This window comes from Amphiura filiformis, chromosome 6 (genome assembly GCF_039555335.1).
Source record: "Amphiura filiformis chromosome 6, Afil_fr2py, whole genome shotgun sequence".
Classification (NCBI taxonomy): Eukaryota; Metazoa; Echinodermata; class Ophiuroidea; order Amphilepidida; family Amphiuridae; genus Amphiura; species Amphiura filiformis.
This window is the reverse complement of record NC_092633.1, coordinates 11,982,875-12,054,963: the sequence shown is the minus strand read 5'-3', so window position 1 is coordinate 12,054,963 and position 72,089 is coordinate 11,982,875. Positions and strand designations below refer to the sequence as shown.

The following is a 72,089-nucleotide window of genomic DNA, read 5'->3' as shown; positions in this document are numbered from 1 at the left end:
TTGCTAAATATAATGTTGAAATTAGCAGACTTGTACCCGAGTCCAGCTTGTCCGAGTCCGAGCCGAGTCCATTTGTATCAGAGTCCGAGCCAAGTCCGAGTCCTTTTGTCCAAGTCCAGGGGTGCCGAGTCCGAGCCAAGTCCGAGTCCAACAAAAATAAGACCCGAGTCCGGACTCGGGGTGAGAGTCCATGCCCGGTGGTGGTGGGGGGGGGGGGGGTTCATTCAACTTTAATCTGACAGGTATACCTATTGGCATTGCTTAGTTTGGGTATAACAAAATGAAAAAGGGGTAATTGGGTATAAAATTTTGAAAGAAGGGGTCATTTGGTACAACATTTTGAAAAAATGGGTCATTATTTGCAAAAATGGAGCAAAATTTTATATTTTATTTCTTATTTAAAAATTTACAACACAAATTTGCTGAAAAAGGTCAATTTTAAAGTTTCCGCAGAATTTTATGGCATTTTTTTGATGATAAAATTGTAGAAATTTGATGAGAAGGTCACTCACTGCATCACACCACACACCACTCTACCAAACCCCACCCAACACTGTTGACTCAACCAACCAACCGTATACACTTTCTTCAAAAGCCATGTCCATCAGGTTACTCCTGAAGGTAAAAACTACATGGTCAGACCACCTATAGTACCTGTATCAGACAGCAGGCATGTGGGGGTATTTTGTGTGTGTGTGTAGCACACTACATGTAAACTCACAGTCAAGTCTAGGGACAAGGCTGTAGGTATGCCAGGTGAATTCAAATTTGCCATCAAACTGCATCATTTTATATATCAAATTAAAGCCCTTGAGTAAAGAAAGTCAAAACTGAAAACCGTTTTGTCATAGCCCTTTCTGTAGCAAAGTTACATCTTGTCAAAGATTGACTTTCATCTAAAAGATTCAGCAAACAAAACAGCATTTCGGTCATAGACATACCACCTAGACCTATGACTGCCCATCCCTTACCACAGCGGGAGGTGAAGCCCCGTATCCAAGGTGATATTGACGGATTGACAGGGTTACTAGGCGCGGAGATAATCGCGTACATTCTGACGCTCTCGGTTGCGTGGTTACTGCGCGCCGTTATCTCCAGCGCGCCAGGCCAAATGCAACATGTTCTGTATTATCATTATCTGCTTGCTTGCGTCCGGTATGCGCCCTTGTTCAAGTCGTTGCTAAGCAGTGTCGGCTTCACTCACGCGAAGTCAAAGTCACTGGTCTAGGTACTAGTTTGTCTGGGATTTCGGTGGTGTTTCTAGATCTTAGTCTCATGATGATAGCAGCTTTTCTATGTGGAACTGCTATCAAAATGTGGGTCAAAATCCCCCTAAAATTCCATGTGCGAGTGTCTCATCGCCATAAAAAATCATATATTTGGGTCAAGTGAAGTATAGACAACATACTAGTATTTATGTAGGTTTCCTTGACCTACCTGTTCTTTTAAATTTCTATGTAAATATGTCTTGTGTTCTAGGCAAATTTGGCTGACTAACAGATAGGTTTGCCTGGCATACCTATACGCTGTGGAGTATTACATGTAAACTATATCCTACTGAGTGGGAGCTGAGATGTATGGTCCAGTGTGCATGTTTCTCTTTCAAGAGCTAAAATGGATTGGAAAGTTCCATGAAAGAAGTCTACATTGTAGAAATTTTTATCAATTATTTCATTTTAAATGATAACAAAAATATGATTCTGCTAAGTGACAGATAAAGCTAAATAATTTGGTGGATATGTAGGAATAATAACAGGTCACAGATTTGACAGCCCCAATTCATTTGGAAAATGGCCAAATAAGTAAAGTCAACAAATTTGAGATCTATTTTTACATTTAGATAATCATTTCACATTTTACATAGATTTGGACATTGGACTGGACTCGGACATAGTTTCTTCACTTGCAATATGCCACCTTTAGGCTAGATTCACTATGACCACCAATATTTGATCTCTTTTTGATTAATTTTATTTGTTTATACCCATACCCATAATAGGACCCATACAAGTACTTGAAGTCCCAATTTCCATACCACTACTGGACCAGTACCGTGTACTCGAGTCCCAATTTCCGTATCCATACTGTATTCGCACTCCATGGCTCGCACTGCATTACTTGCACCCTATTTTGGAATGGACCCGTACTGAATACTCAAGGCTAGGGATCCGCCCTGCACTCCATGACCTGAAATCCGACGGGACACGCACCCGCACCCATACTCATGGCGGGTCCTAATGGCAATACTACAAGTCTGACTGATTACTGATTTCCACAATGCACTGGATGGAGCACATAGATTCATAAATTAATATTATGTACTCTCACTGGGATTTTAATTTCAAAAAGTACAAATTCATGCAAATTGGGCTATCAAGTTGATAGCTGGTATCATGAGCATATAAAACGTGAAGTGACTCGAAATGACTCGACAAAATATATCCGACTCGACTCGACTCGACTCGACAGAATGGCCTGACTCGACTCGACTCGACTCGACTGACAACTTCAAATGACTCGACTCGACTCGGACTCGAAGGCTTCATGACTCGACTCGACTCGAGACTCGAGGGCTCGATGACTCGACTCGACTCGGACTCGACTTTCAGTGACTCGACTACAAGTCTGCAGTAATTGGTTATTAAAAAGATTGTCAGTTAGAACTAACTAAAGGATTAGGATTTACCTATGTTTCATTTGGCAAAACAGGATAATATTTTTTTAATCCAAAAAAATTAGTTCTGTATTTTTCTGGAATGAGGAGTACATTGTAGCTTATTCATTGCAACAGTTATACTAGGAATTTCAATTGAATGAACACAGCTTTCAGCAGCTGTACACGATCCAACCGCGATCATATATGGCGTATTTCAAACTACAACATGAATGCACAACCTGGGATACAGTACTAACCAATCACAAGTACATTAGCATGGTTGGATTCGCTTCTATGTTACGCACGCAGTCACACATGCTGGCATGCAGTGTATGCAAACAATTGTCACACTTTGTCAGACTATGTTCATTCATTTAAAATTTCTACTGTAGTTACTACATTAGTAAATGTGACGTGTCATGTCAAAAGCAGATACTTTTGGGCAGGTTATCAATTTTGAGGTTTTTACATATCTTAAATATAGAGATATTTTGCTCCACAATGCCGTTTTTCCCAATGTAATCAGACATTCCTAAGCGAAGATATTGAGTTCGTAAGTTATGGTATTATAAAATTGGAAATTGAAATATTGGCCTTTAAAAATATTATTGACGATGTTGAGAGTAGGCATTACCTTGGAAAATGTCTCAAAAAATACAAGATGCCAGTTATATTTGGGTCTGAAACTATCAGATAATATTTTTAACATTAATAACATCACAAATTCTCAACAAACCCAAATTGTGAAAAAATCACCCCTGGGCAGATTTTTGGCTATTTCTCCATTTACGATCCTGCCCAAAAGTGTCTGCTTTTGACATGACACGTCACAACTATTCTTAAAATGCTTAAAAAATGGCATGTGTGGGGAATAGTGTAGTTAGGGATTGATGGATCTCTGATCAAATAACCCTTAACAATACATATTATTTGCAATTCTTTATGAAATAGGCATGAGCTATTTGAATTACCGTATTCATTCCATCCCAGGGCACTTAACAAAGTCATTTTGGGTGGGCGCTTATTTTTTACATTGTTTACATAATTGCACAGGTAAAAAATGGCCCAAAATATGGATTCTATGTGTAGATGGTTCCATGTTTGATAGTTGGATCCTGTACATGATGGAGGATCATGTGTAGTAAAATTGCTGGGTGGGCGCTTATAGGGGTATGAATACGGTAAGTTGACAAATTTTCACTCATTTGGTTGAGAAGGTAAAAAAAAAATTCTGATAATCTTTGATTGGCTCATTTAGTGTAAATGGGCAAAGATTTGAAAGTACACAGTTTTGCAAAGATCTTCCACACTGCCCGATATGGTGCAGTTTATGGCGTGAAGTCGGATTCTGATTGGCTATTCAAATCACATCATTACATCAGCACCTCAGTTGCTGATCACAGGTGTGATGTAGTTCTTTTTTACGCGATCAGTAGGCCAGCCACTGCAAAAGGTCTTAGCAAAATAGTGAAGTAAGCAACCAGTTGACAATGCATGATTTTTTTTATATATCAAATTCTATTCTTCCATGTCGAATTTTAAATGCAATAACAGATGAATAAACTTGGCAGGGTGACTAAGTATGATGACCTTTGGTGCTGAACAGTTGTGTCATGTTTTTTTTACAAACTGAGTAATAATATTTCTACTTACAGTCCAAAGTTTTCAAGTTGTCTTCCTTGTTTTGTTTGACTTATTTCTCATCTTCTTAGTTTGGATTTCCCCCTCCACCTTTACCATCTTCATCTTGTGCTGCATCTTTATCATCACTATGGCCGTCATCAGGTTTACTTTGCTCAATGTCACCTTTACCGTTTGAATCCCATTCCTCCGAGTCGCATTCTGTATCATGTAGAACTATAAAGTCTTTGTAACGTTTTGGAAATCTTCTTTTTCGACTACTTCTCCTTGGTTTTGCATTTATACCTTGTTGGCTTGGAATGTCATCTTGGATTTCTGCACTTACATGATGCAACAAACTTTCTGCTACTTCTTCACAGTTTACCTCTGTTTCCTCATCTCTCTCAACATTGTCTTGCGATGTTTTTGCATCAGAATCCAGCACAGAATCTGTTCCAGCCATAATCACATCAATAGAACATCTTTGGTCACTTTGCGATATTTTTATTCCCAATGGGTAAACCTTTATCCTGGTTTGTCACTGGTTATGACTATTCCATGCTCTGTTATTTCCACTGATATCAATTTGTATCTTGGCAAGTCTAAAAAAGAAAACCCAGCTGGGTGGTTGCTGCCTTTGCAAGATTGAGAGGGTGAGATGGCAGAGTGGTTTGAACCTTGGTTAAGAATTCTCATCTCCCAAAATGTTCCTATAAGTTTGGAAATCTTGCAATTATATATGATCAGTTACTTGAGAGAATATAATGTAGAATATCCTCTCATGCCCATCTATACACTGCTTAGCATGTGTGCAGGTATTGTATTTGCAGCATCCCATGGTTCGGAAGTCACATAAACCTGTTGCTCCTCTGTGCAGAAGAATCATCGCTGTGCACCTTAAGTGTCAGAGCTTTTAAAAAACGAAGGGGACCATCCCTGGTTGATACTTGCACTCAATCCTAGGTTGCAGGATGGTGCATAATACAGCATGAATAAAGGAAGAAGGTTCCAGCTGTTGCTGTATTCTGCTTTTGATAGAGATTACTGTAACATACCTCCAATGGCCACCTAAACTGCATCCTGGGCTTGTACGACTGTTTCATTGCTTTGTGAAGAATTGTACATGAAATTTTTCTTTTTTTTCTGTGTCACCATGGTAACAAGTCTGGAACTTAAAAAACTATGGGGTTTTTTTATGACAAAAACAATTTGAGACCATTTTCATATTTTTATATTTTGTATTGAAAAAGAAAGTCATTATTATTTTTTTAATGTACATCAATATGTGTGGGTGGGTAACAATATGTGTGGGCGAATCCCAAATGCCCTGTATCTCATCTAACCTAGATGGATGCTTTTAAGTCCTCCTAAGAGACATGGGCCACTGCAGTTGAAATCCATACATACCCTATGGAAGACAAGACCTTTTAAGGTCAAGACTTTTAACAGAGGGGATGTAAATTTCAAATGGATTCACCCATTCAGGTAACCTCATTTGAAATTCACACTTCCTGTGTGAAATCGTGTTTTCCACATAGGGGCATATGGATTTCAACTGGAATAGCCCTTTACTGGATGTCTGATGTCGCTATACAAAAAGAATCATGGCAATAGACAACCAAAGTTAGAAGTATGCAGTTTTGATTAATATTCTAAACAGTTCAACTTATTGAATGATTACACAGGACGTTTGAAGTAATTATCTTTTCTCGTTTTTCTGTTAGAGATAATTATACCTTGACATCAGTGGTTCCGTAGAATTGTCAAATTAGCCTTGTGTGGTGACGGTGAGTGGCCTTCTCAAATGGGATAGTTTTCCAGGCTCTCCTTGTCATGTTTGAACTCAGCAGCCCATTTCTTTCTCATGCTTTACAAGTGTGGCCAGCATGTCTTTATGGACCTCCTTCAGACCGGGGTAGCAGTTGACACTGCACGATGGTTGATTTTTTTTCCCTTCACTTTTCAAAGTTTTTTTTTTAATTCACAGAAATTTTTGTCAAGGTTTATTTATCTCAAACAGAAAAACAAGAAAAGAAAATGACTTCCTGTGTAATTAGTCAAAAAGTTGAACTGCATGATACAATTTCAGTCAAACTGTATAGCTCAACTCCTTCTACCTTGGGTCATGTTAATCACACCTCATAGCATCTGCAATGTTTATTGCTATAGCTTAATATAGCTAAGCATATTAAGGCTAAAACAAATGCTATGTCTCAAAACGCTTGGCAGTGTCAAAAGTGAATGTGTTTGTTTTTTTTATTTAAAAAGATTTTTTTTAAACCTAATTTAAAAAAATATATATTTATAAAGTTTTCTCATTTTAAATTAAAATGTCATTTGCGAGTGTTCAAAATTCAAACGTACACCGCATAAGATCGTGGTTCATTTACACAATTGAAGTACAAATATCAACTGTTCTATACATATATATAATCCTTCAAATAAATAATGAATTTGCCGTTCCAGCTGAAATGGATGTGCTAAGAAAAATAAATGGGTGCAAGCGCTTTGAGACATGGTTTTTTAGCCTAATCACATCACATCCCTTCTTGTGATGTCAAAATAGTCAACTAATAAAAATTATGAAATAAAGAAAAGCAATTAATATATTGTTGGTCACTTATGTTTTTTATTTCATTGTCAAGTATACATGTAGGCACTTTTAATCATACAGGCACCACAATGTTAAGTTCCCCTCAATGATTTACCACAAAATAAGTGTAAAGTCGCAAGTAGATAGTTTCGAGATGCCTTGGCTGCTGCATTGGTGTTCTATGTTTCACATGCACCTGTTCACTCCAATGGTATGTCCGTATGTCCTTAGTGAATGGGAGCACAATGGGCCATTCCCAAAGAAGATGCTGGCTTATAGGTGCACACCAAACAAACACAATGCAGCAGCCAGGATGTCTTGAACTACCAACTTGCGACTTTATTCTCATTTCGTGGTAGCAGTTCACATTTGTGTGGCTGATAACTTGAACCATTAACTGTTAGATGCCATGACACCTTATGTATAATTGCCCTGGTTAGGATTTTGAATGGGAGGGGGGGGGGGGAATTTCCTGTACAAATGAATGCTGACCCAATTATCAGGAAGGACATTTGCAGAAAAAGGCCTGATCAACCAACCCTACTTAAACAGACCCGTAAAGGGGGCGATACCTATAACCTGTGCCGTAGGGTGTTTTGTATACAAACCCCTATAAATGCTGCATGCCACTCAACAGGCCTGATTGTGGTCCTAAAAAAAATCTGTTTTTGTTTAAGTTGGCGAACGGAGGGAGCCGAGGGGGCAAAGCCCCCCGAAGCTCCTGGGTTTTAACCATATCAGAGGGTAAAAATTGGGTTTCTGAGGCATATAATTGTATGGGTTTTTTCTAAAATTGTTTTTCATTTTTAATGCATGCAACCCCTAAAAAGTTAGCACTTTCTTAATTTCCCCACTAACAAAAATTTTCTTGCTCTTTTTATGATGAAATATCATCATCCACTTCCGGAAATGTAAAAAAAAAAATTAAAATTTATTTTTTTTAGTAGAAAAAAATTGGAAAACCGATTTAAATCGGGGAATAATCAGGCCTGCACTCAAGTACTGAGTCCATTGGCTATGTGGTGTGATGTGAACTTTTAATATCAAAATTCACTTCATGAATGTAACCCAAACAGGACCAATGCATGCTACATGTAGGCTATATATTATTATTAAATGACATGAGGGGTGATTTGTAAATATCGTTTGGAACAGGACAGTGCCGAGTACCATAAACTGTCGCTATCTAACAGTCATGTGATTTGCCAAGCGCAAGTAGGGATCAAACTTTTGTATTGTTTTATTTTCAGTTTCTACTTGGATTCTATATAAGCCTTGATCAAAACGATATGTATGATTAAAATTTGGATTTGCTATATGTCATGATTTCACTGGATATTGAGTGATTGAAAGCAAATTGGAAAGACCTGACTAAATTGGTGTATGTAATCAACTTGCGCACTAACTTTTAAAGCCATGTTGTAACATTTCCATTAAAAAAAATGGATTTTTGTTTCTTTTTCACAAAATGTTAGTTTTCACCATCAGATATATTTGTCCAAAATCGTAGATTTGTATCTTAGTTCATCAAAATACATTACATTACATTACATTACATTAGTGTAAACATCTAGATTTTTAGACAAATTGAGGATGGGCTCATGAGAAAATGTTATAACAATATGGCTTTAATCAAGTTTGGCTGCAAAGCACCTAAAAGGCCCAACATGCAGTATAAAAAGAGATCTACATATCATTCCCAACAAAATAACACACAGTACTTTGGATTTGGAACAAAAGTTGCAGAGACATATTTTGTAATCATAATCCATTATTTATCACTATTTCCAAAGTCTTATTGTTAAATGCGTATCAGAACATTTGATTCCCGTATAAACAGACAATATACATAGCAGGATTATGGTAACTTTTATACAGTTTACATGTAAAGCCTGCACAAAAAGTAACTTAGCTGTTATAAATACGCCTATAGATTCAGAACTAATAATTGTTTCCACAATATTTCAACATAGCGAGAAGGATGATTTATTTACACGCATTTTGAGACCCCAATCGTCAAATGTCGTTCAATATTAACAACACAGTAGTGCTTTTACAGAAAAATACCCGAATTTAAAAGTTGCAGTTTACAGCGATCAATGGTTATGGTCGTGTGTCTTGAGCTCGCCACCAAAAAAAGGTGGCGACGTTACATTTTGCCAAAGTCGACTCAAAACAAATGATGATATCTCTGTCAAGCAAGAAGGTATTGTCATGCCTGTGGTCTCATTTTATTGCTAAATAAAATGCACTTTCAACCCTGTAAAAAGAAATACTTGAACTTGTTTAATACTAACACTGTGCTTCATAGAATTCGGAATGGGCAGGGTGGCGGTGGTGGGGATGTGGTGGTGGGGATGTGGTACACACAAACTCTATGGGATTGGTATTTTTAGTGCGTAATCTGCTTCTGTAAAGGTTGTAAATTGGATTTGGACTCTATTTAGCATCTAAAACACTCATGGCCTTACAGCTAAACAATTCTACAAATTGTTTTTAATAATTTATGATTGCTTTAGTCTAGAAAATACAAACTTTTCCATACAAAACTACCCGTTGTCATATTAAGGTGGTTATGGAGGCATTATAAAAGTGCTCTAAACATGTTTTAAACAGATTAATTGAGTAGAGCGAAGTACACTGATCAATATACCTTTTGTTGGGAGTCAATCGGACATACGGTTTTCAAAATATATCAATTTATATTTTCTTTGTATCTTATTGTTTTTATCAATAATCAATCAAGTTAATGAGCTAAATTGACTGGAGAAGCTCATTTACATATAATTTTTGCCAATATTGTGCTAAAAATCCATGCATAAATGTTCAGGGTACTTTTATTTTGCATAATTTTGCCTAAAACTTAGTCAAAGTGTTTCTAATATGTTCTAATGTATATATATGCAAATTAGAGGGCTAATTTGCATATTTGCATAATAATTAGAACATTTATGCAAAACACTTTGACCAAGTTTAGGGCAAAAGTATGCAAAATAAAAGTACTTGAACATTTATGCATTGATTTTAGCAAAATAGCAAAAATATTAAGTGGCAAAATTACATATTAATGAGCCTTTCCAGTCCTTTTAGCTCATTAACTATATTGATTATTGACAAAACAATAGGATACAAAAGAAAATATAAATTGATGTATTTTGAAACCGTATGTCCGATTTGCTCAAACAAAAAGCATATTGATCAGTGTACTTTACCCTACTCAATTAATCTGTTTAAAACAAGCTCAAAGCATTTTCTAATTTCTAGAAAATGCATCCAATACCACCTTAAACACTGTAGTAAGTAATGCAGATGTCTTCAAAATCTAAAAGTTACTGTAAAATTTTAATTATTTATCCTATCATAGTCAAAGTATAGATTTTCTGAAGGGAAATTTGACGAGGAATCTAAATATGGACATATTTTTTCTGTATGGGTTAGGGGGAAAATGTTTAGGTTCAAAATATGTTGAATTGTAGAAAAATCGAACATACTTTGGGACACCCTATATTCCGAGATTACCAAACAGCTGTGATTTTGGTTTCTTCCAAAGTCAGTTGGCTCTCCATATCCTCTAACCAAATGAATGTTGTTTACTTCCAGTTTATTACTGTAAGTTGGTAATAAGCAATGCATTGAGTGACCCATTTTTTATCAAAATCTTTTTCATTCCACCCTGTATAACTTGCAGGTCACCCTGTATAATGAGTTGAAATGTATATATTTGAATTGCTTATGCCTTCAGCTTTCCAAAAATGTATACTTTTGCTAGTTTAGGGTTGGTGATTGTCAAGATAATCTAATTAGAAACCCGGTTGGTGTAAAAATTCATAATATTTGTCATGTAACGCTAAGGGTGGCGAGTTCAGGACACACGACCTTATATAATGCCAGCACTGTAAACATGTAAAGCCCGCCATTATCTTCGCGCTTACTTCAAATCAATACAAATAACTGCAACTTTTAAATTGGGGTATTTTTCTTTCAAAACACTGCTGTATTGTCAATATTGAACAAAATTGGACAAATGGGGTATCAAAATGCGCGTAAATAAATCATCCTTCTTTTTATGTTGAAATATTGTGAAAACAATTATTAGTTCTGAATCTATAGGCGTATATATAACAGCCGAGTTACTTTTTGTGCAGACTTTATATACTCTTAATAATAGCACTGAATTGTGTAGCATCTAAACTCTCAAAGTATAGTACAAACAAAAATATAACAATTAAATAAACTGAAATGCATTTCAACAAATCTTTCAATATTTCGTGATACAGGGCATTCAAATATCTGTTTTGGACATATTACATGTGTAATATTTCCAGGTGTTAGGCTCTACATTGTCGATTGCCAGCAGATGGATCTGTTGGTGTTTAGTGTACAAACCCCATAAATGCTAAATGACACTGTGTCCATTGGCTATATATTATGATGTGAACTTTTAATCAAAAATCACTTCATGAATGCATTTCAATTGTGCCGCTTTTACACATGTGCATATTATGCAACGATTCCGAGAACAGCACAAGCATTTCAAGGTTATGCAACCTAAAATATGCAGTGACGTCACTACTAAACTAGGAAAGCCTCAACTCGGCCTTGTTTGCATGTTGCCCATGGGAGGTCATATACCTCAAAATTGTTTAGCCATGCACCAGACAAAACTTCTTATTGCATGCTGCCACCCAATCTGTATAAACGAGCTAATAAGTGCACCACGCACTATAATAAGACCGAATTAAAAAGACTAGTATGATGTTCTGTCAACCAGACCAAAAATTGCCGTACTGCGCAGGTAAGCAACCAATCACGCTGTGCCTTTTCCCTGACGTCATTAGCAAACCAGTCTTTTTAATTCAGTCTTCAATAATACATGTACAGCGTGCACTTTATTGTTAACCATTGTAAGGCCGCACACACCATTGTAAGGCAAAAAAAAAAAAAAAAAAGGTTAATATTGCCCTTTCTGACGAAATCTAACTATATCCAATTTCCTCAAGTTTACATATGTGGAATCATTTTAAATGATGAAAGTTGCTTTATTGTGCATTTTAAGCCAGCATCTATGACTCAATATATGCAAATACTGCTATCACTAATACACTTCAATATAAAGTTTAAGGAAATCGGATTGAGACAATTTGTGACCATCCACCACAAAGTGGTAGTAAAGTCGGCTCTAGGTCATTTTCTGTTTATTGCAGATCTTGAAAGAATTCAATTTCAGCTTTAAAATGACACCTCAACCAGCTTCATTGGACATTTGAAAGTGAAGTTATGGTTCATCAAAGGTCAAATTCCTAATATATTTTTCATAGAAATCCATATACTGTTTTTGATTTATCTCAAAATGGAAAATGCCGACTTTACGACCAGTTTGTGGTGATGGGCACATTTATCTACATTTTAACAAATCCTGTTTCTTCTACTAATCAAAAACATGGTTACCAAGAGCACACTTTCCAGTTTGATAGACAGACATACATGTGCACAAAGAATCAACATGCACCATTCATCACAGCACCAAGGTACAAGAGCAAATGTACAAAATACAATACAAAATTATAGTATAGTTACAAGTTTTGAAGAATAGCATCATTTTCCAACTTTGCTCTTAAATTAACTCCCATCTTATCAGCCTGCATCTTTAGAGATTTCTCTTTAGGCTATTAGGCTATTTCAGTTTAAATCCACACACCCCATATGGAAGACATCTTCAACCCATCTTTCATCTACACCCCCAGTGTGGGAGATAAAGGTCATGTCTTCCCAGGGGGTGTATGGAAATCAACTGCAATAGCCCAATCATTCAATTCTCGTTAATTATCTGTGTAGCATTTGATTGCGAAAATATTTTTAGGAGACGATTCTCAGATTCATGACAAAAAGGTGTAGAGGTGTATGTAAGAAAACTCAAAATCAGGAATTTAAAAAACAAGTAAAATAATTCAAAATCGGCAGAGTGTTAAATTACATATGCGAAAATGCTCACTTTTGCAGTACTGCTTTTTGGGCAGTCGGTAATATCATAGTTAATCTCATGGTGCACAGCTTCCAAATTGCAAGCATTCAGTCAAAATTAGTGACGCTAGACATGCCTGCTTGACTACACACAGGCAAAAAAAAACACTACAGGCCTTGTCGTTTGAGGCGAGCAATCGCTATCCCTCGTCACCGCTCGCCCAAACCCGATTTCTAGTGAGCGATTTTCCACTCGCTATAGACACTAAATATTGCTCACTGCGAATCTCCCATAATCAGCCAATTCAGCATTTTATTGATTCGGTAGCCCCCTCCAAGCAGAGAAAGTCACATATTTTGCAGTACTTTGAGCGCATTTCAACATAAATACCGCTTTAAGTTCAAAGCTCTATTTGATTATACCCAAAATAGTGGTATTTGTGTAAATTCGACCACTCGCCTAGCATCATGCTAGCATCATGCTTTAAAATTTAGACGGCAAGGCCTGCACTTATAGTCTATGGATATTACTTACTTTTTACATTTTGATATGTATTCAGTACTTTCACAAGGTAACATGTGATTTCATATGAGATCATATTGAACTATCTATTAGGCAACAGAAAACTCCACCCTCTTCTACAGGCCTGACCAACCCAGATTTTGCATTTTGAGGATTACTTTTTTAGCTGTTTAGCCTATTCCTTTTAACTGAAAAAAAAATTGGGTAACATTATTTTCAAAATATGTTTGTGAATATTTTTTTTTACGGATTCTTCAACCTTTTTGTGATTTTTAGGGTCATTTAGCCTCTTCCTGAAAAAAGACCAACCGACCCCACTTGACAAGTCCGTCTGATTTTTTTCATCGCCGTAAACATAACTTTTCTACTTAGTACTTAACTATTTCTAAGTATAATCACATAATATACATTCAAAATCTTCTTAAGTATTTACAGAACATACAATCTTATATACATCTTTTTATGTACAGAAAGACTTGTTATCTTCATTACTATCAAAACACTGAATGAACTGCTATCTTATATTTCATAACAAACATTTGTATAAACAATTTATTCTATATATGCATAATTTTAGACAATGCTGTGTGGCAGTTAATTGATCTTAAAATTAAATGGGACATTTCAGTTGTAATCCATACACCCCCTATGGAAGACATGACCTTAATCTTCCATAGGGGGTGTATGGATTTCAATTGGAATAGCCCAATCTGAATACCATCCAATATATTTGGCAATTTGAACCCTGTTATCTTGTGATGCACAGCATAAACACTAGCAGACCTACACTTGCAAACTTCATGACTATACAATGATCAGCGAGACTTGAATAGAATGTCATACACACAGCTGAATGCAACACTTATACACAAACTGTGCTTTGCATGACGACACACACTTTTGTGAATTTATATAGGCATAAACTGTAAATTGATGCTTGCTGTAACAAAAGCTAAATAACTGTCGCTTATTACAAGCCGATTGTAGTATATAGTTATGAATTGAACGTGGGCCCATTTCACAAAACTATATGACTTATCTTTAGTTTGGTTTACCAATTTGTTTAAATTATGATTAAAATCCCTATTAAATTAAACTCAGGATTGATAAGCCTTTGTGAAATGGGCCAAAATCAAGTACTTGTGCATTGCTAATATGCATGCAGGTAAAATAACAGTGTATATTCCAAACTAATCTACTAAATATTTCATAACAAAATATGTTCATCAAGGTGATTGTTTTTCTTGTAAGGTTTCTATCATTGTCAAATACCACCCAGGTCTATACTTATACTACTGAAATTACAACACAGTAGCCTATAGGGTGCTGTAATACATTTATGCACAACTTGAAAATTCAATGTCCGAATCAACAGAATTTTAGAATTAAGCTTTTTCGTGGATATACATTGAACCATACCCTAAAAACAGGATGATAAAATCACACAATACCCTTTTAAGGGCAGTGTAATGGGAGAGAACATGGACCTTTTCGAGCATCATTATTTCTGAATTATATGTCAAAAGTATACAGAACTATACATTTTTGGAAAGGAAATGAGTCAAGGAATCCCATGGTGATGTCAGATTTGTTCAAAAATCTTGAGTTTTTGAAAAAATCACAAAAATTCACTTTTTACCCCAATTTTTTGTGACAACTTAGAAAAAAAATCCGTTCGAGTAAAAAAAAAATCAGTTAGCTTTTCATAAAGAAGAGACATGAACTGAGGGTAGGTTTTTTTTTAATTTTATTGAAATTTGTCTCTTTTTTTTTGAAATATTGAAAAAACATGTAAAAAAAAGCAATTTTGTCACTCTATTAAGCTAAAAATTGCACAGAATGGTGTATATTTTTGTTTAAAACAAATATTTTGAAAAAATGAGAAAACCTTCCCTAGGCTTTGATGTACACTAAACGATAGTGCAAAAAGTTTACCTTTTGCTTGCATATTTTTCGAGTCAAATTCGGGCGTGAACGAATGTGTCTTCCATTACTCTGGCCTTAACCTGGTCATAGGTGCTATGTAGCAATAGGTCTTTAATTTGTTTCATCTTGAGTTTGGTATTGACATACTGGGACCAGCATATTTTGCTTGTCACAGTATCGAATGGCACAAGCTAACCTAATCCCTCAGAGTGTACATAGGCACACATACAAGGGCTGATTGTTGGCATGCATGCTTGTTATAGTCTGTATATCTACCTCGAGTCACCGGCACTAGCTTTGAAGTTCAGCGTGTGCTGCGTTGGCTTAGGGTGGTTCCTTGTGTGTACATATGCAGCACTTTGATCGTGCACATAAATGTACACGCACCAAAGTAACGCTAAGCTAACGCAAACACGCTGAACTTCAAAGCTAGTGCTGGTAACTCTAGGTAGATATATAGACTATAGTGGCAAAACCTTGTAGAAGCAAGTTCTGACTGATGTCACTATACCAAATTCCAGATGAAACAAAATGTAGGATACCTCTCCTGCTATGGCAGCCAACCATTAAGTTGAGATTTATGGTTAACCCAACGAGTTCATTAACTCTCTCCACAAGGGTGTCAACTGCAGACGACAATTTTTTTTTCTTCAAAAATATCCGAGTTGTACATTTTCATGACCATATTTGGAGTCAGCATGAAAAATACATTGAAATGAGAACAAACAAGCCTAGTATTGGCTCCGAGGCTCTTGAGATAGCTCTTGATATTTGGAGAAAATATCCCAAAACTTTTTTAAGTAATTTTTACTGGCGAGCACGCAGAGCATAATGATCACAGGTTGCTCCCATTGAAGTATACCCATACTCCCCTCCCTTCTCTCTTGGTTGCCAGCATCTCACCATGTCCACTTTGCTTGCAATATCTTTGTGAGGGCAAACTCTTTCATGTAATATTGTTTGTAGTTCTTTACACTTAAACACGTAACTACATGACAGAAAGTGGTTCTGGTGATCCTGATTTACCACCGTCGTTAAAGAATGGATCATCTCCCTCCAAGCTGGCAGAATCTGTCTCTTTTGGGCTTCGTGGAGTCTTCTTTTTCTTTTTCTTCTTGGTTGGTTTTATCATAGCAGGTAATGCTGGATTGGCACCACCTTCACCTATAATACAAAAACACTAATTGTTAAGAGATGTACAAGCAAAACAACAGATTGGGGCTATTCCATTTGAAATCTGTCCCAACCCTGTGGAAGATTAAGAAAAGTCTTCCACAGAGGGAGTCAGTGTTGGAAATAGCTGGTATCGTGTAGCAAAATGCAACACAATTTTATCAATTTGCTACACAATTTTAGAGTTGAGTAGCATTTTTATGCCATAGACTTGCACACTGAAGTATGTGAATGTACCAAGAGAAAAGTAATGAAAGCAAAATTTTGCTACGCATAAACAATGCTTAATTCCAACACTGGAGGGAGTACATTTTCCAAATGGATTTGGCTAAGGCCAAAAAAAAAAAAAAATGTTTGCTTGCCCTCGAATGGATTTTAAAAATTGGGTCGGTCGGTTGGGAAAAGGTTTTTTTTTTTTTTTTTTCCTTTCCGTTTCCCAGAAACAGACATGGCGAATACCGAATGCAATTAATGGTTCAAGCATTTCCGTAGCAGCAACATCACGCCATGGTCCAGCATCTGTGCTCGCCACTTGCACCTTAAACAATTGTAGCTCTTCTACATGTAGGCCTACGTTTAATGAAGTGTACAATTCTCCTACATGTAGTGTTTTATGCTTTTCAAAACTATCATATTAATCAGCGTGTTCGGTCCCTTGCTTCACCTGTACAGCTAGCGCTACTCGTGTTGTGTCCGCCATGTTTAAAGTGAAATCATATTTATACCGAGCGATGTGTGCTCTTAATAAAAGTAGCCTCAACAAACATGTTGAAAAAAATAGTGCAATGTTACTTCCTAGTCGATACGAACAAATATCATGAATCTAAATATTTATAAACAAGAAATGAATATCTGGTACAACTGTTTTCAAATTTTATCTACTTTTACCATATTTTAACATCTGCTATATTGTATCCATTCTTGCACGATATGCACGGTTATATTTTGCCTGTAAATAAACTCATCCCTAGATCGCCGTCCGAAATGTGCAGGTGGATAGCAAATTGTATTAGAGCTTAGGCGCTGAGGTGGTATCTGAAATTGCGGAACCCGACAGTTAGGTACAGCCGGACACGTAAACATGCAGGATATGGTATTTTACAGCGTTTCTTTTAAATCATCGTTTTTCAGGCGAAAAATACATGCCATTTTTGGGAAAATCGCATAAAAAAAAAAAAAACTTTTTCAAAAAAAAAAAAAGTTCTACGGTCGGGACTGCCGAGACGGTCGGTCGGACGAGGGCAAGCAAACAACTTTTTTTTTTTGGCCTAAGGGTATTTATTTTGAAAGTCATACTCCCTCTGTATATGGCTTTAGCTTTATCTTCCACAACTAGAGCGAGTATTTCAAATAAAAATTACCCAATTTCCTACCAATACTCCCTCTGATAATATGCCTACTAAATCTTTCACAGGGGGAGTGTGGAATTCAAATAGAACAGCCCATTGAATGAAGCCGACTTACAGAAAACTAGAAAAGCATGGAGATAGCATCCACCCCATAACATCACTTTGTACATTTAAATCATCCCATATAAATGTCAGTTTATACATACGTTGTACGTACATACACAAAACCCCACAATGTAGCTCTGGTAAGTATGTAGGTGTGTGTAAGTAGAGGTGGTGCGTTAGCGTTTGCCGGAAAACAAGGACACACAACATTTCACATTCAAACCGTGCAGCTCTCTGCAATATAATGGGGGACTGTCCTCTGTTCAAGGAGGAGCATAGGAGGACCATAATCAACATTTTTAACCCCTCCCTAACAAAACTAGGACATCATTGAACTGTTGGGTTGTTTTCTTAGGGAAATTAGTCAACAATGACTGTCACATTATCTGAACCATTCTATTGGGCTATTCCTGTTGAAATCCATACACCCCCTATGGAAGACATGATCTTAATATTCTACACAGGGAGTGTGAATTTCAAATGCAGTTACCTGAATGGGTGACTCCATTTGAAATCAACACTCCCTGTGTGAGAGATCAAGGTTGTGTCTTCAATAGTGGGGTGTATTGATTTCAACTGGAATAGCTTATTGCATAAATATTTAGTTAGCTTACCCATATGACCTCCTAAAGGTGGTAGTGCTGACCCCCTGACCCCTGGACCTCCAAGAGGGGGTAGATCCCCCAGAGATGACCTAGGTGATGATACAGACTCTGAAGGTGATGTAGGTTCTTCACTACCATATGGAGGAGGAACTGTAGGAGGAGGAGGCTGATGAGTGTCAATAGGTGAAGGCACTGGTTTAGATTCCGGCATTCGGATAGGTTCTGGGCCATTTTGATTGGTATCTGTCCTGTGTTTCGATGACTCTGGTCTGGGGATGGAGAGAGTATTATTTTAACAAAATATAAGTTATTGGTAGGTACATATTTTCTATTTACCCTTCACATTGATGAAGGGTTAGTTAGTTCTTATAAACGGCACATTCCTGCCATTGATGGGGTGAACATCAATATTATTAAGAATGGTCTACATGTATATTCTCGTCCTTACATGTGCCCAACAGGCATATTGACCAACCAACTTTCTGTTGGCAACTACTACCTTTCTGGCCCTTTCCTCCATATTAAGGGCTGGGGTATGAACGTTTGGACAGTATTTATTTTGGGACATCAGAGCACATCAGACATATCGAATTGCATTCTGAATACGAAGAATGTCATTCTGATATCAAATAATTTTGATTTTTGAAATTCGCAATTTAATACACATTTTATGGCAAATCATTAAAAATTGATATTTTTGTTATTTAACAGTACTTGAAGTAAACTTTATAAATCTGATGATTTATACTTAATGTGTATGTATGTGGGATGAAAAGCCGACGATCAATTGAAAATTTTGACCTTTCGTATTGAAGATATTGATTTTTTCCCAAAAAGACCTTTTTTAAAAAAAAGTTTTGGGAAAAAATCAATATCTTCAATATGAAAGGTCAAAATTTTCAATTGACCGTCGGCTTTTCCTCCTGCTACATACACTTTAAGAATATATCATTAGATTTATATAATTTACTCGAGGACTGTTATATATCAAAATTTGAAAAATATCAAATTTTATAATTTGTCATAAAATTTGTATTATATTGTGATTTTCAAAAATGAAAATTATTTGATATCAGAAAGACATGCTTCGTATTCAGAATGCAATTCGATAGGGTCCGAGGTGCTCTCATGTCCCACAAAAATACTGTCAAAAGCATAATAACGCTCATTTTAGATCCCTTAAACATGTTTGTTTATTTTTATTTGTATTAAACTGTTTTTGATGTCTTTTGCGGTTTATTATAATGATTTTTTATGGAAATAAATATGACTACAATTTTTAAGCCATTGTCGGGGTTGATACTACTTGATACAGACCTTCTAGATGGTGTACTTGCTGTCTCTTGGTCAAAGAAATCTCTAGAACTTGATTGTGGGGCCATCTTTCTAGTCTTTGTTGGAGATGATCTTTCCTCTGGAATTATCAATAAAAAAAGGTACAAATTACGATAATTTACCAATACTAGTGAAGTCAAAAAGTGTGGAATTAGAAATACCACATCAATTTACGTTGCCATTTTAGTGATAAAGGATAACACACTTATTGGCAAACACTTATTACATATTTTGTTTCAAAAGTGAATGACTGTGCAGCTTGGATGACTAAAAATAGGCCAAAAATGTGAAAAATATCTCACTTCCGGTTCAATTTCCAGGCTGAAATTCAAAAAAGTCGCACACATGTCACCTTGTATTGTCAAGATTTATCAGTAAATGTGGGATAAAATATTTTAACACAAAAAAAATATGATTTCCTTAGTTCTTTAAATAACAATTCTTCTATATTGAATTTGCACATATTTTGCGCAATTATGAGGTTTAAAAAAAAATGCAATGGACATCAAAGACGCAAAAAAAAGGAATAGATGTCAAAAACACAATTTTGAATGAATAATGCGCTCTGGCAAATGTCCTATTCTTACGTTAACTGGACAGCTTCAGCACACAGCTTCTGTACTTACCCAATTTTTGTCCATCCACTACTAGCCTGGCTCCTTTAGCAAGCCTCTCACACATCTGAGCTATATGTTTCTTGAGTTTAGTTGGGTCAGTAGTCATGGTAAGAGGTGACGGATTGACTGCTTGATCTTTGGCTGATTTGGCTAGGCATGTCCTAAGAAGTTGACTGATGGAGGCATCAACACTCTCCTCCCAACCCTGCAATGAATATGTCAAAATACAATAAGTTAAAATGTAGGTGAACTGATTCTTTTATGATATGAAGTTCCTTCAAATTTATATCAAATATTATCCCTGCCATGCATCCACATAAAACAAATAAGAACATTTTCACATTAAAAAAAAATAATGTTGAAGCAAATTTGTAACTTCCAATAGGCATTATATGAAAGCATAAAAGTCGCAAGTTGGTAGTTTCGAGACCCCTGGCTGCTTAACAGATCTTTGTTTGACACACACCTGTACATGCCAGTAGTATGTCCTTTGTAAATGGGGCACATCATGCACATTACACTCATTCTGTGACAGCAGGTCACATTGTGTTTCATGATTTCTTCAGAGAGGATTAGGATGTCATATGTGGAACTTTACAACACAAAATAGCACAAGCCAGCATGACCTTCATCCACACTGCAGTCCATGTCTGGAATAGACAGACAGTGTACTTGGTGCGATCAGTCCTTCAAGAGCCAGGTGCATCACCAACTTTCAGGATCTTTAAGTAGCTGAGGGTTCTGTACCACTTTCCTGAGCTGTTGTGAACCACTGATTTGCCCATGAGAACTACTAATAGTGCTCTTTTGACTATATCTATGCTTGACCCGGTTATACCTTATGGCTTTTGTTCACTCTAGCATATTATTTTAAAAAATAAAAGCAGCAAACTAACCTGCTCTCCATCTATTTGTACATGAGGTGAGAGGCCATTTTCTAGCACCTTGAATTCACTATCAGTCAGATTATACATGAGTCTCAGCATTGTGTTCAGTATACTTGTTGCACAGCTTAGACCTAATGAGCACCGCACAAGAGCTTTACGCCCTTCCTCCAAACCATCTGCTAACTTCAGGATCTATTTCAAAAGAAAACAATCAATGTGTGGTGATCCGCATCGTTATTAACATACAAACAGCAGTGTATGAAATTCAGCGAAAACCCAATTAGACAGCAGAACACACAAAGTTCAAATGGATTTAGTACCGTAACCAACTCAATTTAAAATGCACCCTTCCTCTATGGAAGATCTAGGTTGAATCTTTCTCAGAGGGTGTATGAAATTAAAATGGAACTGCCTAATGTATTTATTACATTTGAAATTCATACTCCCTCTGTGGAAGATATTTTCAAAATCTACTATGATTTTAAATGAAATAGCCCATTTTTATCTCTTTTCATGGTAAAATGCTTTTGAAAGTAGGCACAAATGCCAGTTAGAAAAGTTTGCACAGGGCACTACTTATAGAAGGGCATTAATTAGATTCATTATTTTGTCATCGTAGGAGCGCCACATGACTGCTAGTAATAGATAGATACTTACTTGTCTATATGTCCCATCCAACAGTGTATCAAGATTAGCCAGTGGTGCAGGTGTCTTGTCCTTAAATCTTGTTAGTAATCGTCTCTGAATTGCACGGAACTGTTTGGCCCTCTGGTCCAACAGACTCTTGTATCGTTCACCATTTAATCTCAGCTGTGAAAAAGAAGTTAGATCAACTAGTAAATGCCATGATCATTAAAAGGTGTACCAAGACCAAAGAGTATATCATTTTTACATATTTTCAAATTCTGTCATTTTGAATTGAACAAAATTACAATTAGTTTTTCAAATAATTCAAAGCTTCGCATATGGATTTTAAAAAAAATGTTTTAAGCGATTTTCTTGTTATCTTCTTCATATACAACTCCTAACTGTTATCCTCATTATACAATATCTTAAACAAGGATGTGTGTGTGTGTCATGGAAACATGGGACATGCCTGTGTCAAGTAGAGCATCAATTTCCTAAATGACACACAGAAGAGCATAGCCTAGTGGTTCAAGTTTCTCACAGTCAGTTTTGAAAAGAGTAGGGTGTTTAGCCCTGACTGTCCCAATCTATGTACAGACATGATAAAGGAAGTGAACCGATTCTGATTTCCACCATAACAAACAGGGCTTTAAGACTAGGTAAAAAGTGCTATACAGATCAAAATATGTATGTATGACAAGACCTTCAACTATTTCCCTATTTTAAAAACTTATATTTGATTACTTCATTTAATTCAACCTTTAATGCTGACACAACCATGTTTTACCTCCTGTGTCAAATGTAATGAAATGCACAAAATGACACCCCATAATATTAAAGTTGTCATGCAAAACACACAAAGATTCTCACCTCAACATGTGTATCTATAAGTTCAAAGTACTCTTGTAAAGGTAGCTGGCCAGTATATGACACTTCAAAGTCTTTAACTCCTACATTGCGTTGATATATACACACACGTTCAAGGAATTCCTTCAGCACTAACCACATGCCTTCAAATACATCACACTGTAATCTGTAGCGCTCTGTATAAAAAAGAAACAATGAAACTTTTTTCACTAAGGAAAGCAGGTGCAAATGCAAAAGAAAGCAGGTCTTCTGGTTACTGCAAGGTGTGAATATATTGGGCATCAACCATTCTCAACAGAATCAAATGCCCGGGGGGGCACTCACATTTCCCAACTATACGGGTATGTGCCGCGGCGACGACCCCCTTTTTCAGAGCCGCTAGCCGTTCCTTAGACCCTCTGAATTCATTGATTGCCCGCTCTGAAGCCCGAAATTTTTCTACCCGTTCCCTAGACCCTCAGATCATCGATTTCCGCTCTCATTGGCATCTTGACAGGCGTGTTTTCTCTCCTACTATTTCAAGCCCAAAAGCTACTTTTGCGAGCCCAAAAACGTCAAAGGGAATTTTCCATAAATTTCTTCCCCATTGAAACACATTGTATTAGGAATAAGGTGAACTTTGGGCGGGATTTTGGGCTCCTTTAGTAGTGGCAAAACTGGTTTGTTGTTATAAACAGCACTGCACTGCGGCCGCGATGCCGATGCCTTCAGCTGATGAACATTTTGCTAGAAATAAATGATTTTGAGATCTCTTTTGGGAATAAAATTGCCAAATATGAGGAAAAGTACCTCAAATAATTGTGTGCACATCCTTGCAGCTGGCCATAACAGTGAATTAAAAGGTAATTTACGATCTACTGGTCTAGTGGAATGGTGTCAAATTCTGCACACTTCACTCAATCATCTCATGCAGTTCAATGTAGTCAAAATGTTTTTCTTTTCGGCACTGAAAAAAATATTCCTGTGGGTTTGTTTTTATGGTGGGCTTTTTAAATGCTGCTAGCTGCTGCTATAATTATCAGTAGGCTAATAGCATAGATTGTAGGCCTGCAGGGTCTAGTAATTTTGATTGAATGCTGTTTTGTTTTGCTGAGATTTTCATCGTAATAGGCCAAACCAGACCTATTTTGCATTAAATTTAATGGTTTTCCTGATTTAATAACTTAATGCACAATTCAAAGTGAAATCGATTCCTTCAAAAATCTGGCAAAAACGCAACAAAATTGAACCCTGGTTTGGCCTGCATGGTTTAGTTGCGAGATTTTTCAGATTTTGGCAGCTGATGATGAGCGCTGATCAGTTCCCAAGACCCCCCTTTTTGCCGGTCAAACAGTTCTCAAGACCCCCCTTTTTGACCGACCGATCAGTTCCCTAGACCCCCCTTTTTGACCTGCCGATCAGTTCCTTAGACCTCAAGTTCGAAACTGGCGGTGGCACACCCCTACCAAAAAAAAAAGTTGAGTGCCCCCCCCGGGATCAAATGGTGTCAGAGAGTGTGAGTACCATATTATACAAGTGCTCCCTATAAACATGTTCAACACAGTTGAGTAGTAATCATTCATGATTGGAATTAAATCTTCATTTTAATCTTTTTAGTGTATGTGTATGGTAGTACACTATGTGTAGTAAGCAACATAAAATGCTTGGCTCATGTAACACAATAGAGTACCGAAGTGTGATGTCATAAAATTATCTTTTTGCATTTCAGCATTTTCATGACCATATTTCAGTAGAACATGATGAAAAACATCCACAGTCCAAATTTGGTGGGAATCGGATCAGGAGAGCCCGAGATATGGCTGCATGATACCTAATTAGCCCCATTGAAATCAGTGCCATATTGGCCTGGTTCTAACTGTTTGGAACCAGGCCAATTCCCCACCAAATTTGACTGTGGATGTTTTTCATCATGCTCCACCGATACATGGTATTCAAAACGCTGAAATGCAAAAAAGGTTTTCTGTGACGTCATCACTTCGGTACTCTAGGAGTTTAGAATAGTTTATCTTACTGTAAATAGGCTAATGTTGTATGTGTGTGTGTGTGTATGTATGTGGTTTATGTAAAATGCTCCGTCAGTTTCGATCCAAATGTCGCCAAATTCATACGGGAGATCGAGGAATATACGGGAAATTGCCTGGACTTTATTTGGTTGAAATCGGTCAAGAATTGGCTGCCAAAACAGTGAAAATATGGGTAAAAACAGGGTTTTTGTTATGAAAAGCGGCAGCTGGCATACAGCAGCGTCAGCGTCAGCGTGCGTAATCGCGCACTACGCCAATGCGCTGCGTAAAAGGCGCAGAGCCTAGCGACTTGCGAGCCAGAGACCAGTGGACATGATAATATTATAGAAAGAAGGAAAAATAAATAGAAAATAAAGGACAAAAAGGTACATGGACGGGTCACGGGATTATGATAACGGATGAACACGTCCGCATGTACACGCTATGAGAGGACGTAATAAATACGGGGACAAAATGTGTGTTGTATAAACAACATGAAGCGGTACCGAGGTACTATAAAGAAAAATGAAATGAAAATGACCAAAGAGGTACGAGTAATAGGCCAACGGTACATGGAAACGGAAAATGACAAGCTAAGCAGCAAAAAAAATTTTAAATGGGAACAAAATAGCCCTATGTAGAAGAAACTGAAAAGAAAGGAAAAAGGGAAATGTAAGAAGAGACAGATTTATATAAATAAAATGTACCTTTTCAATGATTCTACCTGTTCAGTAAATTCTTCCTGTTATAGTGAACGCTCGACTCACATTTACTCATCTAGCGGGGACCCGCGCGAAGCGTGGGTATCCCGCTAGTACATATAAATGCTATAGTAGTATACAAATATTAACTGTCTATGAGTGTGATGGTTAAAATATAATCACAAAGTGAAAGATAGGTTGTTCCATTTCAAGAACCAGAACAGAGAGTGGAAAGGAACAATACATCTTTCACCAAGTGATTATACTTCGACCATTAACCAAATTTAAGACAGTTAAAATTTGTTTTATATCGCTCATACATAATTTCCATTTCTTAAAAATTCTATTTTAGAATATGCATTTTTTCATCAACAGAACACCATGTTTTGTCATGACATGCTTCACATTTTGGGGTCCATCCCATAACTACATTGGCAAGTCTAAGAATCAGCGCATGGCCTGGCGGACACATACTACGGCACAGTTCTGTGAAACTATCACGCAGAGTGGCTGATGGTAAAAATGATTAATGGTAATCAACCAATGAACTGTCTAGAATTTATGTATGAGTGATATAATAGTGTTTAACACACAAAGACACACATCTCAACATAGGACTGGACTAACTCTAGCATTAAACTATAACTCCAGCAAAAAATTATTTTTGCAGTCTCTTTCTTAATGACTTGACTGTTACTGAATAGATTTAGAATAGGAATTTTAAGAGGAAATATTCTGTACTTACGAGAAGTCTTCGATGCTAATATTGTGACTTTAGGTCCCCCAATGATTTGCAGTCCTATAGCATTACCAGCACCTCCTGCATTTGGTCCAAGTAAATCTACGAAAAAGTATTTGTAAAATTGATCAAAAAGGATATTGATTTGTAGTTACAAAACTGTACTGAACTGTTTTGTAGTTGGGTTGAATCAGTAGCAGCAGTTATTAAACTGGTCTCAAAAAGAAACTTTTAATTTTTCACAAGGTCATATCTTAAAACCCTGTCCATAAAAATGATTCAAAATTGCACACAGGATTACTTTAATACTCTACAAACAGTTGTCCAACTGACAATACAAACAGTTGTCCAACTGACAAAACAGCAAAATGCACTGACATGGAACAACTTCCTGGTTAAAACTATAGTTGTTTGGGGCACAATATGTTTGTGTGAATGCAATGGATCGGAGAAAAGCCTACAGGGCATCACCCCCTAAAAAAAGTTGAAAATTATGATGAAATAATCATTTGTTAAACAAATATTTTCTATCAAAAAAATCTGCAAAACCTGAATCCAGAGAAAAACTTGAAATCCATAAAAAAATGGAAAACTTACATCCCTGTATTTCAATTGATTACGTTCACATGATCAAACTTGGTAAGTTTTGTTACTTCACACTTGCTAAATGGGATGCAGTGAACAAATCTTTTCAGAGCCACCAAAACTTTAACATTACCATAGCAGACAGACGTGATCTGCTTGTTCCCAGTGACCAACTCTTTTCATAGTCATCAGTAGGCAAGGACGGTCTACATGTTTCATTCTTAGGTACTTTGTCCTGAAGAAGTCAGCTCTGCTCCTAATGAAAGTTTGACAGTTCCTAACTTGTCCAACTGTGATCTCGCTAAAAAAACTCCACAATCTCATTTAGCATACCTACCTGGGAATATATCATTGAGATTAACAGCATTTTTATTGCTATCAACAGTGATCTTGTGTGTAGCTGTCTTCACAGGAGCACATGCTTTCACAACCAGTTTAACAGGTAGTCTGGAACTAGTTTGGACCACTCTGGGTGAACCTGCGATTTAAAAATAAATATTTATAGAGTATACTTGGGTGTGTGTCGTGAAAATATGCGATACTCAAGACATGTTGGTGTCATGCATAGTAAATTAAACTACACACGTTTATGGGTTAAGCTTAAGGCAAGTGGGATGATAGAATGTAGCCATTTAGCCATTTAAGGGGGTTCGAAACGATGTTTCTGGAAAACAGAAACTGAATTTAGAACCATTTGAATAGATTGAATAAGTTAAGCTAAATACACTGAGCAAAATAGTTTTTGTTTGAAGGAAATCGGACAAACGGTTTTTGAGATATTGCTGTTGAAAGATTCTTTGTATTCTATTGTTTTTGCCAATATATTGATGAAGTTAATGAGGAAAATTGGCAAAATGTGCTCATGAATATTCATATTTGCCAATATTATACCAATATCTTATGAATAAACCTTCATACTACTTTTATTTTATATGATTTTGACATGACACTTTGCCAATGTGTTTCTATGGCCTAAAACATTAACATGTGATTTTCCCGCCCATCTAATTTGCATATTTGCATAATTAATTAGCATTATACTTAAGGCTAATTAATTATGCAAATATGCAAATTAGATGGGCGGAAAATCACATGTTAAAGGTTTAGGTCATAGAGACACATTGGCAAAGTTTCAGGTCAAAATTTAAAGGTAAAAGTAGTATGAAGGTTTATTCATAAAATATTGGGAACATATTGGCAAAAATTAATATTAATGAGCACATTTTGCCAATTTTCCTCATTAACTTTATCAATATATTGGCAAAAACAATAGAATACAAAGAATATCTTTCAACAGCAATATCTCAAAAACCGTTTGTCCGATTTGGCTCAAATTTTAGAATTAAGATTATTTTGCATATCTCTCTGTAACAAGTCTATTTTAATCTCAATCAGAGCAACTTGATTTTGCCTTTCATACCACCTTAACTGGAAAAAAAACTGCAGTGTACTTCTTAATGTCAATACATTGATCTTATAGAAAATGAGTCAATTCAAGGAGGACAATAATTGTACTTATATATCCATAGGTTTTGTGATTCTTGAGTTAAGACCAATAATGTATCAATTATGTATCATAATCTTAAACATGTGTAAAGGAAACAAAACAGTTATGGTAGATGCATCACAGAGTTTATAAATAGGAGATTCATGTAGCTACCAGGCTTAGACCATGACAACGTACCTTATCTTTCATGGCCCAAAGTATAAAAGAAAGTTGCAAGAAAGTTCTATTCCAAGTCTTGAACTCTTGAACACCAACTGTACTTTTTACAAACCTCGAGTTAGTAGCATGAAATCCTGAACGCAGCTGTGTTGCTGTTGCCGGTGTTTTTTTAACACACCATTATTCTTTCTTGGCATGTGCATGATATTGTGCTATAATCCAGAGAATGCAAATTGTAACTACACTTGCTGACAGAAAAGAATGGCACTTGTGTACATTTTGAGAGCCTACACAACGTAAACACAGAAGTGGGGTCCAAAATGGCTGATTCAATCAACTCGCAATCATAATAAGACCTATAATCCAATTGGTTGATTGCCCGTCAAAGTGTTAGTCGGCACAGAGTGGCACTCATGACAGTAGCACAAAGCTATGTGTATGTCGTTCATTAACAGGACACTCGCACTGATAAAAGCAAGGGAGGGCCATTCTTTTCTGAAAGCCAGTGTATGTATTACCATCTGCTGTTACTGACTGAAGGAAGGAATATGATAATTATATAATATTGGATGGCTTTATTTCGGGTTGTATGAGAATATACTGCACACGCCATGAATGATATTCAACGAGCCGGTACCGCGAGTTGAATATCATTCATGGCAAGTGCAGTATATTCTCATACAACCCAAATAAAGCCATCCAATATATTATTATTATATAATATGAAGCTTTTTCTATGCATTTTGAGTACCGAAGTATCAAACTAAACATGCTGGTCATTTGGAATCCAGTCGTTTAGTGTAATCATTTTCATCTTGTTTGCTGGCGGTAAAAAATAAAAAACTGCGTAACTCAATTAATTACGCCTGCTTTGAGATCTCCGCGTGCGAGGTATGCAGCGTAACGCGCTAAAAGTTGTGAGCGACAAGCAAAATGTGCGCGCCCGTTCAATATCAAAATTATCTTGCACAGTATTACCTTGCAGTATTAAAAATTTGTGGTATAGCTAAAAGCTTTGTATTATATAATAATACCTTATCTTAAGTTCTTAACCTTAGGGGTCATTTCAATCTTGAACCAAGAATTTTACAAGCTGTTTACAACATGAGAAAATGAGAACATAAACATTGACCTGTTTTGGTACTAAATGTTTAGCCTTTATGTATGTGTATTACTCTAGTGTCAAAGAAATATTACTGCCTGCAGTAGGCTATTCAAGTTGAAATCCATACACCCCTTAATCTTCCACACAGGGAGTGTGAATTTCAAATGGGGTTACCTGAATGGATGACTCCATTTGAATCTACACCCCCTGTGTAGGAGATTAAGGTCATGTCTTCCATAGAGTGTGTATGGATTGCATCTGGAATAGCCCATTATCCATTACTATTACCTTTTTGATTTAAGTATGTGGCCGACACTGTAAAGTTGAGGTTGCTTGGTAGAGAGTTGCCTCGCATGAAGAATGATACCAGTACTTGTGTTGGAGTTGAGGGGTCTGTAGGGGAAAATAGAGCAATGAACTGGGTTTGAGATCACAAGAAAAGTCCTCAAAAAGGACAAAGTTAAGCTGATGACCTACCTGTATCGATATAAAATGATTAATTATTTATGCTCAAAGCATAGCCAAGGGCATAATCAACCAAATCGTGCTCCCAGTTCTATTCATGGACCCCTTTTATTCATTCCTAACATGCTGTGATTGCATTTCATCAAATAATAAAAAAATAAATAAAATCCAACATTCTTGAAAGGTTTTTTCTTTTTATACTGAAATTGTACTAAAGCAGCTGGGCTTAAGGGCAGAGTAATGGGAGAGCACATGGACCTTTTCGAGCTTCATTATTTCTGAATTGTATGTCCAAAGTATCTAAAAATTTTTGGAAAGGAAATGATGAGTCAAGGAATCCCATGGTGACGTCAGATTTGTTCAAAAATCTCAAGTTTTTGAAAAATCACAAAAATTCACTTGTTTACCCCAATTTTTTTGTGACAACTTAGAAAAAAATCCGTTCGGAGTAAAAAAAAAAATCAGTTAGCTTTTCATGAAGAAGAGACATGAACTTAGGGAAGGTTTTTTTATTTTTTTGAAATTCGTCTCTTTTTTCTAAATATTGAAAAAAACATGTGAAAAAAGCCATTTTGTCACTCTATTAAGCTAAAAATTGCACATAATGGTGTATATTTTTGTTTAAAACAAATATTTTGAAAAAATGAAAAAACCTTCCCTAGACTTTGATGTACTCTAAAGGATAGTGCAAAAAGTTTACCCTTTGCTTGCATATTTTTCGAGTTATCTTGTCACAAAAATCGCGCAATTTTGTCAAAAGTGAACTCTGAGAAATCGACGTCAAAATTATGCACAAAACGTCCTTAAATTTTAAAACGGTAAGACTTTCACACTTGTAAAAGCTGTATCTGGTGCATGGTCTAAATATGCATCTTTTTGCACCAATGAATCTATAATGTCTGCTTTCAGTGCACCAAAATTCAAAATAATTCAAAAATCCAAGTGGCATTTTGACTGCAAATTTTTGTTTTGTTTACACCACATTTGCTGGCGTTAACAACATACCAAATGCGCCTTGACTGCGTTGGACATACGGCAGAGTTGCGCTTGGCGTCACGCTTGACGCGAATCGCGATCTAATCACAATATTTCGCATTCACGCATTTCTGACTCATTATTTCCGCCAATTTACTAAGCTGTCTTGAGCCATGTGACTTTTTAGAGTTGAAAAGAGCGAAATAAATCAAGCAAAAATACGAATAAATATTAGCAAGTTGTATTTTATCAGTTTCAAGTGAAAGAATACATCTTAGTGTTGATAAATATCAAAAAATCTCAAATTCGGTTGTGGACGAATGTGTCTTCCATTACTCTGGCCTTAATATCATTTATGTCCAGTTTTCAACCAATCATGCACCCTGTTAGATAATGTGTATGTCTAGACCCTGATGCTATCAAACTCACCTACAAATGGGAATGAAAAGTTGCTTTGGTTTGCAGCTAGTGGATATGGACAGCTTATCAACAAATGTACATCTTGTAATGATGTGCCCTTACACTTCAATGATATCTGTAGAATGAATTGAATTATAAAAAAAAAAGGTTAGACTTCATATCTGAATAGAGTGGATAAGTAATGACTGATTATAAGTTTCTTATCAAAATACTTCGTTCGGCTTATAAATGGCGAAATAAATGAGACATATATAACATTGTGTATTCATATAGAATGATGTGCATGCAGTTAGGCACAGCACCTATGCTACATGCATATTGGGTAATGTGTGACTGTGTGTATTGGAACTTTATTGATGCACAAAGTAAAAAAACCAATTTATTTTACCAAATTTTAAGCCGAACAAATTATATATAGAAACAAAATGTTGTTTAACAATGTTTATATGGAGGACTTTGTCTAATTTAGACACAATAAAATGAAAGTCAATTTAAAGAATAGTTGTCTATAATTTATAAATACACACGGTTCATTGCCTCTGTTTAAAATCCCCATTATCTTCTCAAATTTCAAGAAATTAATCCTCAAACAGAACTTTTAAAAATGAATATATTCTCAACTGCATGCACAAATCTTGAATTAGTATTCCAAGGTGATAACATGTGCTGTTCCATTTGAAAATCACACCCCAATCTTCAAAATAAGCAGGCATCCAGGAGCCATATACCCAATGGTCATAACATTTTGGCTCCTGGTCCATACCAAAATCATATGAACCAGGCTCTACATTTTTTTTAACAGAGCCTGGTAGTTAAAGCAGGTTTTGTATTTAATGTGTACAACTGAAATTTAAATGACTCTTAGCTCTTTAAAAATGTTCACTGGTTCACTAGATAACCACAGGACCAGGAACTGCTTTTTCAAATGTGTGGCTCCTGGTCCAGATCTGCTTATTTTGAGGCTTGCACCCCCCCACTCTGGAAGATTTTGGAATTCCAGCCAAAGTCAACAAGTAATTCTAGATCCATAAAAAGTGGAAAAGTGTGGAAGATTTTGACAGCTGGAAAAGTGGAAAAGTGTGGAATTTGTTGACAGCTATATTTGCGCGTACTGTGATCGCATGTGCATATTATGCACTAGGCATATGCATACTATGCACTACACATGCCTGCCTCAACCAACGTGTTTGGAAATGACGTGGTGGCTGCCACCTATCACCTCATGGATGACAACCAGTAACCAATATTTTCCGCTCACAAGCTAAATCACATCAGTTGACTAAGAATGACATTTATTTTATATCGCAGCCTTTTGGCACTTACTCTAACTGTAATTGATGGAATAGGATCTTCATCATCTTGTACTTCTGTCTCTGTAGCAACCTGATAACAAACAATTTAAAAAAAGTGATGGATTTCAATGATCTATATCTGGGTAAAACAAAGCTTTGAAGAGCTATACAATGGATTGAAAGCCAAAACTTGCCATTTTGTATACAAGTGGATATCTAGTTGGTAGATAAGATCATTAAAGAGGGTGTTTTTTTGGTTTTCTTTTGTTGAAAAAAATCAAGGCTTTTTTATCAAAAACCCTGCCTGGCATTATCAAATTCTAGAGAAAATTAAACGATGAAAAACACAGGACAAATCTTGATTATTATGGTTGTTGTTTTACACAAAACTACATACACTTGATATTACTAACTATGTCAATCAATTTGAAAAACTGATGTTTAGTAGTATTATATAAGAAGTTATTCTCAAATAAACTTCATACACAAAATCAAGAAAACCTAATGAACATAGTTATGAAAGCTAGATCACATGAACAAATGAATCAATAATTAAAATATGAAATGGATGTGTTAATCAATGGACTGCAAATAGGAAAAATATTATCAAAATGAGTCAAAAATTTATGAACAAAAAGGTAAATAATAAATGAATGACACAGATATTTGAAAACTCAATATACTGTACAACATAATCTAACAAATCGTCAACTAACTCAAATATTGTGGGTTCCAATTAAAAAATATATACAAAAAGTAAACCAAGCAAAACTGATGACCCAATAAACTTGTTAAACACTACTGCAAACTTTACTATTTGTATAAAATAGGTGCCTGTGAGTGTATGATAAATACATACAAACTTGTTCAATATATGGCATCAACACTTCCCCCATTGACTTAAACAAGTTGCAGGTCAATTTACTGATCAAACTAGAATCATGTGGGGGAGATTTGGACCCCCCCCCCCCACTTTCTCCAGACTGGGCCTAAATTCATTTCCACTGCAAAACATTTTTCTTTACACCAACTAACTAGCTTTCAAAATCTTACACAATGTGAATCAGTTTGTATCAAGCAATTATACTACGGGAAAATAATCTACAATACAGTAAACTAAAAACAACTTAACACAAAATCAGCACATCAACTTTAAAACAAGTAAATTAGTAAATTACGCCATGCGTAATATATGTCCCCACCGTATTTTCTAGTTCTGTATTTTGCTAGTTAGAGTTGACCTTTAAATGACCTTTGACCTCATACACATGACCTTTGACGTCCACAATAAATTTGTGTAGACATACTCTATGTGTGAACCAATTTGGGTTACAATCAGCCAAGAGGTTGAAGAGGAAATAGCTGCCTAATGCTAGGTTGACACTTTTCCTAAGTTGACATGTAAATGACATTTGACCTCATACAGATGACCTTTGACATCCCTGAATAAATTGGAAGAGTTACTCAACCTGTGATCCTATTTGGGTTACAATCAGCAAAGGAATTGAAGAGGAAATAGCTACCCAATATAGGGTTGACATTTTTGTCACAAAGACCTCCATTCACACATACATATATCCACACACAGACAGAGTTAATAATTTCATAGCCCCTTACGAACTACTCATTCGGCAGGGACAATAATGTGCAGAATTGTGTTTACCCCTTCAGTATCACTGGTACTTGGTTCCTTTTCCTTTACTGGTGCAGACTTAAGAGTGAGCATATGAAAGTGAAAAGGCAATGTATAATACATAACATGCTGTTACTAAAACTAAATACACTCTTTCTATACATGCTACATAATATACTTCAGCACATAGGTCTGCGCATGCATTATGCTGGTTTCATACTACCCTGCCGCTTGCCGCTGAGCGGCGTGGCGCACGCGCATTGCAGACAAACGGACACAATAAAGGCTTGTCATTGGTTGAAACGCCTGCCACTTGCCGCTGCTTGGCAAGCGGCAGGAAAGTATGCTGGAGGCTTTACTCCTCTTATTTCCCATAGCATTGTGGGTAATCATAAATAAAAAAAGTTCTGCAGAACATGTGAACTGCATGATTTGGATTCATTGTCGATTGAGCATTCAGTCATATCCTAATCGCAAAAAGTTTGTGTAGGGTGACCCGGTAGGGGGGTGTATATGTCTTTAATTTATGTGTATAAGGTGTGTACATACCTGTGTACGGGGTGTGCAAGTGTTATCATTATAGAAAAATTATTTAATTTGTGTACATCGTGGAACATACTCTTTGCGTGGCTGTGCGTAGTAAGCTGTTGTACGCAGATAACCTCGCTACTATAGACGTGTAGAGTAGCGTTGTACGCTTGTGTATTAGCATGATCAGTCGCGGAGTAATAAGCATAGTTGAATGTTCCACGATATACAAGAATTAAATAATTTTTCTATAGTAAATAATAGCATTATTGAAACAAATAACTACAAGTGAATTTCACAGTATTACTGGTCATGGTGCTTCACTTTTCACTTCAAAAGTGAAATATACAAAACATTTGATTTTAAGTCAATTTGGCTGAATCAGTTCTGCTTGTGTATGCAGTGATCATATCATTATGAGTTGGACACACGGCCGAATATTGATTATATAATTATCAGTGTTGGTGTGATTATGGAATGACAAAACATGACAAGGGTTAGTTGTAGTATATCCTCAAAGTAAAAAGGTTGAGTCAAAATAAGAGAAATTGAGGAGTTTCAAGTGACAAACAAAGCAGTGCAAAGTATTGTGGCAGCACATAGCGCTGTAGGGGGGATGTCTTAGGACCATGGAACACCAAAAAACTTTGGTAGAATTGGAACAGAATGGGTTTTACAATTTTGCTGGACAAATTTTCTTGCGTCAAGTTTTCCTAAATTTGCACCAGGGCATTAGTGTAAACATTGGTTAGTTGCAATCCAGATTTAGTGGTGTGCTGCCTTACCATAGATGTGTCAGATGGAGTGAAATACTTGGACACCTTGTGATAATGGATTAGAATCAGAAATAGTATCAAACTAAAACATGCTATGCAATGGTACAAACTAAGATATGCTATAGAAAGTTGCACATGGGCCTCATACCAAGCCACTCTCTCAGTTGGCAATAGGCTAGGCAATTCCAGTTGAAATCCATACACCCCCTATGGATGACATGACCTTAATTTCTCAAACAAGGGGTGTAGATTTCAAATGGAGTCGCCCATTAAAGTAACCCCATCTTCCATTCATATACGCAACCTCTTCCCAATTAGATGCTACCTATACATGCAATGGTTGACAAACATCACACACATGTGATGTGGTATATCAAAACCAGGCAGATATGGGTACAGATTTTCAAAGGGCAATATTGTCAAAACTGGTTTTCAATTTGTGCCATTTACAGCGCTTTGAGTCCTCTAAGATCTGGAGAAAGGCGCTTTATAAATCCAAAATTTATTTTATTAAAATTTTATTAATTAAACTTCTTGAGACCTTCATTCAAAAGCAATAGGTGAAAAAACTGTTAGTTGTCCACTAAGCTGTTATTGACCTTTAACCCCTTAAAATTCCATGCCCAAATCTTTGACATACCACATCACATATAAACACAGTCATCTACATGTAGATCTCCTTTCACAGACTGTACAATATAATACAGTATATTTTACCCATCAAATCAAACATGATAAACAGTTGGGAATGTTTTATGAATCATGTAAAGTTGCATAATAAAAGTGAAGAGCCTAATTTTTTGAATTTGACCTTCAGAATCTTTCAGGCCACTTGTGTCATCATCACTTTTCACCACTGTTTAGCTTTATTTAGTAATTTGTATCAACTGAAATTTTTTGTATATGTCTTTTTTTTTTTCTTTTTTTTTTTTGTTAATTTTTTCTAAGCATGTGGTAACAAATATAGCATGCAAACTAACTAAGGTCTAAACATTGTATGGTCAAATATAAAGCCTGGTTTATACTTACAAATATATTATCATGAAACATAAAGCCCCATGTATACTTACAGAGGTACTATCAAGGCTGTTTGGCACTGATACTTGTATTTCTAACACTTCATCTTGTCCTGTTTTTGGAGTTGGTAGCATATCTACATTCAAGTTTAAAACAAAAGAAGATTTGTAGCTAGACAATTTGTATTTTAATACAAAATGATTCTAAGATGAACAGCGGTAATACTAATTACTATTACAGCAATATTGTACCATTTGCTGCACGCGCAGTTGTTTTCAAATTCTGATTTTTACACAATTGTAATGCACTTGTAACATACCCTGCAACAATCAAAGTTTTAGGTGCTGTATTTGTATCAAAATCTGAGATATTTTTAACGACTGAACATGTTGTGAAGTTCAAACAATTAAAATATTTGTTGAACTTACCTATGTGATGTTCATAACACTGTACGTACAGGTTTTTCATTACACATCAAGCCGAACGACCTTAGTCATGATGGACAATGTGACACGTGTTGGTGACACACTGCATTATTTTTTGCTTTTTCCTACCTGTCTTATGCATCTGTTCTTTGATCATTCTGTTTAAATTCTTCATTTCAGCATCCTGATCATCGTAGTTGATTTCTCTTGCATCTGTTGAGGGCGCCACAAATATGGATGGATCAGTACCGAGGTAGGAACAAACTAGATGGCCCTGATCATCTATGGTTGTTATCACTCCTTTTAGGTCTCTGAGAACAAAGAAACAGCACAAGTTCACAGGGTTATTATTACTTAATGGAAGAATATATGGTACATTGAGGAAATTAACATGGATATAGTGTCAAAGATTGGAATGTCAAAGGTAAGCCCAGCAATGACAATGACTCCCAAGAAAACAGTAATCGTGACCTGATCAAACAAAACTATTTTGTCATGCCTCTGGCTACATGTTTATTTGCGATGTAAGGTGGTGTGCCAATCATGTGAGCTCCCAGCCAGGGTCTTAGCTAGAATGGGACGCGTCATTTTCACCAATACTGCCTGTCCAGATTTGGACCTAGAAAACATAAACCAGACTGCTCTACCTTCTGGGAGTCCAGTCAGTTCAAATAGCTAATGCTATCACCTTAGTCTGGTCTTTTTTTGAGTTAACAGACAGAACTTATTCAAGTATTATTTTTAGAATTTAGCACAGGAGCAAAGTATTATTTTTAGAATTTAGCACAGGAGCAAACTGTGAATTTAGCATAGGAGCAAACTGTGGATGGGTGGCTAACTAACACCTTGTTCCCAGTTTAGCTTCATATGAGCTGCTTTAGCTTGTCAACCAATGAAGACTGAAGTAAATCTTACATATATGCAAATCTGTGTGATGACATCAAGACACTCCCATTTTATGGCTTTGTCAAAAATACCAGAGGGATTTGAGAAACAGCCAGGAATGACTAGACAACTCAATGAAATGACTTGAACCACTACAAATTATTTGCCTGAGTTCACGTTGAGTTGGTTTGTAATCTGATTGTGAGGATTCACCATGGCGGCGAAATTACAGTGCTTTGAATCCTCCAAGATCTAGCAAAAAGGTGCTATATAAATCCAAAATTTATTTTTGTATTTCTTTTATTATACTCACTGAAAGAATCCCACACGTATAGAGACAGGAATGTATTCCAGCTTGGCAGCCCATTTTAATGCTATGTCTTGATATACCATCACTTGACCCGTGTGAGTTCCTACCATGTAATTGATGACACCATCAGTTACTGAAAACAAATAATATATAGATTGAATGTGTTATCCATGTTTCACCAAGCTAAGCTTTATTTGGAAAGGTATGAAGAGTGAAATTTACTCTCACGGAGTACAGTGTGTTGTACTTGCAATTTAGCCCATGTCATAATACACACACCAAAATGGGCTATTCCTGTTGATATCCACACACCCCCTATGGAAGACATGACTAATCTCCTACACAAGGAGTGTATATTTCAAATGGAGTTGCCCATTCAAGGACTACCCTTTTGACATATGAAATTCATCCTCCCAATGTGGGATATTAATGTTAGGTCTTCCATAGGGGTGTATGGATTCAACATTTGATGCAATCAAACAAAGTGAATTTTAAATTACACACAATTTCTAAGCTGACAGAAAATCCCATGACATCACATGATTGCTTTTTTTAATACTTAGGAAACAAAAGAATCAGCAGTTATGTCTTGCCTATATCTCAAAATCAATTATCCTGACATCTTGATTGCCGCACATATACATATTAACAATACATTTGATATTCACTAGTTTCAGTTGTGAGGCAGAGTGGATGCAGACAAATGCCTGGCCCTATTCACTTGATGTATAGCAGGACATTATCTTGGGTTGTCATCAACATCCACTTGAACCTCTTAACCGAAACTTGTAGAATTATTTATACTTACAAGCTGTATAAGCAAAGAAACAACTTGGATTATACTCCAGTTTCTTCATGAACCTCAAAGCTCCAGTATCTTTGAGACAAACAATTGATCTCTCACCCAGGACGATAATTGATGGTGGTGTCTGAGGAAATGATACCACTGCTAAGTCTAGTGCTGGTTCTCCTAAGTTGTACGACCAATCCATCTAATGGATAAAAACAAATTGTGATTAAAGGTGCATGTTTATTATTTAAAGAGAGTATGAGATTTTTTTTAAATTCTTCCCAATCCTTTTTTAAATCATTTGAGATGTTGGATACCAACAAAATAATCAATCCCTGACATTTATATAGCATCTACACCAAGAAAACTTGCACTAAGGTGCTGGAGACACATACATTGAACAATAAAATGCAAAGAAAATACGTTATCACATGATATTGATCAAAAAGATACACAATTTTATGGAAAGTTACCGCTTATATCCAATTCCAAACAGATGATATTATAGCAGATTCAACCCATTGTGGGATGTTTTTCAAACAAATCCAGGCTTCCGGGCGATCATGCATATCACGCTAATACAACTGATTGACCGGCAGCCTGGCTTTGTTGGAAAAACGTCCCACGATGGGTTGAATCTGCTGTACAAGTTTCTTAAAAATGTCAAGTGTTCAGGCAGTTTGTTCTAGACACAGAGTCCATAGCAATAGAATGACCTGTCTGCAAATGTTGAATTCTTTCTTCACTTGTTAATGATGTTGTGGCGAAAAGACATCTGCAACCAGTTAGTTCATGGAGCATTTCACAAATATAATCAGGAGTTTGCTGGTGACAATATTTATAAATGAGGACCAAGATCTTGAAGTCAACTTGTTGCTTAATGGGTAGCCAGTGGAGGTCAAGCAAATCATTGGCCCCAACTGCCAAATACCCTGAAGTGAACACAGGCCATTGATATTATCAACCTTTTATACTCACATTTATCCTCTTTCCTGACTTCAAATTCTGTGACTCTTCTTTAGTCTTAGCATCAGTAGCTACAGCAAGTACTTGATACTTGTAACTTTCCACCTGCCAACTCGAGGACACTGTTACAAATGAATCCGTCCTCTGAAGATACTGAAGTGGTCCAGGAAGTAGAAATCCAGGCAGGAAACGACTGAAGGCAAAGCTCTCTTGCTCAAAGAAAGACACAGTACCATCCATTGATTGCACACACATAAAATCTTTCCCTGTAAATGTAAGTGAATATATATGTTTAAATGCCACAAATAAATTTTATGATGAAATAGCATCATCTAATTCTGAATTTTTTTTTATGTGCCCAAATATTTGGAAAACTTGCAACCCTCATCCTGAGTCTTTACTCTTGAAAATCGTACACCAAGGATACACGCATTGCTGCATCTTCTTTTGCCAAACATTTACCATGAAATGTTCAGACCAGACAGTATCAAATCTAAAATCCAATTACTGACCTTTAACTCCTCCAAATGGTCCAATCACAAGATTATAAGCTGTTCTTTGAAGGTTGTGTTCATAAATGAGTTTGAGTTGATACTGGCTCCCATGTTCCACTGCACCTGTTGAACCTGTCATTAATTCATAGGGAAAAATAGTATAACTAGAAATACTGTGGTCTAAGACCTTTGACCCCAAATTGTGAATACCCCATATGAGTTTGACTTGATACCAGGCCTGATTGTGGTCTTTTTTGACATAATTTCCAATTTTATGAAAAAAGGTAAAGGAAATCCTTTTGGACTTTTTGTGTGGAATGACAGGTACCGTATTTGTTTCATGGAAAATAAAATATATCTAACAATATTTTGTAGCATCTTCTGCATTGGCCCAAGTGTCGGCCACAGCGTGGAGTCTTATGTACTTTGTGGCTTCATATTGAGAAATAAGTGTCTTTGGACAGGCTGTAGTAAGGATTATGGGACAGGCTTCTGCTTGATTCTGTGATGTCAAAGCTGTTTGTAGTACTTACTGGTACATCACCTACACATTTCATGATGTTTGCATAGAGGGAGGCTACTCACTGGGAGGAATACTTCAGGCTAAGGTGAACCTTTAAACCTTTAAACCATAGTAAAAGATCTGATACCCTACTTTACCAAGTACAAAATTAAAACAAAAAGCATATAATTCAATTTTATCTGTACATACCTGACACACTATATACTGCTAGTTTTCTGGGATGTAAAACTGCTAAGTGTAAAGCTTCTGATACTCTGAAAACAAAAACAAAATCACACCAATCACCTTAAAACCTCATTTCCAAAGTCAGTGAAAATAACACATTTAGCAAAATCAAAAACACATTTTTAAAATCTGGAAAAACTTTCAAGATCAAATATGACACCATTTCAAAGTAATCCCACTTACACTTAATGATTGGACTTTTAGACCAATTCATTAGCTGCACGTGCCAATTAATTCTTTTTTAGATTTTCAAATTAACAAACATAATACTTCTAGTATTTTTATACTTTTTTAAAATTACAATTATGATATAAGTGGTCCATCCTGTAAGATGTATTTTCTCATTCTGCAGAATACAAAAGCAAACTGTAAAAATGGAAGCCATTTCAGCAGAGAGGGTGTGACATCAGGGGTGCCTCAGGGATCTGTTCCAGGCCCAGTTATCTTATTAATCTACATGAATGCCACCTGATTTGTCTTAGGCAGGAATTTAGAAACATTTCATTCAGAATTGTTAGTGTCTGAAATTCACAATTCAGCCAAATGTAAAATCAATAAGTATAACAAACACATATGATCCAATCTGTACAACTGGTCTTGGCTACAGTGAGTTAGTACTCACACATTCAATTGGTGTATTTTACTACACTCTGTGGCTTGCTAAATCATAAGCTACTTCTACAGGTATTGGTTTTTTCTAGGATAAATGTATTTATGGGCACCTTTTTGGGGATAAATGTATTCGAAAACATTTGCAAACCAATACTATACTTACGATACAAATCTACCAGCAGCAAGTTGTAATATAGGAAATTGCATCTGCACTTCTAACATGACATCCTCGGCTTTGAAATTCTCCCCTTTAGCTGGTCTGGGCTGGTAGATACGAAGAATCCCATTGAAACTACCAACTATCACTTTATCTGAAAAAAAATTTAAACAAAAATTCTCCTCTCATCACAAAAAATGTCCTCTTGTTTTCTCTTTTTTTTTTGTTACTTGCATCAAGAATTTAAATATAATTGCCACATATGACAACTATACTACCCATCATGAGTGAATACATGTAGATACCAAACCAGAATCAACATGTAGCAATATTCCCCAAACTGGACTTAGACGGACTGTACATTTTATAAAAATGTGTACCTACCACTATTGCGCCAAGATTTTCTTCTCCTCACAAAAAAAATTCTCTTACTTTCTCTTTTTTGTTACTTGCATCAAGAATTTAAATATAGGACAATTTCACGAAAGGTCATTAGTTCAAATCTGCCTCCAGAAGACATGATGCATGGAACAAGCACAAAGCAAATGAGTCAATCAATTACACTTCAACTAGGGATTTCTTTTGTGCTTTACGCATGCATCAAGTCTTCTGGAGGCAGATTTGAACTAATGACCTTTTGTGAAATCGCCCTATAATTGCCACGAATGACAACTACTTCCGTGAGTGAATACATGTAGATACCAGACCAGAATTAACATGTAGCAATATTCCCCAAACTGGACTTAGACGGAATGTAAATTTTATAGAAATGAGTACCCACCACTATTGCGCCTGAGTGCATGATATCAGTCCAGACTTGTTCGGGAAATTATGTTTCCCTGCCAGACATTACCTCTAACTCCACTTTAGATCACCATCCTTTCCAGTTATTTTCTAGCATGCATGATCAAAATCCTCTTCTTTTAGATGTAATATATCCAAAATTATCCACGAGGTCACCATGGTTTCTGACATATTGTTTTGATATATGGTGGTGGGCAGGTAGACTTCTGCATGTTTATGGTATTTACCGCACTGTCTAAAAACAGTATTGTATAACCATAAATCGCACTTGGAATCTTAAATCTGAAACTTGATATCTAAATTTAGTTAAAGTACTTACCATAAGGTGTGGAATTGTTATCAATATTTGCAACACACAATGAGCCTTGATCAAATACCTCATCTGATCCAACACTAGCAGCCCACCAGTCTCTGGCTTTGAATAACGACATAGCTGATTGGTTGACTCTACCACGTCAGATGTTAAAATAACCAATCAAAACATCTGACTCATACATTGCACATATCTGTGAAAAATTAAAAAGATGATTAAGGCCAGAGTAATGGAAGACACATTCGTTCACGACCGAATTTGAGATTTTTTGATATTTATCAACACTAAGATGTATTCTTTCACTTGAAACTGATAAAATACAACTTGCTAATATTTATTCGTATTTTTGCTTCATTTATTTCACTCTTTTCAACTCTAAAAGTCACATGGCTCAAGACAGCTTAGTAAATTGGCGGAAATAATGAGTCAGAAATGCGAATGCGAAATATTGTGATTACGCAGCGATTCGCGTCGGCGTGATTTAGCGTTAACTCATGCGCAGTATGTCCAACGCAGTCAAGGCGCATTCGGTATGTTGTTAACGCCAGCAAATGTGGTGTAAACAAAACAAAAATTTGCAGTCAAAATGCCACTTAGATTTTTTAATTATTTTGAATTTTGGCGCACTGAAAGCAGAGATTATAGATTCATTGGTGCAAAAAGATGCATATTTAGACCATGCACCAGATACAGCTTTTACAAGTGTGAAAGTCTTACCGTTTTAAAATTTAAGGACGTTTTGTGCATAATTTTGACATTTTTTTACTTAAACGTCGATTTCTCAGAGTTCACTTTTGAAAATATTGCGCGATTTTTGTGACAAGATAACTCGAAAAATATGCAAGCAAAGGGAAAACTTTTTGCACTATCCTTTAGAGTACATCAAAGTCTAGGGAAGGTTTTTTCATTTTTTCAAAATATTTGTTTTAAACAAAAATATACACCATTATGTGCAATTTTTAGCTTAATAGAGTGACAAAATGGCTTTTTTCACGTTTTTTTCAATATTTCGGAAAAAGAGACGAATTTCAAAAAAATAAAAAAACCTTCCCTAAGTTCATGTCTCTTATTCATGAAAAGCTAACTGAATTTTTTTTCCTCCGAACGGATTTTTTTTTAAGTTGTCACAAAAACATTGGGAAAAAAAGTGAATTTTTGTGCTTTTTTCAAAAACTTGAGATTTTTGAACAAATCTGACGTCACCATGGGATTCCTTGACTCATTTCCATTCCAAAAATGTATAGTTTTATATACTTTGGACATACAATTCAGAAATAATGAAGCTCGAAAAGGTCCATGTTCTCTCCCATTACTCTGCCCTTAAGTAACTGATTAGACAATAACAACTGGATGCTATCTGCTTCGAGGTCATTGCGGGAAATCAGACTCAGAGGGGCTTGTTTTGGGATGAGGTCATTTTCTGAGGAAGCGTAAGCTCCTGAGAAAAATACTGAGGCCCACCTAAAGCCCAACGATTTCACGCAATGATCATTCATAAAACAGATGGTGCAAAGTTATTGTCAAAGAATTCATTATCACCATTAATTTTATGTTTCATGAAAATAACACAAAATATATATTCTGTTCTGTTAATGTCCATTTATACGCTATCAAGTACATGGCAGGGTTGCATGATTTAAATCATGAGTTATGATTTTCAACTTTGTCATTTCTTACCATTTTTGATCAATTTCTTTCTTAAATCGACTGTTTTACTTCATTCCTAATGCTTCTACAACTTTTGCATACAATTATAATACCTCTATGACATTTTACCTATTGCTAAATATTCTTCTTCAAATCAAGGTGCAGAAATCAGAATTCAACAGGTTTTTTTTCTGATGATTTTTATACTAAATTTTTTCTTTGAAATTTTGTCATGTAAAAACTTGTTTTGATTTTTTGTAAATACCTGATTTCACATGTCTAGCATTCCACTAGTCTCTTTTGATTTTATCTTTTCTTGAAATTTTTTTAAAATGATTTAAATAAAAAAATCTGATTTAAAATAAATTTTAAAAATCCAAAAAAACAGAAACCCTGGTACCTGGGCTTACTCGTGGTGATTACATGTGCTTGTTTGTGTGTTAAAACAATACACAAATGCAGGTTATTTGTATGCGAGATTGAAAGAGTTAATTGCGCACTTTGCAGTCAATTGTGAGATATTAATGAATTTCCATTTGTATTCACAAATAACAAAATATGATTGAATCACATGTATCTTGTATATTCATGCCGATTTAAATCATTGATTTAAATCGCAATTTAAATCACATGAAAATCATGGATTTAAATCAACTGTTTCATTTTTTACCATTTTGGATTAACTAAGTTACTTTCTTTCTTAAATTGACGGTTTTACTTCATTTCTAATGCTTCTACAACTTTTGGATACAATTCAATACCTCTATGATGTCATTTTATCTATTGCTATAAATTCATCTTCAATGTGCAGAATTCAACAGGTGTTTTCCCATGATTTTTGCTTAATTTTTCTATGAAATTTTCATGTGTAAATACCTCATGTCTAGCATTCCAATAGTTGAATTTATCATGGGGTATTATAGCACTCAATTTTCCAGTTCTTAGAATTTAAAATTGATTAAAAAATTTTTGAATCCGATTTAAAAGGGCATTTTTGACCCACAGCATCATTCCCCCACTTTTTTCAAAAAAAAGTTGAGATTTTTATATCACTGACACTGGCAACCTCTAGCTACATAATGTTTATGTACAAAATATTTCTTGCCGATTAATTCATATTTTTTTTTTTTAGCAAAGATATCTTGACATTTGAATTTGGTTCTGGTACATACAAGAACGAAATTACAACACCTTGTCGATTGGAGCAGTGTAATACACATAATCATGCATAACTCGCAAACGCAAAATCAACTGAAATTTTGGGAATAAGCTTTTTCATGGATATCTACTGAAAAAATGTCATAAAAAGAGGATGCTAGGATCACGAAATACTCCTTACTTAAAATTTTAAAAAATCTTTTTTTTTTAAATCATCATAGCAACGGTGTCTTCAGCGAATGCAACTAGATTTCGAATGCAACAGTCTCTAGCCACGAATGTGAAGCTCATTGGTGAGCAAATTCGTGGCTAGACTTCTCGAGCAAGCAGAGCGTCAATGGTGGCTATGGTGACTGGTGAGGTAGTAAAATTCGGCACCCATGATATTTATTTGAAATACTCGTTCCACAAGTTCCTATACTTAAATTGCATCTCATTGTGGTTATATGTCGAGTAAACATGCTCCGAAGCAGAGCAATTAACCAATGTATTAAATAGCTTACATTAAAATACATATTTTTTATGGTTTTGTGTGAGACACCGTTCACTGCCATTCAATCACTTACAGACTTACCAAATCCCAAAATATTTTTCATTGACGTAGTGTTTCTATTTCTTGCCAAACTGACTATCATAATACCTAGGCAATAATAATATAATTCCCTCATCAAATTAATACTATAAATTTAATGTAATTCAATTGCATTTTTATAAAGGGTAAAAATGATCTTACAAAGTTTGCTTCTTCCCTTTTTCGTTCTGCTGAATTGATTAGTCACTATACTTCAGGTATCTTGTTTTGCCCTAAAATAAAAACACAGCAACAATTTGCTTTCATAATTGATGGCGCGGTGTATCGCTACCACAGAGGTCGGTATAAACATCTTTGATTGCTACCCAGCAAAATAATACAAAAATGTTTTGGGACCGTTCATACCCGGGGGGGGGGCACTCCAACTTTGGAGGTGACCCATATTTTTTACGAACACATGTTCTGTCACCGTCCGAAGACCCCCTATTTTTTCCATTTGATCTGTCACCCAAAGACCCTTACAAGTTCAATTTTTATAGCAACTTTCATTTATCACTGATTTTATCACTTATTTTGAAAATACAAAGAAATTTGAAGCCATTTAGAACTAGAAATTCGATTTTCGAGGTTTCTGTGGCGCTGTTTTGGCTCTCGCCCAAAGATTCCATTTTTAAAAAAAGTCATGTTCTCACCTAATGACCCCATATTTTTTACATTTTGCTCTCACCGAATGCCAAAAATCATGCTCTCACTCACCCAATGACCCCATATTTTGTACATTTTGCTCTCACCGAATGCCCCTTAGTGCAAAAGTGCCAGCCCTACACCTATATCCATGCCCCCCCCCCCCCCGGGCGTTCATTATGCCGGATAATTGAGCTTTAAGCAGGGGCTATTTTAACGTGCCTCTTGGCACGTTCGTGCAGTGAGAATAGAAATCCGTGCAGTGAGAATTAAAAATCCGTGCTTGAAATATTTCTATACTAGTTTCAGCCCAAAAAATGACTAAGAAATTAAAGAAATTCCTCCACAAAGTAAGACTAATCTAGTCGAGAAATCATATATCCTATCAGCCAAACATTCAATTGGCAGGGGAAATCAAGCAAATATTGCCTCACAACGCCTCCGGTAACGCCTTTTCCTCCCAATTTTTCGGTCACTCGTGGGGGGAAGCTCCATCTACCGGACAGAAATTGTCCAGTATTGCCCTGTGCATTTTCTTTTTTAGACCGTTAAACACTTTAATTTGAGGCAAATATAGTGTAATGTTGCAAATTACCACAACCTATCACCTTTGTTGGTGCTAAAATATTGTACAATGGAAAGGTTTTGCGCGCATCATGCGCAATTGTCCCAGTAAAACAGGCCAAACATTATGACCATCAGGAACATTTTCATGAGAGGCGATGCATCGCCGCTGATATGCAATATAGAGAGGAGTCGAGATCAGTAGGTAACAGAAGGGTTTAGCCCAGGTTGAAATCTCATCTCCTCCCAGTCGTCATAAGCGAATTATAAGTATGAATTGAAACCCTCTAGAACAGGGCTCCGCAAATAGCGGCGCGCGCGCCACATGTGGCGCGCCGTGGCTTCCCGAGTGGCGCGCGGCGCCGTTTAGATTTAAAAATAAATAAATAAACAATGCGATTCCCATGTTATCCTTGTAAAGACAGGCTAAAATAGTACAAAATGTTGCACCAAATGGCGTCATTTGCACCTCAAATTAATAAAAATCGATAGCTTCACAGGGGGGAAACCCCCCTCTGACTCCCCCCGCGAATTCGCAGCCATTGAGTGGCGCTTTGCAGTTTTTTTTTAATTTCATGTGGCGCTTCAACAAATCTATTTGAGGAAGCCTGCTCTAGAAGTTACCAAAGTATACCGCACATGGCGCTATTTATAAACCTGAAAGATTTCTAGCACAGGTCGAATGTGAAAAAGACGGATGTGGCAGTGAAAAAAGTACTGCTTGACCATGATAATTAAATGATTAAAAAAGTGATTGTTTTTTTCATTTGCTAAATGCATGTGAAATCAGCCGGTTTAAACTCTTCTATGTGCTTACAAGGTAAAGGTATAGAGGTAAATACTAAATTGAACACTTTCAACGCTAAACTAAACACATAGACACTTAATGATGAGCACATCAAATCATTTGGGTATTAAACGTATACAGGGTGAATAAAAAAGTGCAATATAGGTCAACGAATCAATATTCACGTAAGAACAAAGGTGAACTTTCCCATTATTGAAACCTTTTATAAATGCTACACTCAATGTTCACCTTTTGTGAAAAAAGAAAGTGAACCCTTTAACTTTTACGGCGATACCCATTTTAACTCTTTCTCCACGAGGCACCAATTTGAATTTGATTTGAATGAGAGCACACAATGCGAAATAAAGACACCAGATCTGAAACTGGCTTAAACTAAAATCAAGGTTGATTTTTGCTTATTTCAATTTCTTTTTTTCGGTTCAAACTAACTTTCTAATATTATTTAAGTCCTTAATACCTCATCCAACTCCAACTCCAATTTTTCAATTCCCTTCAATGTGTCCAACTATACTGGATATTTTGTGATTCACACCACTTCAATTTGCACGCATTCCTTTCGACATTTGAAAAACCCGTATGTTTCTTTTATAGAGAATGAACATTTTGAATGTAAGGCATGATGCAGTCATGTCTACAGTAGAATTTACCACGACCTTTGCAGGACTTAAACCCCATTAAAAGCTATTAAACCAAGATAACACTCATTGAAAACAGCTCAACTGATTAAATCAGATCTTCTCTGGTTAAATCCACACTACACATGTTTCTGTTTTACCTGTGCAATGAGCAATGAGCTGGTATTATAGTTTCAGTTGGGTGAACGATTATAAATCGAATGCAAGGTAACAATACCGTGTAGGCTTTTGTTTACGAAATGAGACGATAGTGCGCGTATTGTTAACCAGCGTTCTTGAAAATGAGAAGCATAATGGTTTGCAGACTTAACACGGTTTGGAAATAATTTCTTCATATTTTTGGTGTTATCTGTCGTTTACATATCCTTCCTAAAACACCAAAGTGCGAATATTTCCAAACACCTAAATTAGCTAAAAATTTAGGACATGTTACAAAACTATATTTTCTAGAATTTCAGAGAATACTTTAAATATTGGCCGGTTATTTTTCACACAGTGACGTTAACTAGGCAATTGCCCATACTTCTAACATACACTACTTGTAAAGGTCACGCGTCAATTGTGAGAGCTCTGTGTATTGTGTATAGGAAAACGGACAGTAACTGCAGTATGGGTAAATATGAAAATAACAACAAATAAAAGTAATGTTTCCTCTACTTAATTATACAAGAGAGATCAAGATCAGGGACAATAAAACTTTGGGTACTCCATTCTACTTCAGTGCCAATGAGGTTAAGAAAATGGCAGTTGTTCCAAATCTACCATACAATGAGTGTGCTGACATTTAAAATTTATATGTCCCGTGGAAAAGCATTAATATCGAGCATCGCTGTAAAATGTGTCATAACAACAGAACGGTAAGTGCTAATAACGTTTTTTCACACAAGGCCACTAATGAATAATATCATGTGCTTTTAATCCTAAAAGTTCAATCTGGTTATAAAATAAAGATGGATTCTTTGCACTATTGCACTTTTTTTACTCACCCTGTATATTGCTTGTAGAAAATAAACACCCTGTTTATGGACTGAACATCTTAGTGCTTTAAGTTGAGCACTATAGACATTTAGTTCATGAAGAGTGTGTTTAATCTTTTGTAATGAATTTTGTATGCAACTTTTTATGCAATTTGCCGACAACTTAAGGGGGTACTACACCCCTGCCCAATTTTGTGCCTATTTTTGCAGTTTTCTCAAATTTTTTAGCGCATTGGGGACAAGTAAGATATGTATATTATAGGGGCAAAGACTACAACTACTGTACTGGAAATTTTATTTCAGCACAGACAACAGTTGTGGAGTTACAGTCAAAAATGAGGGAAAACCAATATTTGATCAATAAATCAATAACTACTTGCTTTGAGTTGCTGAATTTTCAGTACGGTAGTTGTAGTCGTTGCCCCTATATAATATACATATCTAACTTGTCACCAATGTGTTATAATTTTTTAGAAAAATGCAGAAATAGGCACAAAATTTGCCAGGGGTGTAGTACCCCCTTAAATGCACCTTTGCATCACTTAAGTTGCAGAAATCTTATCATATTTTGAGAACTTTAATACGCTACTGTGCGACAGGTTAAGAGATGGTAGGGACATGTGAGCATTTCATTCAACATTTAATAAAGAGGTTCTGTGTACTTTTATGGAGTTATCAAAAATGACAATTCAATTAAATAGAATGACATTATAAATGAAACCTACCCTTCTAAGTAAATCATAAGGAATTTTTTTATTATTATTACATTTTACAGATATTAATTTCGTGCGATTGTAGGCACCTGTGTGCATTTTATGCATTTTTGCAGAGTTTGTATTCGTTTTTGCATATCAATACCATCAAATACCATAAACTTTATGACATTAATGATCCCAGTGTGTACTTTCATTGAGCTGTAGGTAATTAAAAATAATGACAAGTCAATTAAATGAATTAGTGAAATACATTAGTGAACCAGACATGTATCAATTTTCAACTTTAAGTGCATATCATTAGATTCCCAGCAAACACAAAAAACGTTTTAAAAACGTTTTAAATAAGTTATATTTTGGCTTTTGGTTAAGGTAAAAACGTTTTACGTTTTAATAACATTTTAATGTTATTAAAACGTTTTTACCTTAACCAAAAGCCAAAATATAACTTATTTAAAACGTTTTTAAAACGTTTTTGTGTTTGCTGGGAATCTAATGATATGCATATAAAGGTCATGATAACGTTTTAAAACGTTTTGTATGAAAACACACTACAACAATATTTTTAAATGTTTTCAAAAAATGTTATTGTAAACTATTTTTGCAAACATTTTTGTCAAATATTGTGTCAATACTTAAATAACATTGTGTTAAAATATTTGAACCCAGCAAACACAGAAATATTCTTAAAACATTTTTTCAAAACCTTTTAATAACATTTAAATGTCGGGTTATAAAAAGGTCATGAAAACGTTTTTAAAACGTTATTGAAAATATTTTGGGCAAACATTTTTCGCAAAATATTTTTCAACCCAAAATAACATTCTGTTTAGAATGTTTTGTATCAAGTTTTCAAGAATGTTTTTGGAATGTTATTAAAACGTTTTTATACCCTTTATATAACCCGACATTTAAACGTTTTCTGTAAAACATTTTTGTTTGCTGAGCAGTAGATTATCAAAAAATGTTTTTTAAGGTTATGAAAACGTTTTATACTCTTAATGTACCCTTTATATAATCCGACATTTAAACGTTTTCTGACAACCTTTTATAACCTTTTGCGAATGATGTCGAAAACGTTTTGTGTTTGCTGGGTTGATAACTTTACTTCGAGGACTGTTAAATGTCAAAAATATCAATTCCTCGTACTCAGAATGCAATTTGGTACGGTATGTGTGAGTAACGTGCTCTCAGCTATCAGCCCTTAGTGTCAAAAATGAGTCCGTAAAATGCGTGATTTTAACGCGTGATTTGTAAAAGTTTACAGAATGCGAGGGGATACAACCTCTCTGCCAGCAACCCCTTCCCCTCAAGCTTGTATCCGCTAGCTGATCTTTGAGATTTTACGTTGCTAACGTGCAGTGACTTTTTTCTTCTAAAATAGCCGCTGGCTTTAAGGTAAAAAATACATGACCCATCCTATTACGATGAATCAATTTTACGTAACCCCCCCTATTGAATCAAACAAAATCACATACCCCCCTCCCCCAGTAAAAACTTCAATGTTAGGCTATAAATGCACTTAGAATGGGATTAGAAAAGAAAAGAAAAGAAAAGAAAAGAAAAGAAAAGAAAAGAAAAGAAAAGAAAAGAAAAGAAAAGAAAAAGGGAAGAAAAAACTAATGTTACTTACACAATTGGCATTGAACATTAGGTTATATTATAACGCATATTCAAGAACTCTGATTAACTCTAAAAGAATGTGTTCAGATCATTTAGCAGTTTGATATTTTTTACATTTTTGATATATGTTGTATTACAGTCCTCGATGTAAATGTTATAAATCTAATGATATATTCTTAAAGTGTATGTAGTTGGGATGAAAAGCCGACGATCAATTGAAAATTTTGACCTTTCATATTGAAGATATGGATTTTTTTTCCAAAATGTTTAGGTCTTTAAAAAATCCATATCTTCAGTATGAAAGGTCAAAATTTTCAATTGATCGTCGGCTTTTCCTCCCAACTACATACACTTTAAGAATATATCATTAGATTTATAACATTTACATCGAGGACTGTAATACAACATATATCAAAAATGTAAAAAATATCAAATTTTAATAATTTGGCATAAAATTTGTATTATATCGTGAATTTCAAAAAATGAAAATTATTTGATATCATAAAGACATTCTTCGTATTCAGAATGCAATTCGATATATCTGATGTGCTCTCATGTCCCACAAAAAATACTGTCGAAACGCTCAAAACACTCATTCCAGATCCCTTAAGGGGGTACTACACCCCTCGATAAATTTGTGTATATTTTTGCATTTTTCTCACAAACTAATAACACTGTGGTAACAAAAGTTATGTATATTATAGGGGCAAGGAATCCAATTACTACACTACAATTTCAGTGACCCAAAACAAGCGGTTCATTATTTATGATAAGAAATAAAGTACCGCTACGATGTACCTCATTTCCTATCATATATACTGAACCACTTGTCTTGAGTCACTGAAATTTCAGTGTAGTAGTTGGATTCCTTGCCCCAATAATATACATAACTTTTGTTACCAGTGTGTTATTATTTGTTGAGAAAAATGCAAAAAATAGTCACAAATTTACCACAGGGGTGTAGTACCCCCTTAACAGAAATACCAAACATACCTGCAGGTTTAATTATTGATGCATTCATTGAAATAAAATTTTATGTGCGCTTGTCTAAAGTGTTTTGCAATTTGAAATCTTTAAATTGGATTTGTTTGACATCTCAAATCAAGTGAAAATAAAATTCTGTGAAACACGTTAACACTAATTCTGCAAACAACAACCTACTTATAAACTACTCGACTTTCAAATCCTTTGCAAAAAAGAAAATATTTTTTGACTTTTGAAGTTTTGTTGAAATATGTAGAGAAATAAGACGGGAGAATCTAGTAATGCTATAGTATTGATTGATTGCCTATCGGCGGCGATCAGGAAAGTATTGATCGCTGACAAAAATACAGACAGCCAGCTGATTACAGAATCCGATGCAGAGGTCACCCAGAGTCTCCAGATATTTTGCTTGAATACAGCGTTATAACATTGTATAATGTTCAAATCACCAACAATCAAGATAGCCCTAGGTGCAGGGGTCATTACAATAGGTGCATTAGCAGTGTCGATGCACCTAAATGGCCGCAAAAAGAAGAGAACCAAGATCATCGAAATGGTAAGTCAGACATATTCATTGCATTGTTTGTATAGTACAGTGAGTATACAGTGATAAGGCCGTGTAAAATTAATATTTTGGTTCTCGTCCCTCCCTCCTCAATTTCTGGGATTTGTCAGATTTTTTTTTTTTTTTTTAGATTTTAAATTTTTTAGACTTTGGAATGATTTATGAAATCTTCATACATATAAATAAGTTTATTAGAGAACAAGCATCACTTCCAAGTCTTTTTGTGGTACTCTAGTCTAGGGGTTTATCCTCAGAATCTCACATTTGAAAAAAAAAAAAAAAAGGGCCTCATCGCTTCCTCGAGCACTGTTTGAAAACTGACAATGCTAATTTAAAACTACTGACAATGCTAATTTTACATTGAAAAAAAAGCAAAAAAAACACCTCCCTCCCTCATCAATTCATGAAAATCCTCTGGACGAGAACCAAAACATTAATTTTATACGGCCTAATGAATCAATGATGCATGGATGAATATTTAAAGAACAGCTGACTGAACAACTTCCAAGGTCGGGTACAGTACTGAGCTGTACATGTCACATCTTATGATCTTACTTGAGAACTCTAGTACTGATATTCAGATTTCCTTTTTTGAAAGCGTACTGCTACATGCACCATCATCATGGCTAGTGGCTACCACAAGGGTTCCCGTTAAGGGTTTAAAAATGTGCGTCATCATGTGTGACGCAAGTTTGCTGACAAGGTTGAAAAAACTTCAGGCAGATTTTTGTGCGTCCATCAGAAATTCACGATAAATCATACCGGGAAACGCAACGGCAACCCCTCGTTGCTAACAAACGTACATGTAACCCGGGTCTACACCTCATCAAATGTTGATTGTTAAATGTGAACTTAAAAATAAAATTTTCGCCGTGATATTCTATCTCCAGTCGCTATGATAATTTTTCTCATTTCTGTGTCAGTTTTGGTCTGAAACATGCTGCAAAAAACATGCGCAAAGTCTGTCAATCTTTAGCAAATTTTCATACTTTTACTTCCGCGTTTTACTCCACGTGTTGTTGATGCTGTAAAGCTAAAACATGCGCTGCCACAAATAATACAAAAAAAGGTTATCATTTGGATTTTGTCTTTAAAATTGCTTTTATTAGCTCATTGCGTAACGCAATGAACCATAGGCATAGTCCAGATTTCTGTATGTTTTTTTCTTTCTCTTGCTACATCGTTTGAGCAATGGATCTGGTAATTTGAGGCGGCGATCTTTGCATGATTGTTCATGATTGTTACTTATTTAGCTAGGAAAATTCGGACGGAAAGTGTCATTTTTGGAGCATTTTGTTACGAAAATTTTACCAAATTTCATGGAATAGTCTCCTATGCAGACTGTTTGTGGTGCTTTTCATATTACAAACACTGTACAAACTCCTTGATCTGGCGATTTTGTAAAAGAGATGTTGAACTTTACTGCTTCAGTGCGGCTACAATGTTTGCTTTTCAGTGTTGCTTTGCGTTAGGCCAAGTAAAAAATAAAACATGTTTCACGTCCGGGTTTTCGAAAAAAAGGAGGAGGAGGGGGGCTTTTTATTTTCTATTTTTTATCGCAAAATTGGTGTAAATACCCATACTTAGAGCTGTTTTAGCGTATACAATAATGCCTGGAAAAAGGAGGAGGCCCTTTTTTATTTGTTGTTCTGAGAGTTACACCCCCTCCAATGATCACAAAACCTTCCTAAAATGTTTCTTGTATCTTAACAAGGCTATAGAAAGCATTTCAACTTCCTAGACATATTTTTTGAAAAGTTATAACTGAATTTCAAAAAATAAAAATATATTTGAGGAAACCTCAAAAAGGAAGCGGAGGGGACGTGAAACATGTTTATTTTTTTATTTTGCCTTACATTCTGCAAGTCAATAGATAAAGCACCAATTGGGCTCGTGCTGTGTATAGGCCCTTACTTCTGTGCACGAGCCATGAGCAAATAGTGTCTCAAATTCTCCCAATTTGGGCTACCAAATTGTTGGTTGGCAACCCTGACTATGAACAAACATCTCACACATTTATCACACATCTTGACCAGTCACTAAACCCAATTAGTTATGTAAACATTTACTCAAGGTGAGTAGCACTTTTTCAGTGCCTGGTATCAGTATATGGGACCATGACAACCCCTCTCTGAGGTGGAATGTTTTAAAATTATTGTTATTCGATTTGTAAGGAAAAGTAAGTATGTTTTGCCGTTTCAACAAATGAAAACGAAGCGAGTATTACCAAAGTTATGTTTGAACTAATTATGACTTTAAAAGTTCTAGGTATAGGCCTAAATGTAACAATAATAGTTAATATACAGCATCATATGGTCAGCAGAAGAAAATTACATCACCTATGATGTCATATCAGTGTCCTTGACCGGGGTCCTTACTCCTTGACCACTGAACAGCGTGATATCATGTTGATAACAGATCTATAGAATCAAAATCTTCATCATATCACAGATTCTCAACAATCTGTGATCATATGGACCCTATTGATGTGAAAGTAGTTGGCTCAAAATAAGCTAAGGTGTCATAAAAGTGTAACACACAATTATTTTTCCAGCTCTTTTCTTTTGGTCTCCAACCAGGTTTAAATTGCACATATCGTTCATATTACTAAAAGAAAGATAAGTTATACCATATATAGACCATTTACTTCACAAATTTAATTTTCTAGCCCTTGCGTACGTTATATTTGACAGACACAATTTTGATGATTTTCTGCAATCAAATAAAAATTTATAAAGTATTACATAAGGTATTTTGTGGTTATTTAGGTGTAGGACCTACAGCAACTGATTGTGGAAAAAAATGTGTCCAAATATTACAATACTAGCGGGATACCCGCGCTTCGCGCGGGTCCCCGCTAGATGAGTAAATGGGAGCGATCACTAAAACAGGAGGAATTACTGAAAAGGTAGAATCATTGAAAGGTACATTTATTTTTCTAAACCTGTCCCTTCTTGCATTTCCATTTTCTTTTCAGTTTATTCTGCACGGCCTAGTTTGTTTCCATTAAAACAAAATGCTATTTAGCTTGTGATTTTCCGTTTCCATGTTATTTATCTATCTAGGCCTAACCCATTCCCATTATTTTCTAAATCTATCCTTTCTTATCGTTCCCTTTATAGCTTCATTTTTATCAGCTGCTTAGCTTGTGATTTCCCGTTTCCTTCAGTTGTTATTTATTTTTCTTATTTTTCGTGATTAGTTTCTAATTTTAACTTCTTTTTCCCTTAAGGTTATCTGAAGAAACGATATAAAAACGTATAAAAGCGTATAAAGTTGTTCTCTAAAACCGCGTTTTCTCAGCAGTCAAATATCGCAGTGAGTCAAATGTTGGTGCATGGATGTATCTTTACATTATTTTTGTGTGTTTATACAAATTTTTAGAATCCATTTGAAAATCCTTCGTTTAAATCATTTTTACGCACCATGTTCACAAGATCAAAAACACGCTCCATGAAGTTTTTTCAAATGTTCGCTCCGTATAAAACCACGCCGAGTGATTGTTTTCTCCTTTTTTGTATTGTACTACAAATCGACCAAAGAAATAATGTTGCCATGGAGAAGAACCAAATACAGTACCGATTAAATTTTATTAGCCCGTTTTTGGGAACAATTTTCGAGAATCTTGTACCACAAAACACTGTTATGTTACATTATCGATATCTGGATTGTGGAACGTTAATTTTGATTTCTAACTGCCTACATTATTTTTCAAATGTCTGTCGATTACTTTACCATTTAAATTTCACTCCAAATTTAAGCTACTTTTGCAAAAAACGAGGTTTTTCGACATCGATACATCCGACATTTACAGCGGTGATGAGCTTGTTTATCATAAGAGCCTGTTATGCACGATTCTATAATAGTCAGTTTGAGATCAATCAATTTCAGGTGTCTCTCAGTGGCTCAATCGGTTAGCGCGTCTGACTCACGTTCGACTATATAATACTATAGTTTTAAGCTGGAAAACTTGAGTCCCTATGTGGTCCATTCCATTTATTTTATTTTATTTTTCTCTCGCTTTTTTTTTCTTTTTTCTTTTTCGTTTCTTTCTTTCTGACTGCAGCGATTGATTGTTTTTGCCCGTTTTTTTTTCATTATATAATTCAGGATTTTTTAAGCTATAGCCTACTAGTCTAATAGGCGCGCCTGGTAGGCGCGGCCAATGAATATATTTTTACAAATTAGATGAAAAAATATTGGTTGTTGGTTTTGTTATTGTTGTTGTAGTTATTGTTGTAGGCCTATATAATCATGGTATAAATAGGCCTACTAGGCCTATTATAGCCTATAGAAGCATTGATTTATTTCACGACAGATATCATCCAGGATAATTTTAAAAATTGAAAATTTAGAAAATCCAAGGGAAAATTGCCGAAAACGGCTGCCCACAATCAACTCCCCCCCCATCAGGCCATATGGTCCTATTATGGCCGCCCCTCCCTATCCCTGCAACATATAGGATGACTCACGAGCCGTGGTTTGTCCGTGGCCCTAGTTCAGATTGATACACTATTGTACGCGTGAGTTCATTCTTTTCTGCATGGCTGTTTCCATTATTAACTTACGCCCCTTTGGAGTCAAGCCTTGAAAATCGATTGTATTTAACCTTAATTTTCCTGATTAGTTTCTTTCTTTAGTTTGCTCCCGTTTCATTTAGTTACTGTAATCATAACCTGTATAATAGGCCTACCCGTAGGCCTACCGTTTTTGTCTTCTTCTTTTTTTTCTATTCATTTAGCTCCTTTCTTTCTCTTCAGTTTCTTTTGCATAGGTCTATTTTGTTCCCATGCTGCTTAGCTTGTGATTTCCGTTTCCATGTTATTCATTTATTGAGCCCGTTCCCATGCATTATTTTATAAATCTACCATTTCTTACATTTCTCCTTTTAGTTTTGGCTTTTTTTCTACATTTTGTTCCCATTTTCATATTTCCTGCTTAGCTTGTGATTTCCGTTTGAATTTTATCTATTTAATTCTGTTCTCATTATTTTAGTTTTTTTTACGTTATTTATTTATTTATTTATTTATTCTTTCATTTTTAGCTTCCTTCTTTCCTCTCGTATCCTCACGATTTTTATCATCTTGGCGGGTAATCTCTTAACCGAATCCAGTACCATGCATATAATCCACAACCCGACCCATATAGGCCTACCTTTTCAGTTTTGTCTTCCTTTCTTTTCTTTTCTATTTCTCTGGCACTGAAAGTTGGTCTGTGCATATTATGCACCAGACGCTTGGCGTCACATTGCTCAGTACGCCGACGCACTAACGCCAACCCCTGCTGCCAGTTAGTTACGGTGCTACGCTACCACTGAGTTGTGACAACAAAAATCCCGGGAAAATCCCGGTTTTAACCATATTTTCACTGATTTTGAGGCCAATTCTTGGTCTTGACCGTTTTCAACCAAATAAAGTGCAATGCGTTCCCCCTATATTCCTCAATCTCCCGTATGAATGTGGCTGTAAAACTAAACGACGATTCATTATAGGCCTAGAATAAATAATAAAAATTCATGTGACGTAGCCTTAATCTCTTGGCTGCCAACTTCGGTGCAGTGGCGGAAAATGGGGTGCGTAGCTCTGCGTAGGGGGCGAAAAGCTCGTAAGATCATTCTTAAAGTACGCGATGTTGTGCATCTAGATAGCCTGAATCATTTCTTGGCCACCTCGCAGTTGGCAGAAAACAGGGCAATGTTGCTCTGCGTATGGTTTTTAATGGAAATATTATTACGCCGGTTCACACTGTCCTTATTACCCACAATGCCACTGCATGCGATTTTGCATAGCAACACAACAGTTTTTTATGTTATTCTCTTAGTTACCATCAATTTTTGCAAAAATGAACCTCCGATGGTTTAATGGCAATATGTACCCGATCAATGTACGAATAAATCAGAGCTGAAAGTGAAATCATCTCTGAGTCTATTCGCGCACAAGATTTAGCGACTTCCTTTTATTTATATAGAAGGAGGATAAATTGTTATAAATAAAATATGTGTGTCTGTCAAGCCATAACATACGCAAGATGTCTGTCAAATGTAACATACAGAATAATAATTTGGCAAAAACAGTAGTTCAAGATGGGAAATTGAATTTAAAGATCACATGCAGTTTATAAATCACATGTTTTAAAACACTTTTATAAACTCTAAACTATCATCATAATGTGAACATCAAGTGATTTTTAATTTTTTAAACATATTGCGTATGTTACTTTTGACAGACACATACAAATCTTGCGTATGTTACTTGCGTACAAATGTTTGACAGACAACACTTAACAATGGATTGTGTCATTCAAAAAGCTTCTCCTCACAAAGTGATAGTGCCACAAAGCTAGGTGGAGCTAAATGCTATGTCATGTAGCATAATTAGCTGTATCACCCTAGTTTAGCAGGAATTACAGCACCGTCTTGCGTATGTTACTATTTGACAGACATTTCAAGAAAAATTTTCAAAAAAGATGGCAGCCACTTACAAATTGATTATAATATGGAGAAATGAAGTTATTTACAATAGATTTACCCTTTAGTTTATGCTTCAAGTCTTTGTTTATAAAAACTGAGGACTTCAAAATCAATCAAAAGTTTGACAGACAATAGTAACATACGCAAGGCAAACTTTTAAATCCTTTTTTGATCTGTTAACTTATAATTCATAATGCCTCTTTCTGTTTTTTTGATTGGTTTACTGCACCATTTTGGGAAACAGGTCACATGAATTTCTATATAAGGATCCATAAAAAAAATTAAAAGCTGTTGAAAAAAGGCGTCTCTTGGCATGTTACAAATAAAAGTGTAAAAATAGGCATTTTACAGCTATTTTTATTTTTTTTATTATTTAGAGTGAAAGGATTTTACTTAAATTGTGTATGCTATGTCTTTACTACCTAAACTTGCCACTAAACTAGCAAATATTCCATTTCTATAATTATTATTTTAAAAAAAAGATGTCAAAATATATGGCTATAATATGACACCTTAGCATATTTTGAGCCAGTTATCTATCATATCCTGTGTCGTTTTATGGATAAAAATGACTCAAAATGTTATTGATGAAATGGTTGCTATCATAAACATCAGTTTTGTCTTTTCAACGGGAAAAATCCGATACAAAATAAAGTTTTTAGGGCCTAGCTATAATATGGGCATAATTTATTCATGTAGGCCTATAGTATTGAACAATGTACCCCATTTGACATGCACTTATAGATAAATAAATTGTCTTACTTTATTAATTTAATAACTTCTTTATTATAAATAAAATGACACATAACTTATGTGAAGTCACTTTCTATCTTTTTTATTTGATTCATAAAATTACATTCAACAAAATGATTGAAGAGAAAACACACAAGGCACTGGGCAGACTGTTGTAGAATGGAGTAGGTAAGATGCCATGTCCATAGCTTCGCAGGAGTTTCCGACTAGCAATCAACATGATCAGCACATTCAGAAAAACACAGTTTAAGAGTGAAGATTGTAGTGAGTAATCAGTCCTTTATAAATGTGCTGGCCACTATCTATTATAATATAGTCCCGGGGAGGGACACACTTTAGAAGTGACGGGTATGTGCCTACGGCGCCGCAAGTAGGGGCCTATCAGGTACAAAGCGTCATTTAAAAAAGGGGGTCATTGGGTAAAAACAAAAAAAAAAAGGGTGTCATTGGGTATAATATTTTGAAAAAAGGGGGTCATTGAGTATAACTGTATAAGATTTAAAAAAAAGGGTCATCGGGTAAAAATATTTGAAAAAATGGAGCAATGAGGTTTGAGAATACTGAAATGTGTTTTTCATACATAGCTATACATGGCTAGTTTCAAGTTTTTATTTGGAAATTGCTTTTACATCAGTGGCACTCATCTATCCGATGGTGCATCCAAGGCATTAAATAATCAAACAAAACTGTATTAAACAAAATAAAATAAAATAAAAGGATACTTGACAAGCAAACGGTACAAATAAATAAATGCCTTGAATAACTAAATATCTTGAGAACCGTAAGTATATTTCCAAAATGCTGATTTGTGCTTGATCACAGCACTATGGTGATTTTGAGGTTTGGGAATACTGAAATGTGTTTTTCAAAGTTGGCAGCCCTGTATGCATAGCTATACATGGCTATACATGGCTATGACATGGTTACATATGGCTATACATAGCTATGCATGGCTATACATGGCCATACATAGCTATCCATGGCTATACATAGCTATGCATGGCTATACATAACTATGCATGGCATTTACCATGAAATTGTTGTAGTTTTTAAGTTTCAAGTTTTTATTTGGAAATTGCTTTTACATCAGTGGCACTCATCTATCCGATGGTGCATCCAAGACATTAAATATACAAACAAAACTGTATTAAACAAAATAAAATCGAAGGATACTCGACAAGCAAAAGGTACAAATAAATAAATGCCTTGAATAAATAAATATCTTGAGAACCGTAAGTATATTTTCAAAATGCTGATTTCTGCTTGATCACAGCACTATGGTGATTTTGAGGTTTGAGAATACTGAAATGTGTTTTTCAAAGTTGGCAGCCCTGTATACATAGCTATACATGGCTATACATGGCTATGACATGGTTACATATGGCTATACATGGCCATACATAGCTATCCATGGCTATACATAGCTATCCATGGTTATACATAGCTATGCATGGCTATACATAGCTATGCATGGCTATACATAACTATGCATGGCTATACATAGCTATGCATGGCTATACATAACTATGCATGGCTATACATAGCTATGCATGGCTATACATAGCTATGCATGGCTATACATAGCTATGCATGGTATTCCTGACCATAACCCATAACAAATGAGCTATAGCACCAGTGGTGCTCTTGTTCATTGTAACAATAATACTAATAAAGGAAACATAGATTATTTCTGAGAAAATAAACTTAAAACATTAAAAACTGAATATTGTCAGGTTGTGATAAATAATTTTCAAAACATTAACCGCACGTCGTCAGTCCAGCATGCTTTGTAAACAAACAATTGCATCAATGGGGACTTTCCCATCACAGTGATCGTTACGGAAAGCATGCAAAAAGTGCACTATTTCCTGACGTTGCATTTACAAATATTGCAGAATTTACTTCAATTCTTAGCAGGTTGGTCAAAATTTTGGTGCTTTTATTATCGCATAAATATAAAAATTTCTTATTTTTATCATCAATTAATGATTAAGTTTCGAAGTTTTGTCTGCGTCCACATGCATGAGACATGGACGCAAAATACTTGATTAGCCATGTGAACTTGCATCTAAATTTGTAAAATATGCGTCTGGACGCAATGACGCACACTAACAGGAAGCCTGGTGGCTACCCGTCCAGCGTGTATTATTTTGCACAAGGACGGTCCAATGCACACGCTTGAGTGACGTCACGCACGTATATGCGATGGTTAACGCTGTCAAAGGAACCTTGGAAAACATTATAGCTTCGAATTTGCACACGATAGTTAGGCATTCAATGCTATCGTTTTTTGGTCGATCAGCGCATGAGGCTGAGCATTGTACATGTATGTAACATTTTTGGGAGCGATTGCCGATAGGTGCAACTCTACTAGTCTTATTACAAGACTGCCCTAGTGCCCTACCCCAACCATAAACCTTAACCCTAATGTCTAGCGAGTTGCACCCTTTTCGGTAATTGTAGTGTACCCATTTTTGCAAGCGATGTTATTTGTTATTCTGTTAACATTATTACAATTTGCTAATGTTAAAATTTGGATTGAAAGTTTACAATGGGCGATCTTTTCGTTTAGACCACCCTCGCTATGGATTAAATTCTTACTTTTTCCAAACAATGTTTAATTTTTTATCAAACACTTTAAAGGAGTATTTCGTGATCCTAGCATCCTCTTTTTATGACATTTTATAGTAGATATCCACGAAAAAATTTTATTCCCAAAATTTCAGTTGATTCCTATTTTGCGTTTCCGAGTTATGCATGATTATGTGTATTACACTGCTCCATAGACAATGTGTTGTAATTTCGTTCTGGTATTCCAGAACGAAATTCAAATTTCACAATATCTTTGCTAAACGAATTAATCTGCAAGAAATTTTTTGTACATAAACATTATGTAGCCAGAGGTTTCCAGTGATATAAAAAGTTATATTTTGGTTCAAAAATTTTTTTTGTTTCTCTCTTATTTACTACTATAAAAACCTGTTCTGCTAAAACCTTTTTAGATGTGCTAATAACATTGTAGGCTTTCAAAAAAAGCAAACTTGTAATGATGAGTTATGTTGCCTAACTGAGATACAGGGTGTTCAAAAGTCGTACATAAATTTTATGATTTTTATGACATAATCAGTCAAAACTTTTTTCCTCCATGTCCAATGGCAAATCTGAATTCCTCATCAAATTTCCTTCAAAAAAATGTTAACATATTTACAGAAGTAGGCTACCGTAACTACTTTGAGAAGTATGACATTCAGAACATTACGAGCATAAATACATACTTAGTACAATAACGTATATGAAAAGTCTAAAAGCCATGATATAGATTGCAGCACGCTTGCAACAACTTAACCTAGCTTGGAGTACAACTGGTCACATTTTATGCTAGACATCAATACCAAAACAATGGTACGGTACATAAGCCATCTCAATACCTTGCTGGGTTACAAAGTTACAGTACAAAATAAATTTGAGAGGCACGAAAAATCAATATTCCCGGTACTTATAACATATGCCTCAACTGTAGGCACCTCAACTTTGGGCACCTCTCCCCCTGACTCTGCATCGTTTGAATTGCAATATATCTCAAAAAGTAAATGTAAAGTGACATTTTTACTTTCCACAATTTTAGCTAAATAAATTAGCAACAAAATGAGACCAAAACTACTAGTTCAGTACCCCTCTTCATTCTTGAGATCTGAGGTAAAACTAAAACATCCTAAAGAAACTGAAAAAAAGTAACACCCCACCTTTTTCTGTACCCCAATTCATGGCGCATGACCTCAAATAGGAAAAGCAAGAAACATACCTTCATCATAAATTCATCATTATTCACTAATTCGGTACCCTGAAACATAAATAAAATATTTTCTGTACCCGGTTGCTTTCCCCCCTAATTTGCCCCTCCCCTTTTAACTTAAAGGAACATTAAAAACAATAATAAGACTATTGGGGAACACTGTTTTTCGACAAGACAATGGACATCTCCATGTTCCCTAATGAAGTGCAAGAAACCTGATGTGATAAATCCAGCTGTATCCATGTGCACTGATCTCGGTGAAAACAGTCAATGACTGGCCAACGCCCTTATGCCAGCATTTGTTTAACTCGCCTTCCTCTTACGTAACATTTATTACCTATCTAGGTAAATATTACGAACAATCTCGTATATATACGAACAGAAATACTGAATGTCACAAACTCTCAACTCTGCTAGAAGGAACCCTGCGTAAGATATTAGTAACATGGCACATATAGCCTGCATTCAGCCAGACTCTCTGGTGAACCATTCTTCTCAACTATAGCATGGAGCATTTCTGGGGTTTAGGGTTGCTTCTTACGAGGAACTGGTTTCTGATGTTAGCCTTTTCATGCCATATAACAATAGATGCAAGAATTTATATTCACATGGGTTATTAGCTCATTAATTATACAATTATGCAAATTAGAAGGCAGATTCACTATTTAATACATAACATTAACATATAGAAACACTTTGACCAAGTTTCAAGGCAAAAATATGCAAAATAAAAAATTATACCTTGAACATTTCTGCATGGATTTGAGCAAAATATTGGCAAAATTATAGCCTTTCAAGTCATTTTAGCTCATTAACTCATGATTATTGATTAAAACCAATAAGATACAATGAAAATATAAATTGATGTAAATTGTTTGTCCGATTTGCTTTGAATTTATAAAACTGAGAAAGGATTTATTATGTAAACAACACCTTGAGGTGGAAATAATTGAATTTCTGTTTACATTTTCTGTCCTTTCGATCGTCGATCGGTGGCCATGTTGTTATTGATCTTGTTTTTTGCCTAGAGTTAAAAATTATGTATTTTGCCGGGGCCTAGGCATATATGTCATAATCACAAAATTGCATCCATGGACTCTGGACAAGTCCTATTCTAACTTGTATTGCCATCCAATTCATTGCCACATAGAAGAATGTTCATTATATTTTAACTAAATGAATCACATTCATGCATAAAAATGCACTTATTGTACATAGTATTTTCTGATTATGCTATAATGAAATGAAATGATTAGTTTCCCATCACATTTTTTTCAGTGAAATATGAGGTCATGATTTAATTTTTCATTATTTTGGAAAATTTCTGTATTGTCAAAACTTTCATTTACATGGCTATTACCTATATTGTTGAAGAAAGACCATCACAAAACAGGTATTAATGCTCGCGAATTCTTGCGTCCAGACGCATTTTTGTATTGCTGGACGCAATGTTCAACAAGTTTCATCAACCCGTTGCGTAGTCGGACGCAAGTTGATTCAGACCAAAAATGAGTGATTATAAGCTTACCAACTTCATCATCATAAAAATCATGCAAATTATGTTTACTGATCACTCCTAATTCTCCTAATAAAGCTTAATTAATATTCATAACCAATGGACGAGTTATTGACCTTTCACATTTAGCCACTCCCATTTTGCAACACGTCCGGGTCACCAGTCAATGAATGAAAATTCTTTTAAAATCTCATCAAGAATCTGAAAGGAAATGTCAAATATATTTGCATCAAACTGCGATGTAATGCGATGCAATACCGGCAATCGGGGGCTTTGCAAAATTGTATTCCCTGTTGCCCATCACATTAACATATATACATGTTTTCGGACGCACACAAATTTTGTGGGACGCACATTTCCCGACCAGGTTTTACAGTTGTGCATCCGATCGGACGTAGAGTTTTTGAAGGCTAGCGGGAGCCTTGTTAATGCTTCTATGTCATCATTACAGACATTTACATGTGCATGTAAGCATTTCCATACTGTTTTCGTACGCCTTTTTAGAGCATTTTATTTAAAAGGTGCCCCATAAATGTATGCCAAAAATAATTTTACCCCCCCCCCTTCGACTTGCCAAAAATTACTTGCCCCCCAAAGTTACCCTTCCACCAGGGCTCATAATTATTGCACAGCCCCTAAGGCCCTTAGAACCTCTTCTGTTATCCAGGATTTTTCTGGCCTGCAAGGTTGTAAAATTCTCTAGGTTTTCACATTTTGCTCCAAGTAAAAAACTGTTGATGACCCCTAGCATAGTTCAAACCAATTGTTTGTAACCAAACAATTGTAAACAGTTGGGCTAGGATGTGAATTCTTGGACTTGCTAGTTACAGTCACCAACGGTGCCTTCCCTACTTGTACTGTTCAAGTCTGTGTTTAGGAAATGGTAATGATAAGAGAGGAAGTCTGCAGATTCATGACCAACGTCCTGAAAGTGCATTGTTCTATTTATCTTTAATTGAATAATAGCTACAAGGCAGGCTAGTAATTGATTGACCTCTTATTTATACAGTAATTTAACTTTACTATTTGATGAATGGAAATTAATTATTTCCATGATGAAACTAAATGGAAGCAAAAACAAACATACACACTTGTCACCCCTCCCCATCCCCAAAGCAACAAAAACATTATTACATGTACATAGATTTTATAACAACATGCTGATTTTCAAGAAAAGCATGTTATTACATAGAAACCCAAGGAACACCTCAGAATACAAATTATGCAAGATAGACTGTTTTTATACCAGACTTACCGTCAAGTTACTCATGTCAAGTCTCGTTATAAAAATATCAAGTCAAGCCATAAAGTCTTCAAATTATTATTTGTTTGTTTCTTTACTTTGGTTGTCCATAAGGGACTAGGGACATACACTTGGGTAATTGAAACATACAATGTATGTGATCCAGACCTATGCTAAATGCACAGGCCAGGCTACCTTGGCATATAAAAACACATACTGGTCCACAGAGTTTTAAAAGAAATAAAAAACCCAGGAAAAATAGCAAGAAGTAGAAAGAAGGAAAGAAGTGCCACTCCTAACAATCAATATCAATGAACTCTTACTTTGCACTTTGGTCGAGAGATAAAAAACTGGAAATTGTTATCCTGTACCCGATACAAGGACTGTTCATGTATGTTCAAAATGTTGCATATCAAAATGTTTTATGGGAAATACCCTAATGCTGTAATTGTGTATAAAGTGTTCAAAAGATAAATTGCAGGAATGGTAGACCTGATTTATTTAGTGTGTTTAGAATTTGTTTGATTATTATTTTTTTTATTCATTTAAAATATTAAATAAGTTATTTTTATACTTATAATATTTTTTCCAGATGGATGAGTTTCAGAAGGCACATGTGCACATGGCAGACCCAGACAGAGTTGAAGAACTTGTTACACAACTTATCAAAGGAGGAAAGAGCAAATTACAAGTAGGTCTATTGCAACATAAATCTAAGAAATAATACAGTATCCTTGACACCTCAATAATGTGTCGGAGGCAGCAAACTTCATAACCAATGGGTGAGGCATAGCTGAACTCATTATTTAAATGTTTTTACTGCTTACGGCAAATTATTACAAGTGTGCCATGAAAAACATTAAAAGAATACTATTACTGCTACACTCTTTGATTACAAATGGTATGATTTAATGAGAAAATATGTTTTTACATCAAGGTAAAAAGTTTTTACAAAAAAGGTAAAGTGCCAGGGCTCACATTTAACTTTTTTAACAACTAGTCAGCTGTTTCAGCATGGACCAGTTGTCAATTGAGCTGGCTGTATTTTACAACTTGCCTGCCTGCATTTATAGCTTGCGCAAGGCATTTACTGGCTGGATTTTGCCAACGGACAGGTGCTGAGCTTGTACGCGTAAGTGACAGTGTGTATCGTGGAAAAATTGTACGCGTAATTGCGCATAATGCTTTGCATAGAATGTGTCATGCTTTGCTGCATTTCAGACACAATTATGGATTCAGGTACACTATTGCAGAATAATGTACCCTGACATGACACGTTGCATTGCATGATTTGGAATAATACAATATGATAAGTGAAATGTGTCATGCAACATTGACATACATACATCCATAATGATAGGTAGATTAATTTTTGTTGACCATTTGATATCATTTGCATGACTACTCTAATCTGGTATTTCAATTATTTTGTCCATACATACAGGTGATAACAGATTTTGATAGAACATTATCACGTACACTGTACAATGGTCACGAAGTCCCTACATGTCATGGTAAGTCAAACAATATTGGACATATTGTAATCTGTTTGCAGAAAAGCTCAATTAACAATGTTAGTTAATATAACATTTCAATGATAAATTGAGGTGAAAGGAATGCAAACAAGTAACTCTAATTTGAAAAAAGTTTTTTAGTATCTTCTTCTTTTCACACTAGCATTGTAAAAGGTAACAGTATTCTATTGAATTATCATGCTTATCATAAGTGCATATCAGTTGTTGTTCAAGAAATTGTACAAAATAATGCACTTGTACTGAGATGTTGATGCGTCTAATGCATTCCACCCTGCAGGCTCATGCATTAGACGCATGGACAACATGTCAGTACATGTGCATTATTTTGTAAAATGTCACTCCCAACCTGTGATACGCATTCATTAAAACCAGGGACAGGCGATTTGCGCGGAACTTTTTTTCCGTGCAATTGGCTATTTTTTTCCTATGGGCAGGGATACATGATTAAAACCTATAACTGTTAAAGTGATAGATTTTGTTTGTGTCTACAGGTGTATTAGATGATAGTTCACTGTTGCCAGAACATTATAGAGAACAAGCAAATCAACTAAGAAATACCTACCTACCGCTAGAAATGTCTACTGATGTACCCATAGAAGAAAAGCGACATCTTATGGTGGAATGGTAAGAAATAGGGCTGTTGTTATTACTTCCCAAGTGGTGTGGTCCAATTTGTTCTATCTTACATTGAGGCCTATCTTAAAAGCAGTGTTTCCAGTGATTTTGATAAGAATAGCAAAAATGTGTAGAGCAATGCCTATAGAATAGTGCATACTTGCAGTTGTGGTTACCACAACTTGCCCTGTTTTTGTTCACACCATTTAAACGAAACATATCTCAGGTGTTAAATTTCACTGGGGTAATGAGAAAAATATGATTTCAAGAAGTTTAAACTGACTTTCAGCACCAAAATTCACTAACCTTGAATTTTCGATGTGTGACACACATCCTCATCAGAAGAAGTCCGAAGATGTTGTGATGGACTTGCCCTTTTGTTGACCATTGGCAACTTTTTGTCGAATGAGGGCGTTGTATAAGGTTCATTCGAGAGAAAAATATGAGCTTTCTTTTACCAACACCTCAGTTTTGATTAAGAAAATGAGGCTCTTGATCAGGTCACACCTCTTTAAAATGTTGTATTTGTATTTTCAAAACAGACTCATAGGCCAAAACTGCACATTTGTTGATATCAACTACAAAATAGTTTGGTGTTTCTTGAAAGAAAACACATAATTTGTCAAAGTTCCTTGTGGAGAACATGGCAACAGGGCAAGGACATAAAACTCTGGGTTCTTTCCATTGACAAAAAACAACTAGTACATGTATTCATTTTGTAGGTTTACCTAGGCTTGCTATAAGGCAGTATCTTCCTGAGGCCCACAGAATTATGTTACTATGGTGTGTATGCACATTGAATATTGGTAGTTGCGTTTCTGACAACATCACAGACTTAGTCTAGCAATTGGTCAAAAAATAGCTACATGTACATATACAGCCTTTATGAAGTTATAAAACAATACAATGATATGAGTAGTCTCACAGGGGATATAGAATATTAGAAAATAAATATTATTTATGAAACAAGCCATCCAATAGCTTCCAATCATGTACCAAGAATAATATGTAAAAAATGCGAATATGAAAGACTAATATGTAATAAATGTGATATGAGGGACTTGCTTGTTGCCTAAACTTGAGTATTAAATTCCTTTTTAAAAATTTGATGGCTCATGCTTGTCGTCACACGTGTACTATGAGAGGACTATACTCGGCATTTTACAAATAGCAGCTGTTGTCACAAACAGCTTGAGATTGGTAGCAAAATTGGCACTCTGATCACTGTGGTCCAGGCAATTAAAACAGCATATATTGTAAATGTATGGCTCATCTATAAGAGCTGACAAGTACAACAAGATGCTCGTTTTGCAGGTTGGAAACCGATATTTTGCGCTTCATAATTATACCTTGTTGAATGCCCTAATAGCTGTGGTAAGGAATTGCTCCGTTATTGCCATATTTATGCTCATTACGGTATCGGTCCATAAATAGATTTATGCACCGCCGGCTGAGGAGATGGCTGGCCGTGATATAAGAGCATCTTCAATAAGACTAACGTTTGCCTTGAATTTTATTGTAGGGGGACTAAAGTACATGCTCTGTATGTTGCGTGTAACATCTACAAATCCCAAGTTAAAGAAACGGTGAATAAAGCTGGCCTTTACCTGAGGTATGTAGCCTGTATAATTGAAGTCTTTCTATAAGTAACAGTATAACATAATTGTTTTCTTTTTCGTTTTAGGTGGACTAAAGGTCATGAACTCTTAGTAAATTCTGGTATCAAGCAGTCAGATATACAGAAGGCTGTAGAAAAGGCGGGTGTTTATCTTAGGTAGGCTACATGTACTGTAAGACCCGATGACCATGCACATTATATCACTCATCATATCATATTTTTCTCATACAAATACAAAAAAGTTGAATTCATGAGAGCATCTACATCTTGATTTTAAAATGCAACAAAATTGGTTTTCATTAGATAGACATGTCACTTGTTGGACGAGAAGAGAACAGGTGTAAGTCACAGTGGTTATTGTTACAGGTGCAAGTTGTTTTGAAAACTGAACTTATTCGTCTTTA

General features: G+C 35.6%; 2 protein-coding genes across 3 annotated transcripts in view; one reads left to right on the top strand and one right to left on the bottom strand.

Annotated features, from left to right (window-relative positions):
• Positions 1-15,153: 15,153 nt before the first annotated feature.
• LOC140154976 (protein PTHB1-like) lies at positions 15,154-43,442 on the bottom strand. Of its 2 annotated transcripts, XM_072177636.1 has the most exons (22): positions 43,260-43,442; positions 42,143-42,290; positions 41,332-41,396; positions 40,638-40,751; positions 40,138-40,391; positions 39,178-39,361; positions 38,373-38,502; positions 37,304-37,485; positions 36,803-36,885; positions 35,742-35,777; positions 32,827-32,886; positions 31,513-31,618; positions 29,932-30,036; positions 27,210-27,350; positions 26,294-26,389; positions 22,848-23,020; positions 22,008-22,160; positions 21,360-21,542; positions 20,473-20,668; positions 19,829-19,925; positions 18,521-18,780; positions 15,154-16,443 (listed from the first exon to the last, which is right to left on the bottom strand). In XM_072177636.1, the coding sequence occupies exons 1-22, from the start codon at positions 43,369-43,371 to the stop codon at positions 16,268-16,270; spliced, it is 3,054 nt and encodes a 1,017-aa protein (XP_072033737.1). In that variant the 5' UTR covers positions 43,372-43,442; the 3' UTR covers positions 15,154-16,267. The 2 variants fall into 2 exon arrangements, with proteins under 2 accessions (XP_072033737.1, XP_072033738.1); XM_072177637.1 differs by lacking the exon at positions 35,742-35,777.
• A 10,486-nt stretch (positions 43,443-53,928) lies between these two features.
• The window catches only part of LOC140154975 (cytosolic 5'-nucleotidase 3-like), a 27,077-nt gene continuing 8,916 nt past the window's right edge, over positions 53,929-72,089 (top strand). Inside the window, exons 1-5 of the mRNA XM_072177635.1 lie at positions 53,929-54,134; positions 68,510-68,608; positions 69,362-69,431; positions 69,944-70,076; positions 71,752-71,841. Of these exons, the coding sequence (XP_072033736.1) occupies positions 54,015-54,134; positions 68,510-68,608; positions 69,362-69,431; positions 69,944-70,076; positions 71,752-71,841 (512 nt within the window). The 5' untranslated portion in view covers positions 53,929-54,014. The remainder of the gene's footprint in view (positions 54,135-68,509; positions 68,609-69,361; positions 69,432-69,943; positions 70,077-71,751; positions 71,842-72,089) is intronic.

Bases quoted from the DNA above. Each gene is read 5' to 3' on its own strand.
- LOC140154976 (XM_072177636.1), bottom strand. From the start codon at position 43,371: ATGTCGTTATTCAAAGCCAGAGACTGGTGGGCTGCTAGTGTTGGATCA. The intron at 30,037-31,512 runs GTGAGTTTGATA...TTTCCCCTACAG, and splicing joins CTTTTCATTCCCATTTGTAG to ACCCCTCAACTCCAACACAA. The intron at 26,390-27,209 runs GTAGGTATGCTA...ACTTTTTCGTAG, and splicing joins TCTCAATGATATATTCCCAG to ATTTACTTGGACCAAATGCA.